The sequence below is a fragment of the Trachypithecus francoisi genome, unplaced genomic scaffold, assembly GCF_009764315.1.
Source record: "Trachypithecus francoisi isolate TF-2019V2 unplaced genomic scaffold, Tfra_2.0 Contig01579, whole genome shotgun sequence".
Classification (NCBI taxonomy): Eukaryota; Metazoa; Chordata; class Mammalia; order Primates; family Cercopithecidae; genus Trachypithecus; species Trachypithecus francoisi.
Genome location: NW_022681442.1, coordinates 22170111 through 22242199, shown reverse-complemented (window position 1 = coordinate 22242199; position 72089 = coordinate 22170111). Strand labels below are relative to the sequence as shown.

The following is a 72089-nucleotide window of genomic DNA, read 5'->3' as shown; positions in this document are numbered from 1 at the left end:
AGAATATTCTGACATCTCACTAACTGGAGGCTGGAGCATTAAGGTGTCTCAGTTCTCCTTGGTGGGCTCAGTGGAGCTTATGTAAAGGAGGCAAGCCTACATGCTCATCTCCTTGAGGATAGTCTTGTTGAGTTAACAGGTTGAGGTAAGGCTCGCTAAATTTATCACTAGAGGCTCACACACCCAAAAGTGATCAATAGACCACTCCAGCACTCTGGAACATTGCCAGTTCCATGGATTTGCGTGACAGTCAAGCTGTGATAGATGCATCAACATTGTCTATACCTCTGTTCATGTATTCTTAGAATGATAAATTATTTACTTAAGCTAATGTGCATAAGCTTGATCATTTGCATTCACTCTGACAACTCAGACAAGCACTTGTCCATAACCACTGCCAATCTGCAATATATGAATGTTTTGACTGTGTTACAAAATTCCCAAAAGAAACAATATAATTGGTCTAGCTGGGGCAAAAATATCTTCTTTATTCCAATCCACAATTACCACACATGACAACGTAGAACACAAATATAGTTGTCCTTCCTTGGTCTTTCCAAGGACCTGGGAACATCAGGACTTGGGCAGGTATTTTAAAAATCCTTGACCACAATTAATAATGTTTTCTCCCTGTGCCAGTTTCTTTATAGAAATGGAGACAATTACACCTATTTTCTACCATATTTACTTTATGATATTTTCATAGTGTTCCAGTCTGCTGTACATTTTATTTACTTATTAATATAAACATTCTATGTTTTTCTCCAATGGAATGTAAGCTTTGTGAGAGGACAGGTGTTTGATTTCCTCACTGCTAAATTTCTAGTGTCTTACAAAATGTTTGGCACAAAGTAGATTCTCAATGTGTTGAAAGGTTATGAAGTGATTTAGTGTTGTGAGGATGAAATGAGATAAGCTAAGCAAAGTATCTGCCATTACATAAGGTGACCAACAAATAGTGGCTATCAATGTTCTTGTATTTAACATTTTCAAAATATCATATTCCATTAGAAAATAGCAGAAACAGTTAACACTTATTAAAGATCTATTATGTACCATGCACTGTTTTAAACACGTTACATGAATTAACACATTTAGTGCTCACTACAGCCTTATGAGGTAAGTAGGTAGAATGTTATCTTCATTTTCCAAATGTGGAAACTTCAGTTATACAATTTGCCCAAGGTCACTCAACTACCAGGTGGCAGTGCTGGGATTCAAATTAGGCAGTGTATATTTAGATCCATGATGCTTTCCCACAGCCAAGACTGCAGAAAGTATATGGACAAGAGATAGACAAGACTGAGTGGGTAATTTTTTTTTTTGTTTTTGTTGAGATGGAGTCTCTCTGTCACCCAGGCTGGAGTGCAGAGACATGATCTTGCCTCACTGCAACCTCTACCTCCCGGGTTCAAGTGATTCTCCTGCCTCAGCCTCCGGAGCAGCTGGGGCTACGGGTGCGTGCCACCACACCCAACTAATTTTTATATTTTCAGTACAGATGGAGTTTCACCGTATTGGCCAGGTTGGTCTTGAACTCCTGACTTCGTGATCCGCCCACCTCGGCCTCCCAAAATGCTGGGATTACAGACGTGAGCCACTGCGCCTGGCCTTGGGTGAAATTTTTAGGGCTAGAACAGGTGGGATCCTATACCCAAAATAACAGCAATAAAAAGGCAACAACAAAACATAGCATTGGAAACATCAGAATATACTCTATGGAAGAAAAAGATTGAAAGAACATTATGTATTTCTACTGCTACTGTTGAATGAAAAAAAAAAAAGATTTAGAAGATTGTATGTATATAATGTGATCCCATTTAAAAAACAGGATTTTGAAAGATTCATTAACATTATTTTAATTTGAAAGACCCACAAGTCGATTAAAGTCCAGGTCAGTTTTATATGTTATTTTTGTTAGTATCAACTTCCTGTAGGAATTCCAATTCAACTATCTAAGCCAATGTATTGAAATCTTATGTCCTCACAGATAATGAATAAGAATGAAACAGGCTGATTATTACACAAGGGGACTGGTAGGAACTGTAGAAAACTGAAAAAAATGTAAACCATAAGGGCTTTTTAGCTATAGGTGATAATTCCAGGAATTCAAGGTCACTAGTGCCAATCTCCCACTTTTCAAAATATGATAATAATCTGCATTTTAAATGAAACCCTCATTTTAAATAAAAGTAACTAATTAATGTGATACAAATACTACGTGAGCTAAAAGAAAAACTATCAGGTGAATTTATTCAACTTTGGTTAGTTTTTTGCTCCAGTGAGTCATAGACTCCTTGAGAATAGAAAACTGTCTTCTGCTTCCTTTACCTTTCTCTGCAGTCTCTACCACCATGTGGGGCTCACTGCAGGCCCCCAGGAAAACTCACAGTCCTGACAAGGTCACAGATTGGCTGCCCCCAAGTTAAAACAAGGCAGAGCCATGATAGCTACCAAAAGTGAATAAATCATTGTGCTTCATCCTTGCATTCTGCCTTTAGCAGCAGGACCAGTTGGCATTCAGACTCCCCTCCTGGTACTCTGACCACTGAGCAGAAAATTATGCTGTCCCCATACCCCACTCTCTGCCTGACCCTTCATAGATATAAGACATGATTATCTACTTGACCACACTCAAACTGTTAAGAACATGAACAAACATGGCTTTCTCATAGGTGGTGTTTGTTTTTTAAAATGGTAGACGTTAAATTGGGGAGAAAGAAACTATTTAGAAAGTCTATCGGAAAAAAAAAAAACAGGAAACAGATTATCTCATAAATGCTGGTGGGAGCACAGATTAGGAATGGCTTAAGGGAGAACAGTCCAGCACTACATATTAAAATGTAAAACATACACCTTCTAATGCAGTGAAGTAAAAAAGTAAAATGAGAATAGAACAGCAGACTCTGTTCTGAAAAATCTGTTCTATCATTCTGAAAGAATGATACGAGTTGTTTACAAGAGTAAGTTTAGATAGGAAAATTAGAAAAGAGAAAATGAGCACTGAGAGCTGAGGTGACTTTAATGGGGTCACGAATAGTACAAGAAAGCAAATGCAAGCAATTGAGTACCAGATTCTGGGAACTGTAAATTCAGTCCTTGCAATTACACTGAGATGTTCATTGCACAGAAGAGAAAACAAGGCTTGGAAAGTTATGATTTTCCATTATCTGGCATAAATGTGACTAAATAACTGCAAAAGCACATGGCAGAAAGGTCAGTGAGTCTCCATGGGAGTAGGGCATCAGACACTGCCTGTAGAATGATCCCATCTGGATTCCAAAATTGTAGTTCAGTTTTGGAAAAGATCCTCAGGTATTCTGAGTAGCTTCCCCCTCTTTCTCCTAGGAGGACCCCTAAATTTTAACTAAATTAAAACCTGATCATTCTGAGTCCAATGCTAGTGTTTTGTATCATTAGCAGTAGACACAAGAGTTGGCAAATCATTTGACTGTACTTATGAAAATTCATCATTTCATTTCACAATTCAGATATGTACCCATTTTTTTTAGTACATCCACTAACCATGGGCAAGAAAGAATCAACACAAGGGTAACTGATCATCTTGTCAGGTTCAATAAGCACCATATTGATGTGCTAACAGTCTCTAATGAAGACAGAAAATATCATAAATTATTTGATTCATGAATACATGTATTCAGCAGTTATTTATTTGGAATGTATTTGCTAGTCAGGCTGCCTGATCTCAGTGCTGGAGATTTGAAGATGAATGAGACATGGCCTCTCTGGCCCTAGCTGAGCTCATCAAGCAGAGATGAGGCAATGGGAAAGGAGAAATAGAGTGTGTTGGGAAATTGCAGCTTTCTCTGCCAGAGGTGGGCCTGAGGGCCACACACCCTTTTCGTGGAGAACTTACCCTACTCTGGGATGCTGAAGCACACACTAGCTCTTTTAAACTCCATAATTATGCTGTGAGTTAAGTACTGTATTACCTTATTTTCCAGCTCAGAAAGATTAAATTAAACTCAGAGACCTCAAGTTTTCTAAGGCCACACAGCTAAAAGAAGTAAAAATATACTAACAATAAAACACTTATTAAAAGTCACTTTTGATCACATTATCACACAAATATTTTAAGACTACTTAGTCCTAAAGGAGTTTAGGAGATTATAGATTACTATAATATTAAAATGTTACCAGGTGCTATTACAAACTCCCAGATTTCAGTGGCTAATCACAATAGTTTATTTCTTACCCCGTGTAATCAATTAAATGAGTTTCTTTTCAGCAAGTAACTTCCATGAAGTTACTCAGTCTTCAATATGATGAGTCTACCCTCAGATTCTAAGTGTTCTCTGATAACCATTTACATCCTGAGAGGATCTGGATATTCATGTGAGACAAAATAATGGGCCAGTCCTGGGAATAATAACACATTTTACTTCTTCCCCCTTTCCATTGGCCAGAACTTAGCCACATGGTCACATCTAATAACAGTGAGTCTTCAGCATGCAGATGAACTATGTGCCTAAGTGGTAGAAGAAATATATTTAATTGATTTTGATGAACACATAAAAGCTTCTGCCATCATGTTTAAAGTTATATATTATATATACTCATATATATGTATTTGTATGAATATATTTATGTATACCTAAGTATTATATATACATATATTTATATACATGTATATGTGCATATATATAAGTATACATACATCAACCTAAATTAAAGTAGCTATATGACCTATATAATTCACAAGTCATTATTACTTTTTCCACAGCTTTGTTTCCTCACAAAGATATAGAAAACATGAAATTAACTCCCATACCTACCTAGCACATTCGTCTGGGGTTACATAGTCCAAACTATGGCCAGTGTCCACAGTGAGGAAATGGTTTTATCTGTGTCTTTCATTTCTATATTCAAATGCTGATATAGAGATTTCTTTATTTATATTGGTAGTGATCCTGTTTGACTCATAGTTCTGCCCAAAATTCTGTTAAGCCCAGCTCTTGAACATGCAATGCAAATCAATGTATGGACTAGAAATTAATTACTGTCATTCAGGGTCAGTCTTTAACTCAATATGAACATTAATAACAAAGGTGAGGAAGAAGATGGTGATGATTAATAATCATTAGAAAAATTATGTATCTCTTTTGTAATTTTATCAGAGCTTTCTTCCAGATTGTTCCAAACCTTTGTAGCTTTCTTTACACGTATCATCCTAACAAGATTGACAGTAATTAATTATGCCACTGCCTTTTGGTTTTATTTTCTAAAAGTCCTCTGATTTGAGGCAATGTCTTTTTCATTGTTTCTCAAAACAGAAAACAGAGGAAGCTCGAGGAGAACATATTCCAGTATTTTAATTCATGCAAATATGTTCTTGCTCTGAGCAGCACCATCCAGCTCCCCGACAACAAACTACTTAGTCCTTCAAAGGTGAAAATACTGAGAACTAAGTTCTTCCATAATTTGAAGTTGAGGTAAGGTATTAATATGAATTACCAATAAAAAAAATTGAACATTGTATTGGTCCATTTTCACACTGCTATAAGACATACTGAGCAATTTATAAAGAAAAGAGTTTTAATTGACTCACAGTTCTGCACAGCTGAGGAAGCCTTAGGAAACTCACAATCAGGGCAATAGGAGAAGAGTCACGTCTTACATGGCAGCAGGTAAGAGAGAAGAGTGAAGGGGAATGGGCCTCTTATACAACTATCAGATCTCATGAGAACTCACTATCATAAGAACAGCATGAGAGAAACTGCCCCCATGATCCCATCACCTCCCACCAGGTCTCTCCCTACACACGTGGGGATTATTGGGATTCCAATTCAAGACGAGATTTGTGTGGGGACACACAGCCAAACCACATCAAACATAGAAACAGAAAACTGGTAATGGCTGGAGCTAGCAACAGAAACAGATGCAAAGTTTTTTTCCAGTTCTTATTAACTTTCTCACTATCTTCCAAGAAGAGGGAAAAAAATCAAGTGACATTTAGTGAGTGCCTATGACATTCATGGTGCTGTTCCGGATATTTTACAGGAAAAAAATAGAAGGTATCATTAAAAGCACTGTCATTATAACTGTCATTATCACTATCCTCATTATCACGGCTAATATTTATTAACGTTTTAGTCATGATGCTAAGTGTTTTACATGTAGTAAGCACCTCATTTCCCCCTTGCTGTAGTCCTATGTGGTACTATATTAACTAGGACTTTTCCAGTTACAAACTAGAGAACCTCAACTAAAGCTGACTTGAACAGCAGAGCAACAAATAATATTACTCTACTACTGTTACTGATACTGGTGGGCTAAGAGAGGTCCCTAAACACTGGTGGGACCTTAACCCCAGCTGGTGTCCAGGCCCTTAACACTGTCCAGAGAAGGAATTAAAGGGCTAGTTAGAAAATCAAGTAGGCCAAGTGTGGTGGCTCACACCTGTCATTTCAGCACTTTGGGAGGCCAAGGTGGGCAGATCACGAGGTCAGCAGTTTGAGACCAGCCTGGCCAACACAGTGAAACCCCATCTCTATTAAAAATACAAAAATTAGCCAGGCATGGTGGTCCACGGCTGTAATCCCAGCTACTTGGAATGCTGAGGCAGGAGAATTGCTTAAACCCAGGAGGAAGAGGCTGCAGTGGGCTGAGACTGAGTCACTGCCTTCCAACCTGTGCAACAGAACGAGACTCCATCTCAAAAAAAAAAAGGGAAAAGAAAAAAGAAAAGGAAAGAAAACATAGGGAGATTTATTGCAAAGTGAAAGTGTACTTAAGAAGGAGTATAGACATACTCAAGAGAGAGCATCTCACCCGCAGAGTTTGGGGTTTCTATCTTTATTGGTTTCTTTAACCAAGGGGTGGAATATTCATGAAGATTTCTGGAAGAAGGTGAAGGTTTCTCAGAACTGTGGTGCCATCCATTTTTGCACCAAATGTGGATGTTCCCAGAACTGTCATGGCACTAGTGAGTGCGTGATTCGGTATGTTAACGGGCATATAACAAGGTCCTAGGTGAAACCTAGGTCAAATCCAATGCTATGTTGGGTCGAGTCAGTCTTAGCGAGCTTGGCCCACATCCTGTTTCTCAGGGTCTTATCCACCCCTAGCTTATGCAACCATTTCAACAGTTTCCCTTTGCTAGTGATGTGAAACTGCTGCCTGGGCATTTCTATTGTCCTGTGACCATCCTATATTATTCCTGTCTCATTACTACTGCTAACAATAACAATGCTAAAGTAAATTGGGGATTTAACAGTTCAAGAAAATGGAAAGGGTGGCTCTCGATGCAGTATTATATCGGGCTTGTTTGCTATGTCTCCCCCCTGCCACTCTACAACTTTTCTTAACTCATTGGCCTCAATCTCACCTTCCACGGTTATGTGTTCTACTTGTGGCAGGAAAAATGGATACCTGCAGTTGAAAGAGCAGTTGGCCCTGCTTTCTCCAGCAAAGACATCCTAAGGAACATCTCTGTTCTCTCTTGGGTTACAGGTTTATGCTTTAACCAATGGCTGCAACCACAAGAATAAAGCTCTTCACTGAACAATCTTGAGTCAATATGCTCAGTCCTCAGATCCAAGGAGTGGGGATTCTATATTAGTTGTTTTGAATTACGGAGGGTTTAAATAAAAGATATCGAAGTCCACTAGAGGTAGGTATCCCATTTTACCATTTAACAGATAGAGGGGGAAAAAAGCTTAGATTGGTTAAGTAATTTATTGAAGATCATCCAAGTACACGTGGCAAAGCAGTATTTTATTCCAGGTCTATCTCCAGCATTCATTTTAAAACCCATGTTCTTAAAAACAACTAAGCCATACCACTTAGTTTAGGCATTGGAGCTGTTTACAACCTATAGGGAGGACTATTACCATTACAGTATAAACTCAGCACTCATTCCCTGCAGCCTGGAAACAGAACTAGAATTATCAGCACATGGGAAGCTTTCTTGGATTGCTTTTGTTGTTATATAAAAGGATCTGCTCCTGGCTTTGAAGGGAACAGAACACATTTATTTACTGGCTCATTTTTTGCATGTTTCTTACTCACTGCAAAATCAAAGGTCCATAATGTAGCACTGGTCATTAGGACCATGGTGATGAAAGAATTGTGCTAAAATACACATAAAACAAAGAAAAATAAACAAGTACTTCAATCATAGCTAGTCACTTAGAATAAGATTATATTGTTAGCCATGGGATTTTATTTTAGACCTGCTTTGTGGACTTGGCAATATTCCAGGGCTATTTGCAGGGATGGCTACTTACCTGACAGTTTCCTAACTGCCCTGGATTTGATGGCTCCAGACCTCTGGCTGGATTTGGAGAGCTTTCATTGTTGCCCTTTTCGAATGTTTACTCAAAATTATTCCCTCCCTACTTGCAAAGAAGGATCTGAAGTGCTTTAAGGTACTGTCTCCTGAACCAAGGCTGTGTTTTTCCACTGATTCAGGCAGAAAAGAGAAAGAGCTGGTTTGTTCATCCCACCCACTGCAGCTATGGGGTTTGGGGGGGGGGGGGGCAGGGAGCAGAAAGAGAGAGTTATCAGTACTGTTACAACACTAAAAATTCATTACAGGCAATTGCTGAGTCTGTTTCTTATTATCAGTCCTTTCAAAACTACACTAATACTTAGCATATACTCAACCCAGCACTCTCAGGATCACCTGAGAATCTTTTTTGTAAAGCTACTTCCAAGACCCCACCTCCAAGAATAAGTCAATGGGCCTGGGGTGAACAATATTCACCAACTGATTAATATCCTGTATGTAGTGTATTGATCAATCAGTATCACTTGTTCCTTTTTTCCCACTGACATCTACTCCCACCTCACTCACCCACTCCCATTTTAATTCTTTCCTATTCATCCTATTGGTGAGGGAGAGATATCCAGAACTTCTGCTTTATAGAAACAAGGAGAGACTATAAGAGATCAGTCTCACGTAATTCAGCTGTGTGAGAGAAGCTGGCCTAAGAATGTGTACAAACTTGTGTGTGCGCACGCACGCACACACTTGCACAATAAACCTCCGGGAAAATAAATTATCTCTTCCAAGCAAAGTTCAAGATGAGATTATGCTAATCAAAAAGTTGGTAAACATGAAGCCTTGATAATTAACTCCCTCTTCCTTCCACCACACCATATATATATAAAAAATATATATACACACCCACCTCATTTTTACATTATTTTATATTTTATGTTATATATATTACATATAAGTGAGGTAGGAGACAGGGTCAACATGAGTTCAAGTCATATAAATTAATTCAATCAATTCCACCTTATTCTGATGTAGATCCTTCGTCTCTCTCCAACACATTCTTTCCCTGCCTTCTCCTTGGAAGCAATTTTCGAATTAACCCTATGAAGTCTGGCTGGGACTAGGGCACTTACATCTCCAGGTAGATAGAAATACCCGTGGCACTTTGTGCACCGTCTACAGCCATTAAAAATGAGTGGAGGCCGAGACGGGCGGATCACGAGATCAGGAGATCAAGACCATCCTGGCTAACACGGTGAAACCCCGTCTCTACTAAAAATACAAAAAAAAAAAACAACTAGCCGGGCGAGGTGGCAGGCGCCTGTAGTCCCAGCTACTCGGGAGGCTGAGGCGGGAGAATGGCGTAAACCCGGGAGGCGGAGCTTGCAGTGAGCTGAGATCCGGCCACTGCAGGCCAGCCTGGGCGACAGAGCGAGACTCCGTCTCAAAAAAAAAAAAAAAAAAAAATGAGTGGTGTAATCCCAGCACTTTGGGAGGCCGAGGCAGGTGGATCACAAAGTCAAGAGATCAAGACCATCCTGACCAACATGGTGAAACCCCGTCTCTACTAAAAAATATAAAAAATAGCTGGGTCTAGTAGCACCTGTAGTCCCAGCTACTCAGGAGGCTGAGGCAAGAGACGTGCTTGAACTCAGGAGGCGGAGGCTGCAGTGAGCCAAGTTTGGGCCACTATACTCCAGCCTGGGTGACAGAGACTCCATCTCAAACGTGTTAAGCTCTCAGGATTTAAAAAAAAGTATTTCATACATTTCCATTTTAATCTATATGTAAATTTAGCCAGTCTACTTTAAAAATGGATTATTTGTGAATGTTTATGTTTATGCCACTTCTCTGAGATTGATGCCTTTAGTTAATGGTTTCAAAGCAACATTTTTACATTTTATTAAACCAGGTGATTGTCTGAAAAAACAAAGAATACAGACCCATCTCCTCCTGAGGACAAACAAAACTATACTCCAGCCTGGGCAACAGAGCAAGACTCTGTCTCAAAAAAAAAAAAAAAAAGAATAGAGTAAGGTTGACCTGAAAGCTGCTGACTTTTCATTTATATTCAAAGGCCATTTGAGAATCTGAAGAAATATCTTCCAAATGCACAATTTTCTAATTACTAAGTTCTCAATCAATATGAAATATAAAAACTAGTAATTACTGAAAATGTTGCATTGTTTAGACATACGTTTATATTAACAAAAAATTAAAAAATACGTTTATTCTTATCCTCAGGTGTAGTGCATCGATGAAGGCATAATGCATTTCCTCACACGATTTCTTAAGTGTATTTCCTTGGAGAAGAATTTATGTAGAGGAGCAGTTAAGGCAACACTAGTTTTGTAACAAAAAAACCCCATGGTTCTGTGACTTAAGATATTAGTTTACCTCTTGTTCACATAACAAACCACACTTTTTCATGCTTTTCAATAATCCTAAATACCTTCCATCTTGTGGAAACACCAGCCTTGAAGCCTAATTGTTGTCCACACCCAGTGAGCCAAAGGGAGGAGAGCATGGAGAGCGTAGGACCACTTCCTAAAAGCTTTGGCCACACCCACATTCTAACAGCCAAAACCATACATTCCCCTGACTGGAAATGTGCTTATAGGATGGACAGCCAAGCCCCAGCATAAAGGCTCTACTTTTCAAGGAGAACACACATTGTACGGGATACCTCTGAAAAGATATCTGTATAGAAAGGATCATAATACATCATGTGATGTATACCAGATCCTGGGGATTTTACTTAATAGGGATTCTCTGCTGCTCCTCAGAAAATCAGATATAACTCCCTGGCAAATTCACTGCCATTCCCACTGGATGGGATCCTGCGCATTCTCTGTAACATCAAGTCACTGTTTCTGATTTAATCTGAGATAGGAGCTTCTGGTTGTTCATGGGCAGCACCGTGGACTCAGAGGATGTTGTGAAAGCAGAAATGTGACATTTTCAACCACTATAGTGGGAGAAAACCTTGTCTAGGAAGGAATTCTCCCAAGACAAGACAAAGGTTAGATGTCCCATGTATACAGAAACAACGAATATCCACCAGACACAACATTACATTATACTTAGGTTACAACCAGTAAAACTATTGTCGTTGGGGAAGATTGAAAGGAAATCAAAATAGTACTTGGGTTTGGGTCATTTTCTATTTACCAATGTTCTGTATTTTTCTATATATTATTTAAATATGCATAATTTGGGGCATTCTTTCTTCTGTTGAGTCAAAGATCCAGTTTCCGGTAACAGGAGTTGTGTATTTCTTTGAAATCCAAATAACCTTCTCTTACAGTACCTTGAAGACTCAGTACATATACAGCATCTAGTTGACTTAATGAGTGATGCAGAAAGAGATGACAGGAGAAATTGAGGGAAAAAATGTGCTTGCAATCGAAGAATATATAAGTGAATGATTTTAGGTGGAGTTAATAGTTATTAAATCTGCCACAAGCCCAGAGATAATTTCTTCCTCTGTTTCTTCCTCTTATATCCATTTCTCTGTTATCATAATTGTTATCATTATCATCATCACAATGATCATACTATCTAGCCCTTAAAGAATGTGATCAAATAAGGTCTGCCCATCCATCTCAATTATGGTTTTTTCCTAATATAGCAAAAAGAATCTCTAAATCAGAGCAAATGAAGCAAATGCTTAAACTCAAGGTTAAATAATAGTCAAAAACTTAGTGTATGGAGAAAATAATTTTGTGATCTCAATGATAAATAATTTTCATGTTTTAAAAAGTGGGTAGATAGGTAAGTATGGTAAGTAGATTAGACAAGAAAATAGGTAAGGCAGTGAAGTAATCAAAACAAGGAGGTAAACAGGAAACATAAAATTTCCCCAAGTCATCACTTTCAGTTCTCAGCTTCTCAAACTCACAAGTAATAGAAATAATGATCTCAGAGGACAAAGTGTGATACAAGTTTATCCTGTGACTAGGTGGGGTTTTGGAACCTGAACTCAAGCTAACTCTAATAGGAAGCAGAGGGAATTATATCAGTAACTGTCCACAAATTGAAAACATTTTAAGTAGAATGCCCTTGTCACACAGTGTATCTTGATTGCCCATCCCCTTAATTCATAATTACCCATCACTGTGTGATATCCTTGATTCCAAATAGTAATTCCCTTAGCTCCTAGAGAATCTGCTGTTCAACTCCTGGGAACCCTCTTGCCAAATGAGATGCTCGGCTGTTTGGGAACAGAGCTCAGCAGCAGCGAGAAAAAAGGGCAGACATCAGTCAGTTCAATTGATGTGCTTCTCACTGGCTCTGGGAAACCTCAATTTTGCTACAAAATATTATTTGAAATGATCCCAGAAAGATCAATGCTGAATGCAGTAATAATTACTCTTGGATACATGAATAATGGCCCTAAGTTTTTACCTGTGTGTGTACATTATATACCATCAGGGTTTTTTGCTTTTGTTGCTATTTTTTTAAAAAACATAGGCCCATTTCATATGCTATTACAACTTTTTAGAGAAATGTATGAAAAATGTATGGAGGAAATAATTTAGCTATCTTATAAACAATTTTTATATTTTGAAAAGTAGGTAGATAGGTAAGTATGGTGGGTAGATAGGTAAGCAGGTTAGACAAGAAAACAAGTAAAGCAGTTAAGAGAAAGAAAAAAAGTCCAATATAGAACAAAGTTTTTCTATGATCAGTGAAAGGATGTCTTCAGATGCTATTTATAACATTGGGAGGCTGAGGTGGGTAGATCACGAAGTCAAGAGTTCGAGACCATCCTGGCTAACACAGTGAAACCCCATCTCCACTAAAAATACAAAAATTAGCCAGGCATGATGGTAGGTGCCTGTAGTCCCAGCTACTCGGGAGACTGAGGCAGAGGTGCAGTGAACCAAGATCACACCACTGCACTCCAGCCTGGGACAGAGCGATACTCCGTCTCAAAACAAAAGAAAATAGAAAAACACAAACATTTAAAGAGAGGACCTTTCTCCACTGGAGGTATGCAAAATATGAGGTTATAGGTTTGGAGAAAGACAAGATGAAGTGGCAAATATCAAAAACAAAAGAATTTAAAATGTGTAGCAGTTAGAATGTGCAAGTCTGTGGTAGCCAAAATTAGGCTCCCCTAAAGATGTCCACATCCTGATTCCTTGAACATCAGAACAAATACGACATATTGTTTATGTAACACTAATATCCTGCTCACTGCCCTTTCAGAAAGTTTGGTAAATGCATTTCTCTTGATTCCCTCGGGAGGCAGACAAGCACCTCATCAGGTGTTTAATATGTATCTAAAGGGATAGCTGAAGGTACCACTGATAGCCTAGCTCACCACTAATTGTGTTACATATAAAAATCGTTTATGTGGCCGGGCGCGGTGGCTCAAGCCTGTAATCCCAGCACTTTGGGAGGCCGAGACGGGCGGATCACGAGGTCAGGAGATCGAGACCATCCTGGCTAACACTGTGAAACCCCGTCTCTACTAAAAAATAGAAAAAAATAGCCGGCGAGGTGGCGGGCGCCTGTAGTCCCAGCTACTCAGGAGGCTGAGGCAGGAGAATGGCGGTAAACCCGGGAGGCGGAGCTTGCAATGAGCTGAGATCCGGCCACTGCACTCCAGGCCGGGCGACAGAGCGAGACTCCGTCTCAAAAAAAAAAAAAAAAAAAATCGTTTATGTTTATTCTTCCCTCTCAATCAGACCAAATAAGGTACAAATTAGGCTGGAACGAGTAAACAGTCTTACATTTGGTCAGTTAAAGAGCCTCTGACAGAAACTGATGAGATTAACAAAGCAGAGGCAAAACTGAAAATTAAGCAGCTGGCATCTTGAATGGTAACAGGGAAAACTGTTTGGTAAAATTTAGAGAGATTATGGAAAGTGGATGCAGCCAGTTTGAGCTGTGTTTATTTCAATGGATGCTTTTTATTTAAGCGACTGAGTAACTTTACACAGATCTCTTGCCAGTTCTCAGCTTTGAAAATAGCATTTAAAGAAAGAAAAAGTCACTGCGTTAAAGGAGCTCTGAAATTATGTACTATAATTGGTCTCTTTCAAAACCCTTCCCAGCACTCCCTACTTTTCACAATTCACCTTTCTAGAATATTCAACCCCTAGCTATGCCAGCATCTAGAAACAAGGACACACTGTCACATTTCTCTGAGGCTCAGTACTGTACACCCCTATACCTCGTAGCTGATATGCTGATACACAGAAAACGTGATATTTGAATCTTCCAGCTGCATTTTTCAAAGATGTTCCTTACTGCTCTTATAAGAGATCAAAAGCAAGACAGAACCATCAGACACTGGACTTTCTTATGAGAATTCCAAGGCCCTGTGTGTTTTCCATAGAAAGAAAACCTACATCTTCACAGTGTTTCTGGGAAGGAAACATTTTTAATCCTCTGAACAAAGACAGTTCCGTCCACACGAAAGCAGCATAACTCTTCCCCAACGCTCATAAGGTTCCCCTACAACTAAACCCCTCTACCGTCAAGAAAGTCAGTGTCTCCAGGCCTCATAGCATGGTCTTTTGGATCCCAAGAGCTATCAGGCTAACAGACTGGAGTTTTAGAGCTCAGACTTCACACGTGAAAATTCACATGTGCATTGTGTTCCTCCAGAGACTGAGTTCAAAGGATTTGACAAAATTACTTTCCCTTTTTCCTTTACCTTGCATGGGGTACCTCCCACCTGGCTATGGGCTCTGTGGCTTATTGGAGACCACCAAACGGCTGCAGCCCCCAAGCACCTCAGGGAGGTTTGGCAGATACACATCAGAAGTGAAAAATACCAGGAATATAAGAATCTAGCTCTTATCACCAAAGTGACCAACTTTCCCACATCATATTTAGCCTCTGAGATCATCAACCAAACTCATCTATTTGTTGATCACTCAGCATAGATTAAGTGGTAGACAAAGTGGTAGACCCCACTCAGCATAGACAAAGTGGTAGAGGTGGGGTCTGTCTGCCAAAGCCCATTTATGCCCTTCACTGCCTCAAAAAAGAGTACACCTGTAGTTGACTCTAGTAAGATATGACTTGAGATTTCTCACCCAGGAAGCCTGTGCTCAGGGACTCACTGCTATTGGTCACCGATGAGAAAAATCACATCCATTAAAATATAATATTCCTTTTTCCGGAACTTAAAGCACAAAGAGCTACGTAAAGTGAGAGAAGGATCACTACAGATGAAAATAAACAATACAACAGGGACCCCAAGAGCTAACATTTCCAGCGAAAAGGCCAGTCAATGGCTTCATTGACCATTCCAAACTGTATTTCAGACATGTCCCAGAGAAGGAATTACAATCAAATTATCTTCAAAGCCCAATCAAAGCAATGAGATCAAAGTACTACTGTCATTGAACTATTAACATCACATCACTTCTTTACAGGGGTATTTTTGTTTGAAAACACATCAGGGGGGGGGCGGAGCAAGATGGCCGAATAGGAACAGCTCCAGTCTCCAACTCCCACCGCGAGCGACACAGAAGACCGGTGATTTCTGCATTTTCAACTGAGGTACTGGGGTCATCTCTCTAGGGAGTGCCGGACAATCGGTGCTGGTCAGCTGCTGCAGCCTGACCAGCGTGAGCTGAAGCAGGGCGAGGCATCGCCTCACCTGGAAGCGCAAGGGGGAAGAAATCCCTTTTCCTAGCCAGGGGAACTGAGACACACAACACCTGGAAAATCGGGTAACTCCCACCCCAATACTGCGCTTTAAGGAAACAGGCACACCAGGAGAATATATCCCACACCTGGCCGGGAGGGTCCCACGCCCACGGAGCCTCCCTCACTGCTAACACAGCCGTCTGCGGCGATCTATCCGCAAGGCAGCAGCGAGGCTGGGGGAGGGGCGCCCGCATTGCTGAGGCTTAAGTAGGTAAACAAAGCCGCTGGGAAGCTCGAACTGGGTGGAGCTCACAGCAGCTCAAGGAAGCCTGCCTGTCTCTGTAGACTCTACCGCTGCGGACAGCGCACAGCTGCAGTCCATTAGGGGAAAGAGCGGGGCGCTGCAGACCCGAACGACTCTGTCTGACAGCTTTGGGGAGAGCCGTGGATCTCCTAACGCGGAGGTTGAGATCTGAGAACGGACAGACTGCCTGCTCAGGTGGGTCCCTGACCCCTGAGTAGCCTAGCTGGGAGACATCCCCCACTAGGGGCAGTCTGACACCCCACACCTCACAGGGTGGCGTCACCCTGAGAGGAAACTTCCAAAGAAAGAATCAGACAGGTACACTCGCTGTTCAGCAATATTCTATCTTCGGCAACCTCTGCTGCTGATACCCAGGCAAACAGGGTCTGGAGTGGACCTCAAGCAATCTCCAACAGACCAACAGACAGTCCTTCTGACTGTCAGACGGAAAACTATCAAACAGGAAGGACACCTATACCAAAACCCCATCAGTACGTCACCATCATCAAAGTCCAGAGACAGATAAAACCACAAAGATGGGGAAGAAGCAGGGCAGAAAAGCTGGAAATTCAAAAAATAAGAGCGCATCTCCCCCTGCAAAGGAGCGCAGCCCATCGCCAGCAACGGATCAAAGCTGGTCAGAGAATGACTTTGACGAGATGAGAGAAGAAGGCTTCAGTCCATCAAACCTCTCAGAGCTAAAGGAGGAATTACGTACCCAGCGCAAAGAAACTAAAAATCTTGAAAAAAAAGTGGAAGAATTGACAGCTAGACTAATTAATGCAGAGAAGATCATAAACGAAATGACAGAGATGAAAACCATGACACGAGAAATACGTGACAAATGCACAAGCTTCGGTAACCGACTCGATCAACTGGAGGAAAGAGTATCAGCGATTGAGGATCAAATGAATGAAATGAAGCGAGAAGAGAAACCAAAAGAAAAAAGAAGAAAAAGAAATGAACAAAGCCTGCAAGAAGTATGGGATTATGTAAAAAGACCAAATCTACGTCTGATTGGGGTGCCTGAAAGTGAGGGGGAAAATGGAACCAAGTTGGAAAACACTCTTCAGGATATCATCCAGGAGAACTTCCCAACCTAGTAGGGCAGGCCAACATTCAAATTCAGGAAATACAGAGAACGCCACAAAGATACTCCTCCAGAAGAGCAACTCCAAGACACATAATTGCCAGATTCACCAAAGTTGAAATGAAGGAAAAAATCTTAAGGGCAGCCAGAGAGAAAGGTCGGGTTACCCACAAAGGGAAGCCCATCAGAATAACAGCAGACCTCTCGGCAGAAACTCTACAAGCCAGAAGAGAGTGGGGGCAATATTCAACGTTCTTAAAGAAAAGAATTTTAAACCCAGAATTTCATATCCAGCCAAACTAAGCTTCATCAGTGAAGGAGAAATAAAATCCTTTACAGATAAGCAAATGCTTAGAGATTTTGTCACCACCAGGCCTGCCTTACAAGAGACCTGAAGGAAGCCCTAAACATGGAAAGGAACAAGCGGTACCAGCCATTGCAAAAACATGCCAAAATGTAAAGACCATCGAGGCTAGGAAGAAACTGCATCAACTAACGAGCAAAATAACCAGTTAATATCATAATGACAGGATCAAGTTCACACATAACAATATTAACCTTAAATGTAAATGGACTAAATGCTCCAATTAAAAGACACAGACTGGCAAACTGGATAAAGAGTCAAGACCCATCAGTCTGCTGTATTCAGGAGACCCATCTCACATGCAGAGACATACATAGGCTCAAAATAAAGGGATGGAGGAAGATCTACCAAGCAAATGGAGAACAAAAAAAAGCAGGGGTTGCAATCCTAGTCTCTGATAAAACAGACTTTAAACCATCAAAGATCAAAAGAGACAAAGAAGGCCATTACATAATGGTAAAGGGATCAATTCAACAGGAAGAGCTAACTCTCCTAAATATATATGCACCAATACAGGAGCACCCAGATTCATAAAGCAAGTCCTTAGAGACCTACAAAGAGAGACTTAGACTCCCATACAATAATAATGGGAGACTTCAACACTCCACTGTCAACATTAGACAGATCAACGACAGAAAGTTAACAAGGATATCCAGGAATTGAACTCATCTCTGCACCAAGCGGACCTAATAGACATCTATAGAACTCTCCACCCCAAATCAACAGAATATACATTCTTCTCAGCACCACATCACACTTATTCCAAAATTGACCACATAATTGGAAGTAAAGCACTCCTCAGCAAATGTACAAGAACAGAAATTATAACAAACTGTCTCTCAGACCACAGTGCAATCAAACTAGAACTCAGGACTAAGAAACTCAATCAAAACCGCTCAACTACATGGAAACTGAAAACCTGCTCCTGAATGACTACTGGGTACATAACGAAATGAAAGCAGAAATAAAGATGTTCTTTGAAACCAATGAGAACAAAGATACAACATACCAGAATCTCTGGGACACATTTAAAGCAGTGTGTAGAGGGAAATTTATAGCACTAAATGCCCACAAGAGAAAGCAGGAGAGATCTAAAATTGACACTCTAACATCACAATTAAAAGAACTAGAGAGGCAAGAGCAAACACATTCAAAAGCTAGCAGAAGGCAAGAATAACTAAGATCAGAGCAGAACTGAAGGAGATAGAGACACAAAAAACCCTCCAAAAATCAATGAATCCAGGAGTTGGTTTTTGAAAAGATCAACAAAATTGACAGACCGCTAGCAAGGCTAATAAAGAAGAAAAGAGAGAAGAATCAAATAGACGCAATAAAAAAATGATAAAGGGGATATCACCACCGACCCCACAGAAATACAAACAACCATCAGAGAATACTATAAATGCCTCTACGCAAATCAACTAGAAAATCTAGAAGAAATGGATAATTTCCTGGACACTTACACTCTTCCAAGACTAAACCAGGAAGAAGTTGAATCCCTGAATAGACCAATAGCAGGCTCTGAAATTGAGGCAACAATTAATAGCCTACCCACAAAAAAAGTCCAGGACCAGATGGATTCACAGCTGAATTCTACCAGAGGTACAAGGAGGAGCTGGTACCATTCCTTCTGAAACTATTTCAATCAATAGAAAAAGAGGGAATCCTCCCTAACTCTTTTATGAGGCCAACATCATCTGATACCAAAGCCTGCAGAGACACAACAAAAAAAGAGAATTTTAGACCAATATCCCTGATGAACATCGATGCAAAAATCCTCAATAAAATACTGGCAAACCGGATTCAGCAGCACATCAAAAAGCTTATCCACCATGATCAAGTGGGCTTCATCCCTGGGATGCAAGGCTGGTTCAACATTCGCAAATCAATAAACGTAATCCAGCATATAAACAGAACCAAAGACAAGAACCACATGATTATCTCAATAGATGCAGAAAAGGCTTTTGACAAAATTCAACAGCCCTTTATGCTAAAAACCTCAATAAATTTGGTATTGATGGAACGTACCTCAAAATAATAAGAGCTATTTATGACAAACCCACAGCTAATATCATACTGAATGGGCAAAAACTGGAAAAATTCCCTTTGAAAACTGGCACAAGACAGGGATGCCCTCTCTCACCACTCCTATTCAACATAGTGTTGGAAGTTCTGGCTAGGGCAATCAGGCAAGAGAAAGAAATCAAGGGTATCCAGTTAGGAAAAGAAGAAGTCAAATTGTCCCTGTTTGCAGATGACATGATTGTATATTTAGAAAACCCATTGTCTCAGCCCAAAATCTCCTTAAGCTGATAAGCAACTTCAGCAAAGTCTCAGGATACAAAATTAATGTGCAAAAATCACAAGCATTCTTATACACCAGTAACAGACAAGCAGAGAGCCAAATCAGGAATCAACTTCCATTCACAATTGCTTCAAAGAGAATAAAATACCTAGGAATCCAGCTTACAAGGGATGTAAAGGACCTCTTCAAGGAGAACTACAAACCACTGCTCAGTGAAATCAAAGAGGACACAAACAAATGGAAGAACATACCATGCTCATGGATAGGAAGAATCAATATCGTGAAAATGGCCATACTGCCCAAGGTTATTTATAGATTTAATGCCATCCCCATCAAGCTACCATGACTTTCTTCACAGAATTGGAAAAAACTGCTTTAAAGTTCATATGGAACCAAAAAGAGCCCGCATTGCCAAGACAATCCTAAGTCAAAAGGACAAAGCTGGAGGCGTCACGCTACCTGACTTCAAACTATACTACAAGGCTACAGTAACCAAAACAGCATGGTACTGGTACCACAACAGAGATATAGACCAATGGAACAGAACAGAGTCCTCAGAAATAATACCACACATCTACAGCCATCTGATCTTTGACAAACCTGAGAGAAACAAGAAATGGGGAAAGGATTCCCTATTTAATAAATGGTGCTGGGAAAATTGGCTAGCCATAAGTAGAAAGCTGAAACTGGATCCTTTCCTTACCCCTTATACGAAAATTAATTCAAGATGGATTAGAGACTTAAATGTTAGACCTAATACCATAAAAACCCTAGAAGAAAATCTAGGTAGTACCATTCAGGACATAGGCATGGGCAAGGACTTCATGTCTAAAACACCAAAAGCAACGGCAGCAAAAGCAAAAATGACACATGGGATCTAATTAAACTAAAGAGCTTTTGCACAGCTAAAGAAACTACCATCAGAGTGAACAGGCAACCTACAGAATGGGAGAATTTTTGCAACCTACTCATCTGACAAAGGGCTAATATCCAGAATCTACAAAGAACTCAAACAAATATACAAGAAAAAAAAAACAACCCCATCAAAAAGTGGGGAAAGGATATGAACAGACATTTCTCAAAAGAAGACATCCATACAGCCAACAGACACATGAAAAAATGCTCGTCATCACTCGCCATCAGAGAAATGCAAATCAAAACTACTATGAGATACCATCTCACACCAGTTAGAATGGCAATCATTAAGAAGTCAGGAAACCACAGGTGTTGGAGAGGATGTGGAGAAATAGGAACACTTTTACACTGTTGGTGGGATTGTAAACTAGTTCAACCATTATGGAAAACAGTATGGCGATTCCTCAAGGATCTAGAACTAGATGTACCATATGACCCAGCCATCCCACTACTGGGTATATACCCAAAGGATTATAAATTACTCTACTACAAAGACACATGCACACGTATGTTTATTGCGGCACTATTCACAATAGCAAAGACTTGGAATCAACCCAAATGTCCATCTGTGACAGATGGATTAAGAAAATGTGGCACATATACACCATGGAATACTATGCAGCCATAAAAAAGGATGAGTTTGCATCCTTTGTAGGGACATGGATGCAGCTGGAAACCATCATTCTTAGCAAACTATCACAAGAAGAGAAAACCAAACACCGCATGTTCTCACTCATAGGTGGGAACTGAACAATGAGATCACTTGGACTCGGGAAGGGGAACATCACACACTGGGGCCTATCATGGGGAGGGGGGGGAGGAGGGAGGGATTGCATGGGGGAGTTATACATGATATAAACGTCATGCACATGTACCCTAGAACTTAAAGTATAATAAAAAAAGAAAAAAAAAAAGAAAAAAAAAAAAAAAAAAAAAAAAAAAAAAAAAAAAGAAAACACATCAGGGAAAAAAGATTATTTTGTTTTACGTCTTGGCAATCTGAAGATCCTTAACAGGAGCTCGTTATTTCCTAGAAGGCACCAAATAACACAAATGTCCTACAGATCTTTTCCTGTATGGAGTGCCAAAGGCACTCAGTGACTGACCTGGGGTAAGTCCACATAGTAAATCACACTGCAGAACCCATTTTCCTCTCTATGCACTTTCTCAAGATGCTAAATTCTGTGGCTATGCATTAAAAATAGCTAGGAGGAGAATCTAAGCATCTGCATTAAAATGTTAAGGATTAAGATCTACCATAGCTATATCATGGGACATTGAGCAGCTTGGTGTTCTTTGTAATGTATTTAATTACTCATCTCTCCAGTACTCGCTCATTTCACCTTCACAAACCTTTTAATGATACACCTGTGAGTTAAATGTTGCAATATACCCTGAGTTTATATTTAATTACTATCTTATGGATCAAACTTTTTTTTTTTTTTTGAGACAGCGTCTTGCTCTGTCACCCAGGCTGGAGTGCAGTGGCACGATCTCGGCTCACTGCAAGTTCCGCCTCCCAGGTTCATGCCATTCTCCTGCCTCAGCCTCCGAGTAGCTGGGGCTGGGACTACAGGTGCCCACCACCACGCCCAGCTAATTTTTTTTTTTTTTTTTTTTTTTAAGTAGAGACAGGGTTTCACTGTGTTAGCCAGGATGGTCTCTATCTCCTGACCCTGTGATCCACCCGCCTCGGCCTCCCAAAGTGCTGGGGTTTCAGGCGTGAGCCACCACGCCCAGCCGGATCAATCCTAACTTCTAATTGAAGATTTTTCATGGAGGCTCCATTTCACAATTATACTTAGGCACTGTTAAAGCACAATTTATATATTTTTTAATTTTATTTTATGAGACACAGTCTCCATGTGTCACCCAGGCTGCAGTACAGTGATGTGATTATAGCTCACTGCAATCTTGAACTCCTGGCTCAGCCTCTTGAATAGCTGGGACTACAGGCACATGCCACTTTGCTTTCCTGGAAATTTTATTTTTTAATTTTGAGTAGAGAGAAGGTCTCACCATGTCACCCAGGCTGGTCTGGAACTCCTGGTCTCAAGTGTTCCTCCTGGCTTGGCCTCCCAAAGTGCTGAGATTATATGCGTGAGCCATGGCACCTGGCCCTGAAGCACCATCTAAAGGTCCTCATCAGCACCAGAAAGACTCCTTCCCTCTTCCTGATTCCCATAGTCCTTTGTTTCCCTGTGTTCTATGTCATTTGTAGTCATTTTAGAGTTACTTCTTTGTATCTCAGTTCCAATACCAAACTGTATACCTCTTAAAAACATTTTTGCATTCCTCTTTGTGTTTTGGCTTTCCCAGTCTAGACCAGAGTCTTACATATTAAATTAGTTCAATCCAGTTTTGCCAAGAATATGATTTTTTAAATATCAATAATTTGGTAACAAACATAACACAGGTAAGAAAATAGCACCTAAAGCATCCCAAATGGGAAAAAAGGAATATGATACAGATATTATAAATGCAAATTTTCGAATCAGACAGCTTTGCAACTTACTAATTTACAGCAACTTGGTGAATAAATTTAAATAATGTAGGTCTTAGTTTCTTAAGACCTGTAAAATGGGGTTATTTCTGGGACATGCTTTAGGGTTTTTGTCAGAATTTAATGAGATTATGCCCTTTAAGCCGCTCAGTGTGGCAAATACCCGATAAATGTTACTATGATTTTTCAGTTAAATTATCTCAGTCTTTGTGTCTCACTCTGCCTGTTTCTCTCTCAACACAGGCATATGCGTGTGCACACACACACCCAGAGAGATCATATGTGGTCTTATCAGTAAAAGTAATGTAGTATCATAAAAGGATTCTCACTTTATCATCGACTCAAAATCTCTGTCCAAAAGTTACTGTCAAATGAAAAACAAATCCAGACATAATTAAGAAAAAGACACTTTCAAGATAACTACTGCAATAAGAACACATCAACCTCAGAGTCCGTATATGTCTCAACATTAAGCAAAAGTAAAAGGTTTTTCTTGTATAGGGAGGGGTCTGCAGGGCTAGCAGGAACTTTGTTGGGGAAGAAAGTGATTGTGGGGGCCAGCAGACAGCATGGTCAGGGTGGTTCAACAGGAGATGGTCTTCCCTGTGGTAAGCTGTTAAGGGAGAGGAAGAGTCAGAGGTATATTCCACATCTTAGTGCTAGCTTAACCTTAACTGTGGGGATGAGCCAAAGGTCCAGGGTAAGTGGGAGAAGAGAAGCCCAGCTGAAGTTTGTTCGGCCCAAGTGAATTGTCAAGGGATGGGCAACCATAAGCACTTAGTGATTACATATCATTTCACTCACATTTCTTCAGCTAAACATTTACAGTTAATTGAATAATCTGTTTTTCCAACTTTTATTGAAGAATTAGAAAAATAGATTGAATTATTTGTAATTATGTAGTTTTCTTTCCTAAATGTTTAACTTCAATGACGGCTATATTATTAGAAACTAAATAAGAATGTATACGGCTATATTATTAGAAACTAAATAAGAATGTATTTAGGATCAAGGCATTCTATAGAGACCATTAGGCTCTGCAGGCATTTTGCCACATGAATCGATGTGAGTAGCTTTACTGCATCTCCCAAGCCTTACAGAACGTCTATCTTCTTCTCTAGCTGGTATATCAAAAGCTCTGGATTGAAAACTAGATAAATCATTCATTCTGTTTAAAAGCTACATGGGCAAATAGAGACAAGAATATCTGACTGGCAGAAGCAATTATTGCGAGGATGAAATGATATGATGAAAATGTGCTTTAATATAGAGAAGTAAATGAAAGGTATATTAGTTCATTCTCATGCTGCTATGAAGAAATACCCAAGAGACTGGGTAATTTATAAAGAAGATAGGTTTGGCCGGGCGCGGTGGCTCAAGCCTGTAATCCCAGCACTTTGGGAGGCCGAGACGGGCGGATCACGAGGTCAAGAGATCGAGACCATCCTGGCTAACACAGTGAAACCCCGTCTCTACTAAAAATACAAAAACTAGCCGGGCGAGGTGGTGGGCGCCTGTAGTCCCAGCTACTCGGGAGGCTGAGGCAGGAGAATGGCGTAAACCCGGGAGGCGGGGCTTGCAGTGAGCTGAGATCCAGCCACTGCACTCCAGTCCGGGCGACAGAGCGAGACTCTGCCTCAAAAAAAAAAAAAAAGATAGGTTTTATTGACTCACAGTTTCACATGGCTGGGGAGGACTCAAGAAACTTACCATCATGGCCGAAAACACCTCTTCACAGAATGGAAGGAGAGGCAATGAGTGCCAGCAAGGGAAATGCCAGACGCTTATAAAACCATCAGATCTCGTGAGACCTCACTCATTATAATGAGAACAGCATGGAGGAAACCACGCCCAAGATTCAATTACCTCCCACCAGCTCCCTCCCACAACACGTGGGGATTATGGAGATTACAATTTGAGAGGAGATTTGGGTGGGAACACAGCCAAACCATATCAGAAGGTAATGTTACTTATATATCAGATTGTGTTCATTAATGAGAGTTTTATTACAGACCAGGGGAACTTTATATCCTTATTTCATTACGCAAAACTAATGAGGTGTTTTCTCCACGCTACAGAAGTGAAAACTGAGGTTCAAAAATGAGAGTCATTTATACTTTTCTAATCGATAAATAGTATGGCCAAGATTCACCTACCACTGTCCAGTCCCAAAGCCCACAACCGCTATTTAAGTTGTTTCCTGTCTTCTCATTCACAAATGCAAGTTTCTTTAAAAAAAAAAAAAACAAAAAAAGGCTTTTGAAAGAATTACTTAATTTTAAGAAAAACAGAAAATACCCTTGCCTGCCTCAATCCTCACCCCAAATTATGAAAAGGTGCTGCACTATGAACTATGTATTGGTACCCTGCAAACAATGTGCCCTCTGCCTTGCTGAGATGGGGGAGCCAGTAACTATGGAAGCAGCAGATATGTTGAGTGAAAAGTTGCCAAATTTACACATCTACTTTTTTTATTGTAGTCACATTCCCCTTAACACTCCCACGTCCCTCACTGTTACGGGTGTGGGGTTTAGGAATAAATTAGTTATAATAAGCTACCACTTCTGCCCACTGATAGAATTCTTCTCATAAACTACAGCCTGGGGATACATGTCCCCATTGAAAATTGAAATGAGAGGCCATTCCCTCCCAGGAAAGGATGAAAGGACAGGCCTTTCTCTATTGCAAGGTGAGGGAAGAGGGCATTCTTCTTAGAGGAAACAGCACGAGGCTTCGAGGAGTTGAGAGAAATCCTAGAAATGTAGATGGGAAGCCCCCAGTGTTAAACTTTCTCACTGGTGACATACCAAAAGCTAGATGAATAGTGATATGGATTGTGGAAGTAAGTGAAAAGGAAATGTCAATGCCAGGTGTTTCTATGCTGTTGTTGCTCTGTTTGGAAAAAAATCCCATTGACTGAAGGGCTGTGTGCTGGTTAAGTCAATTTGTAAACGTCAGTCTTAGAAATGTACATATTTTACAAAGCATTTGCAGAGTGGTCATTATGTGCAAGGGACTGAGCTAAAAGTTTTTATATGCATTGTCCTATTGAATTGAATCTATACAGCTACCACATGGCAAAAAACATTTATCTTCACCTTATAGATGTGAAGACTGCAAAATGGAGAAGTCATTTTCTCAAGTTATTATATAATTTAAATTCAGTAAATACTATACTATTTTATAAAGTCTGACTCCTCTCCATTTGAATTTTGGAAGGCGGAGTCTGTCAGCCTATCAGTGCGTTCCTTTTTTCCAAAGTAAGATTTAGTGTGCATATACTTGTGTGTGTGTTCATGTGCAGACATGCATGGGTATCTAAGAATAAAGAAGAGATGATTTCATTCCAAGGAACTAAACTTCTGGTCAGGAAATAAAATTCCTCACAATCATGTGAGTATTTCCTCACAGCAAAACTTTCATTCCCTAAGTGTATCCAGGAAGCCCTTTAGCTACCAGACATCCACTTCTCCATGTAATCAGATCATAGTGCAGTGGTTCTCAAAATCTGGTGTCTGACCAGCTGCATCAGCAACACCTGAGAATTTTCATGCCCCAGCCCAAATCTGTTGAGTCAGAAAGTCTGCGAGTGGGGCCCAGCTCCACAGGAAACTCTGATGCTTGCTAAACTTTAAGAACCACAACTGTAGAGAGAAGCAATCTGAGTAAACTGATTCACCTGGAAGTGTGGCTGACTGGGTTCACTCTTGTTGAGTATTGACTTATTAAAGGAGAAGCTACAAAACAAGTCTCGTAGCCTTCATTTCCAGCTAGACTGTTGCTGTTTCTACATAGAGAATCAGTGGCCATCCAATAGTATGAAATGAGATAATAATAACAATGCGACTTAGCTGCGTTGGCCTGGACATGGGTACTTTTCAGCTAGCCTCAGGGAAATGATAAAAGGACTAAGTTGCTAGGCTAATTGCTGCATGATTATATACAAAAATTCAGTCTGGTCACACGATGGAAAATGGTTTGAAGGTAATTATGAATTGGTAATCTTTCATGACTTTGGTCCTGGCTTCGTTTGCATAGGCTCTGATTACAGCAAGCAGATTGTTTTCCCTCACTTTTGAAATTGAAGATATGACAGGGAAGGAAAGAGGAGACAAATTGCCAAACAAAATCAGGTTATAGAGAACTTCCAGGGAATTTTAAAGGGCACTAAACTTAAATGCACCTTGCAATACCTGAAGCCTAGACATAACGTGTGCATCTTTGTTTCAATTGGTTTTGATATTTTTTATCTCACTTTTTGCAGTTTGCCAGTGTATCGACATGGTGCATCCAAAATGTGGCTTGAAGTCAAGAATAATAAAGATTACATGCTCTGAGTACACATTTGGAGGGCAACTGATCAGGCAGCATTCTGTTCGGGAAGCTCAAAGTGGCAAATTAGGAAGAGCCTGATCACTTACAACCAGAAAGGTTGTGTGGAAAGGACTGACGCTGCCCCAAGCTCTGATGTTGAAGAATTTCATGACCTTAGACAAAGCGTAGTCCCTCTATGAAGTTCAGTGAAGGTGCTATTCTGCACACTAATGTTGCCAGGTCTTGGCACATGCTGTTTTCCTTTAAGAAGAATGCCCTCTTCCCTCACCCTTAGGGTCCCTTGGTAAACTCTCTTCCATCAAGATTCAGCTCATGCACCACCTCACTAGATATTCACTGGCTCTTCAGGTAGAGCTGACAGTAAAGTCTTCTAAATAAGTATGAAGAACATTTATTAATATGATACACATAAAAGGCATAAGACAATGGGTTTCATTCATCACAAAATACAATAATTATTTGTCTACTAATCTGTTATCCTTATCAGATTGCTGAACAAAATGACTACAAAAGAAGGGTTTTTAGTTGTAGTTAGTGGGAGGAATAGGAAAAAATGTTTACTCCATCTCAGAAGCAGAAGTCTTTCTAAGAATATTTCATATGAAAGAATCTATAACTTTAGAGATAAATATTAAGTGTGATTCCTGTCCTCAAAGAGTGTATTTGCTTGATTGGTCAGTTTAGGTTCTACTCCTTAATATCTATAAGGTAGACTAGGAACACCAGTCCTGAGACTACAGGATTGTATTGTCCAATACAGTAGCCACTAGCCATATGTGACTATTTAAACTCGAATTTAAATTAGCTAAAATTAAATAAAATTAAAAACAGGCCAAGCACTGTGGCTCATGCCTGTAATCCCAGCACTTTGGGAGGCCATGGCAGGCAGATCAACTGAGGTCAGGGGTTCAAGACCAGCCTGACCAACGTGGAGAAACCCTGTCTCCACTAAAAATACAAAAGAAGCCAGGCATGGTGGTGCATGCCTAATCCCAGCTACTCGGGAGGCTAAGGCAGGAGAATTGCTTGAACCTGGGAGGCGGATGTTACAGTGTGCCGAGATGGCGCCATTGCACTCCAGGCTGGGCAACAAAGGTGAAACTCCGTCTCAAAAAAAATAAAAAATAAAAGTAAAAATTTATTTTCTCAGTTATACTAGCCACATTTGACTTGCTCAATAGCCATATGTGATCAGTAGCTACCATATTGGACAGTGCAGATATTCAATATTTTCAGCATCACAGAAAGGTCTCTTGGAAGAGCTTATTGAGAACCATTAATTATTGATACGAAGAAACTCAAACTAAAAGTAATGATGAGGAAAGACCCCTGAGAGATTGTCATGGTCAGTTCTAGTCCCCTGACCCCACGGTGACCACTGATCATTGTATATATTCAGAACTGGAGATGAGAGACCGTCTGGCAGGGAAGACTGTGTAAAGCACTCATCAAGAACCAGGTCAATGTGGTTGACTGTAGGAGGTCCAAGTCTCTATTATCTCAAGATATTCTATGATTTTATAGATATTTAAATTCTTTTTAAAATAATGGATAACTGAAAATATTCTTGAATATTTATCAAAAGTTTGTGAACCCAGGAGTTTGAAGTTTCAGTGAGCTATGATTACACCACTGTATCCAGCCTGGATGACAGACCCTGCAGAAGAAAAACAAAAACGTATCAAAAAATTTGAATTCTATTCTGTTCCTCACCCCCTAAAAAAGGGCCACTTATTGTTTGATGATGATGTGTGGGTGGGAAGCAAGTACACCATTAGTGCTTCTCTCTGTTTTTTGCTTCTCTGATTTCTGGGGCAAGGATGCCAAAGAACAATCTCGCATAAACTTGGAGAATAAGGACATTGCTTAGAAATCTGGCAATCATTCACCTTTTGAGTGTAGTTGTTTTCAAAACACAAATAAAAGGATGAAAAACTACTAAGTTTTGGTCCATAACTACATGAATTACACAACTTATGTAAGACTCACATCAGTCCTTTTGGGGGGGTATCACTTATCCCTTTTGTGGATGCTGAATCTTAGTTATAGAAAGATAATATTGTTGAAGAGTGTATTTAGTTGACAACAAGATTTATCCAAAACATGAAAATAAGGCAAAAGGACGGTTATGTTTTTTTCGATGCTGAAGTATTATCTAACAAGCCCACTCTACTATTATTTAATTCTCTACTAAGTATACCTTTGTTTGATTTGCTATTTACTACTGATTAAGGCTCAGATACTGAGTTACATACTAATTTGTGGGTGTTTTTTGAGTAGAAATTCAAGAGACTTTTGGCCAGTAGAAAAGATGCCGCAAATGTAATGGTTTTATTGCTTTGTAGGAAACTAGCCAGCTTTGTGTCTGACTTGCAAACTTACTTCAGCATGCCCTTCCTGACAGACTACGTGAATTTCTGTTCCTCAAGTACTCTTTGAAACAGCTTTACCAGTTTGCTGGTTTCCTTGTTAATGATTTAAGTCATTCCTGACAGATACTTTCTATGTACTTTTACAACATTCTTGTTTTTCACTTCTTGAAAATTATACTGTGTCACCGTTTACATTTAGCAACACCTAGATTCGATCCCCTATTGTTCTGACACAAATAATATCTTACTATTTTATGAAGCCTAAGATTTGTTGGCTTTATTTTCTTAAGTAAATTCATGATATGTTAAAGCAAGACTAATCAAATAGATTTCATATGGCAGTCATTGTGGTATTGAGCCAGGCTTAACTTATCCTTAAGAGAAGTCTGAGTTTATATGACATCAAAATAAATGACTGAAAACCATGTGATCACAGAAACATGCAATTCTGTAGCAGACAGGGATCTTACAGATCTTGTAATTCATTCCCTTAAGTTTAGGGTAAGAAAGTTGTTACCTATGGAGCGAATTGACTTGCAGGAGGCCACATGTCAAGCTGGAAGACCAGAGTTCAAAGTTATCAAATCCCAAGTTCTACTCTATTGCTGCTATTTCGTATTTCTTCTAACTGGGGAGAAATAGAATCTATAGACATTAAGAACAACTTTTTTAAACCATAAGGGGACATATCTCACTGAGTGGCATTTCTATCTTCCCCTATCTGCACCTGCAATGAATAGTAGGGATATAATAAATCAGCTACAAGACATATATCCAGAGCCTGGAACTCTGGGAGGAAGGGAGGAAAACAGAAGACAAGCATCACTGGCATTGGGCCCTGGGTAGACAGTTCATTGATATCTCTGTCACCATAGTCACGAAGCACATTGTGAGTAATAAAGCAGATCACAAGATTCTGACAAAGCCTCGGTTTTCTCATTTGAAACCTGGAGAATATTAGAATCTACCTGATGGGCTTTGGGTGCATTCAAGTGAGATAATGTGTTACTGTATTTATTACAGTGCTAATCAATAAAAGTGGCTATCACTATTATTTTTACAATTCTTTTCCCTTAATTACTAATATTACCACTCCTAAAACAGGTCCAGCCTTGCTGTGCCAACTGCATCCACTCCATCTCCTAACTCCTTCCAGAGAAACCAATGGGTATTACCTGCTGATTAACGGAGAAACCAATGGGTATTACCTGCTGATTAACGTTGCTCTCGTCTCTGAGTTCTCAGACATGTTGTCCTAGCTGTGGAGAAAGCTGATTTCTAGAAAGTTAGTCCTTTCCTCAGGGAAATGTGCCAGTAGGGAAATCGCAAGACAAACAATGAAAGAAACCTAATTACTTTTATTTACTTTTTCTGAACTGAAACATTTTTAGCAGAAACCTGCAACTCAGAAACAGAAGACTAACAAGACAGAAACCAGTACGTGGCTAAAGAAATAGCTTACATTAATTCAGGGACACAGATGCTACAGACAGATACCTTTGGCAGGTGACAAGATTCAGGTTTGTCAGGGAACATGAGGAGTGAACAGAGTAGTTCAGCTTTGAAAGGCCTTCAGTGAAAGTCATGTTAAGTTCTTTACTGGGAAAACTTTTTTCCTGTGTTGTATTCACAGCACTCAGATAATTTATTTTAGGTTCATTAATTTACTTATTTTACTTCTTATCATCCTTATGGTCAGAACGTTGAGTTTTGATGGTCCCTTGGAATTGATCAAGGGATCCAGTCAGTTGCAAAAGACAGCAGGCTCTTTACTATGACAAAATGAGGGCATGAATAAGTTGGTCCTCCTGTCAAACCTAGTCCAGAATAAGTTGTTGCCCCAAAAAGTTGCGTTCTCAAAGCCCGGGGAATCACTCAGGTGTCCTGGCCTTGTGGGGTGGATGAGCTTGTATCAGGAGTTTAGGGGAAGGCAGATCTGCAAAGAGAGGAGGAAGAATGGATCCGATTCCTGGCTGATCAGGAAAAGGGCTGATTTGTTCAACCGAGAGGTATAAAATCCAAAGGAATTTGCATTTGTTTCCCTGAGAATGAAAAATTACATTCAAAGAAGCAGCTTTTGAGACTGACTACAACATTGTATGTGGTCAATTTGGCCAGACATATATAGAGGGTAGGGAGGGTCATCATCTGTACATTGCTAGGCTGAGGCCTGGAAAATGGTTAGGAAGGGCAGGATGGTGAAATGAGAAGGCTATAGGGCTTTGGAGACAGACTGTGTTCCCACTCTACCACTTGCTAGCTCTGGGTCACTGAGCAAATAAGTTTTCCCCTTGTCAGCTCTAGGATTTTCATCTGTAAAACAATCTTAATAATACCCAAATGAAATATCAAATAAAAGGATACTTGTGGAAAACATTATAAAGTATGTACCCCATGTAGAAAGTTCTGTTGGTTTATAGAACCAAGTGGGTTTCTATCAAAGTTTGAGGAGAATCAAGGGATATGTTTGTCTGGTGACATCATCACTGTAAACAACAACAGCTTTCCATAAGTCCTACAGTGCTAGGCAGCAAGGACATTGATCTGTTCCAAAGTAGCAATATTTATATTCCACATACTTTCTGTTAAAAGATTTCTGTGTTCACTTAGACAACACATATACTAAAGTTGGAACAATACAGAGAAGATTAGCATTTGCCCCTGAGCAAAAATGACAGGAAAATTCATGAAGCATTCCACAAATTAAAAAAATTAAGAAAGATTCCTGCAATGCACTGGAAGTATAATATGGATCTCAGTACAAATGTCATAAATGTATATTAGGGAAACAAGGATTTTGCGCGGAGAAAGCTGTAGTGCTTTACTCATTTTGTAAAAAATCATACTCAGACACTTCCGGAAGTAATGTATAACCAGGACATTTTGTCATGAAGTAGCAGAATAACTTTCCTTTCTTATCCCATAATCAGGAGTAAGACTAGAATAAGAACTGAGCTCCTTCAATATCAAGTTCAATGTTTCACCTACAGTAACAGGCTTTTCCTTGAGAAGGGCATCCCTAATATCTCCAATCCTTATTTTGTTCTAATTGCTGATGAATTTTACCACAGTAGAGTAGTGGAACTTGCTGACTATAGATAAAGCTGATTTCAGCAGGAGTTACAGAATTCAGCCTAGAGAAAAACTGAGCTGAGAAGAGAACAACCCAGCTAGGACCATTTTCTTCATTCCTATATGGCTGAGGCTGGTCCCCTTCCTGGCAGCACATCCTTGATGACTGTCCAGTTGAGTTTTAAATAATTCAAGTGATTGGCCTCCTATGATATCTCCTGGGAGCTCATTCCATCATAGAAAGGAGCTGACTCTCAGGAAGTCTTTCTTGACATAACGTTATTGTGTATGATTGTCTCCCCCATACCCACCAACAACCAGTTCTTGTGTATAATTTCTTCATATTCTTCATACATTTTCTCCCATTGAATTTTACATCACAAAGAAATAAATATGAGTGGAAGGAAGGAAGCAAGAAAGGAGGGAGGCAGGGAGGAAGGAAGAAGGAGGAAGGAAGAAGGAAGGAAGGAAGGAAGAAAGGAAGGAAGGAAGGAAGAAAGGAAGGAAGGAAGAAGAGGAAGGAAGGAAGAGGAAGGAAGGAAGAAGGAAGGAAGGAAGAAGAAGGAAGGAAGGAAGGAAGAAAGGAAGGAAGGAAGGAAGAGGAAGGAAGAAGAAGGAAGGAAGGAAGAAGGAAGGAAGGAAGGAGAAGGAAGGAAGAAAGGAAGGAAGGAAGGAAGAAGAAGGAAGGAAGGAGAAGGAAGGAAGAAGGAAGGAAGGAAGGAGGAAGAAGGAAGGAAGGAAGAAGGAAGGAAGGAAGGAAGGAAGGAAGGAAAGGAAGGAAGAGGAAGGAAGAAGGAAGGAAGGAAGAAGAAGGAAGGAAGAAGGAAGGAAGGAAGAAGAGGAAGGAAGAAGGAGGAAGGAAGAAAGGAAGGAAGAAGAAGGAAGGAGGAAGAAGGAAGAAGGAAGAAGGAAGGAAGGAAGAAAGGAAGGAAGGAAGAAGGAAGGAAGAAGGAAGAAAGGAAGGAAGGAAGGAAGGAAGGAAGGAAGAAGGAAGAAGGAAGAAAGGAAGGAAGGAAGGAGAAGGAAGGAAGGAAGGAAGGAAGAAAGGAAGGAAGGAAGGAAGGAAGGAAGGAAGGAGGAAGGAAGAAAGGAAGGAAGGAAGGAAGGAAGGAAGAAAGGAAGGAAGGAAGAAGGAAGGAAGGAAGAAAGGAAGGAAGGAAGAAGGAAGGAAGGAAGAAAGGAAGGAAGGAAGAAGGAAGGAAGGAAGAAAGGAAGGAAGGAAGAAGGAAGGAAGGAGAAGGAAGGAAGGAAGAAGGAAGGAAGAAGGAAGAAGAAGGAAGGAAGGAAGGAAGAAGGAAGGAAGGAAGGAAGGAAGAAGGAAGGAAGGAAGGAAGAAGAAGGAAGGAAGGAAGAAAGGAAGGAAGGAAGGAAGGAAGGAAGGAAGGAAGGGAGGGGAAGGGGATGGGAGGGAAGGAGGAGGGGGAAGGGGAGGGGGAGGGGGAAGGGTTAGGGATGGAGGGAAAAAAATAAGTGATGGAGGTTAGATATGATGGGAAGGGGGATGAGGTAGGGTTGTTGGCTGAAGAAGGGAGAGGAGGCACAGAGTAAAGCATAGACTAAAAGAAAGAACTGGTCGTTGGGGGGATGGGGGAGACAAAACACTAAAAGGAAGAACTAGTTGGAGGGTGGTATGGACATCTCTCAGCATGAATTTAAGGAGGCAGCATCAGTCCAAAATCAACAGTAAATCCTTTTCCTAATTTCTGCCTCTCTCTGAGCCTAAAGACGTTGATCTTAAGAATCTCAATGGGTTTAGCCAACTCGACAGTTGTTAACCTTAAATTCATATTTAATCCATTTACAAACTACTCCGTAGTTATCCGTGTTAACATGCACAAAAGAGCTTGTGCACCAGGCCCGAGGAGGAATGTGGAGTGAGGCTGAGAGAGGCAGCTTAACTTTCACCCACTTGGGGACTTCGCTGTTGCTTTTCCACAGATCACCACCAACCTCCATAGACACCAAGTTCACACTCCTTTGTGTCTATCCACTTTTGAACTTTGTGTTTCAAAAGGAATGTATACCTGAGGGAATTAAGAAATGAGCAGAGAAGACTATAGATCACAAGGGGGGATCCATGGTTTCCAGGGCCAGATTCTTCCCCACTGTCTGTAAAGTCAAGGGCAGAGTTCCCAGATGAGTGCCATAAAGATAAACTCTAATGGTTCTGTTGAAAACAAAGAAAAAAAACACCCAAAAATGGGATCAATTTTTGTATCAGTGTTTCCTCACATTAGCCAAGAGTAGGTATGTTTTCACCAGAATCAAGCTCAGCTCCACTTAATATGCATTTAACTCCACAGTTTCTGGATCATCATGACATCTCAAATCTACCTCCTGTTTAACTGCACACTCCCTGCAAGGACTATCTGTGTTCTCAAAACAAAATTCCAAATCCTCAACACTGTGCACCAGGCCCTGCCTGATCTGGTCTTTGTCTTTCCAACCTTTGTTCTGGCCACCTTCCCCACTTCAGGCCCACACTGGCTGTCATCAGCTTTCTAAAGGGTAGCATGCACCTCCTCTGTGCCTTGGGGGCTTCTACATGCACAGCCCCCTTGCCTTTTACTGCATTCTCTGATATCCTCCCCTTCCCCTGATTAGTCCCCACTCACCTCTCATACCACCTTAATTATTCCATCCTCAGGGAAAGCTTCTCTGACCACCTCCACTCCCAGGCTAGGTCAGGTCCCTCTCACAGAACTTTGCATCCAAGGCAGGTATAATTATTTTTTTAACTTTTACGTTCAGGGATACAAGTTCAGGTTTGTTACATAGGTAAATTTGTGTCGTGGGGATTTGTTATACAGATTATCTCATCACCCAGGTATTAAGCCTAGTACCCATTAGTTATTTTTCTGATCCTCTCCCTCCTCCCACCCTCTACCCTCCAAAAGGTCCCAGTGTGTGATGTTCCCCTCTATGTGTCCATGTATTCTCATGATTTATCTCCCACTTATAAGTGAGAACAAGTGATATTTGGCTTTCTGTTCCTGCATTAGTTTGCTAAGAATAATGGCCTCCAGCCCCATTTATGTCCCTGCAAAGCAATGATCTCATTCTTTTTTATGGTTGCATAGTATTCCACGGTATATACGTACCACATTTTACTTCCAGTCCATCACTAATGGGCAATTAGGGTGATTCCATGTCTTTGCAGTTGTGAACAGCAGAGCAGGTATAACTAAACACATAATCATATAGTTCACAGTTAAGGGAATCCACTTCCATTACTGTAAACTCTGGGACAGACACCTGGTCTGCTTTGCTCACCTGTGTCTACAGGTCCTACTAATGCCTTGTGTACACTGGAAACTTACCCTTTCTTGCAAGAAAAATGGCAGTGTAAGTTATAGCCCACACTTAGAAGCAGGCCTGTCTATAAGGTGTGATCCCTAGGATGCAGAAGTATGTGGTAGTTATTCAAAGTGAATAAAACAATTAAAATCTATTGTTATCTATTCTTTAAGTGGAGTAAAAGAAGCCTTTCTCAGCTGGAAACTAGTTTGCTGCCAGTTCAAGTTATCAAAGCAATCCTCCAAGGGCCTCACAGGTGGGTTGCAGGGTTTAGTCAACACAGGGTCAGAGACACATATCTCCTCAAAATAATGACCCATCTCCTGGGCGTTTTATCCATTTTCCTATTATACTTCCCTCATCTTCTTAGAATGCATTACTTTTCTGATTTAAACTGTTAATCCACTGAGACGAGAACACAACTTTGTTTCCTACAACAGCCAGTGCACAGTTAAATAATGATTACAATAATATTTAAGGATAACAACCATAGAACATGCCTGGGGAAAATTAAGAAGATTTTCTTTTTTTTTTTTTTTTTTTTTTTGAGACAGAGTTTCCCTCTTGTTGCCCTGGCTGGAGTGCAATGGTACAATCTCAGCTCACCACAACCTCCACCCCCACCAGGTTCTAGCAATTCTCCTGCCTCAGCCTCCTGATTAGGTGGGATTACAGGCATGTACCACCACAGCCAGGTAATTTTGTATTTTTAGTAAAGGTGGGGTTTCTCCATGTTGGTCAGGCTGGTCTCAAACTCCCGACCTCAGTTGAACCGCCCACCTTGGCCTACCAAAGTGTTGGGATTACAAGCCTGAGCCACCACGCCTGGCAAGAAGATCTTAAAGTATTGTTTTTCCTTACATAGCAGAGAGTTAATTGTGATATTCAAATCTAAGTTACACATGGACAAGAAGAGTGAAGAGATTCAACAGTGTTACTAGACAAACACAAATCATCAATTATCCAGAAGCTGTATCAGCTGAAGACATAAGTGAAGGCAACTAATAAATAGCCCAGTGGCTACAGGAACCACTGAAACACGTGAAAAATCGAGCACATTCAGAAGAAAGAGATAGTTCTAGAGGCCTCCTCAGGGAATAGAATTTTGAAAATTTGGAGAAATGGGAATGAACAGTGTTAAGGGCCCTGAGAGGAAGACATGGGCACCTGAAAAGTGTCTAAGCAGGACCACAACACCATCATCATTACATCCTGTTAAAGTTGAGCTGGTAAAGGAGCTTCCCACACAGCATCAGCTGGTGCTGGGGACACAAGGAGACAGCAGAGAAGCAGTGGCTCATGTTCCCGACTTTTCTGTAAGCCCTGTAATGAACACAAAGAGGTCAATAGCAGATGATATATTACAAAGGTCCAAATTAACCTGCTCTGTTTCAGATCCACAGGCCCAAGAGGAAGTGGGCAGGCAAAGGGAGATAGTCAGAACCTCACCTTATTTGTAAAACCCTCTTTCACTGCTGCCTCAGGAATCTCTTCTAACCCTGACCGCTCCTGCTCTCATGCCTGTGTCACCCACCTGGCTCTGAGGTTTTGATATTTCTGGTGGTCAGTCCTTACAGTGGAGCTACCTTGTCTCTCTAGGTAGAACCAAGGAACTGTGGTCTGTCTCCTGCCACTGTCTTGCTTGGTCGCCTCCACACATGGAACAGATGTGGCTGCTGAACAAATCTTACACTTGAAAACAGTCTTGCCCTTCATCCAAATCACACACATAGAAATCATCAGGCTCGGGGGGCGGAGCAAGATGGCCGAATAGGAACAGCTCCAGTCTCCAACTCCCAGCGCGAGCGACACAGAAGACCGGTGATTTCTGCATTTTCAACTGAGGTACTGGGGTCATCTCGCTAGGGAGTGCCGGACAATCGGTGCTGGTCAGCTGCTGCAGCTGACCAGCGTGAGCTGAAGCAGGGCGAGGCATCGCCTCACCTGGAAGCACAAGGGGGAAGGAAATCCCTTTTCCTAGCCAGGGGAACTGAGACACACAACACCTGGAAAACGGGTAACTCCCACCCCAATACTGCGCTTTAAGGAAACAGGCACACACCAGGAGAATATATCCACACTGGCGGGAGGGTCCCACGCCACGGAGCCTCCCTCACTGCTAACACAGCCGTCTGCGGCGATCTATCCGCAAGGCAGCAGCGAGGCTGGGGGAGGGGCGCCCGCCATTGCTGAGGCTTAAGTAGGTAAACAAAGCCGCTGGGAAGCTCCAACTAGGTGGAGCTCACAGCAGCTCAAGGAAGCCTGCCTGTCTCTGTAGACTCCACCTCTGGGGAGAGCACACAGCTGAAGTCCAATAGGGGAAGCAGCGGGGGCCGGTGCAGACGCGAACGACTCTGTCAGACAGCTTTGGGGAGAGCTGTGGATCTCGCAACGCGGAGGTTGAGATCTGAGAACGGACAGACTGCCGGCTCAGGTGGGTCCCTGACCCCTGAGTAGCCTAGCTGGGAGACATCCCCCACTAGGGGCAGTCTGACACCGCACACCTCACAGGGTGGAGTCACCCCTGAGAGGAAACTTCCAAAGGAAGAATCAGACAGGTACACTCGCTGTTCAGCAATATTCTATCTTCGGCAACCTCTGCTGCTGATACCCAGGCAAACAGGGTCTGGAGTGGACCTCAAGCAATCTCCAACAGACCAACAAACAGTCCTTCTGACTGTCAGACGGAAAACTATCAAACAGGAAGGACACCTATACCAAAACCCCATCAGTATGTCACCATCATCAAAGACCAGAGACAGATAAAACCACAAAGATGGGGAAGAAGCAGGGCAGAAAAGCTGGAAATTCAAAAAATAAGAGCGCATCTCCCCCTGCAAAGGAGCGCAGCCCGTCGCCAGCAACGGATCAAAGCTGGTCAGAGAATGACTTTGACGAGATGAGAGAAGAAGGCTTCAGTCCATCAACTTCTCAGAGCTAAAGGAGGAATTACGTACCCAGCGCAAAGAAACTAAAAATCTTGAAAAAAGAGTGGAAGAATTGACAGCTAGACTAATTAATGCAGAGAAGATCATAAACGAAATGACAGAGATGAAAACCATGACATGAGAAATACGTGACAAATGCACAAGCTTCAGTAACCGACTCGATCAACTGGAAGAAAGAGTATCAGCGATTGAGGATCAAATGAATGAAATGAAGCGAGAAGAGAAACCAAAAGAAAAAAAGAAGAAAAAGAAATGAACAAAGCCTGCAAGAAGTATGGGATTATGTAAAAAGACCAAATCTACGTCTGATTGGGGTGCCTGAAAGTGAGGGGGAAAATGGAACCAAGTTGGAAAACACTCTTCAGGATATCATTCAGGAGAACTTCCCCAACCTAGTAGGGCAGGCCAACATTCAAATTCAGGAAATACAGAGAACGCCACAAAGATACTCCTCCAGAAGAGCAACTCCAAGACACATAATTGCCAGATTCACCAAAGTTGAAATGAAGGAAAAAATCTTAAGGGCAGCCAGAGAGAAAGGTCGGGTTACCCACAAAGGGAAGCCCATCAGAATAACAGCAGATCTCTCGGCAGAAACTCTACAAGCCAGAAGAGAGTGGGGGCCAATATTCAACGTTCTTAAAGAAAAGAATTTTCAACCCAGAATTTCATATCCAGCCAAACTAAGTTTCATCAGTGAAGGAGAAATAAAATCCTTTACAGATAAGCAAATGCTTAGAGATTTTGTCACCACCAGGCCTGCCTTACAAGAGACCCTGAAGGAAGCCCTAAACATGGAAAGGAACAACGCTACCAGCCATTGCAAAAAAACATGCCAAAATGTAAAGACCATCGAGGCTAGGAAGAACTGCATCAACTAACGAGCAAATAACCAGTTAATATCATAATGACAGGATCAAGTTCACACATAACAATATTAACCTTAAATGTCAATGGACTAAATGCTCAATTAAAAAGACACAGACTGGCAAACTGGATCAAGAGTCAAGACCCATCAGTCTGCTGTATTCAGGAGACCCATCTCACATGCAGAGACATACATAGGCTCAAATAAAGGGATGGAGGAAGATCTACCAAGCAAATGGAGAACAAAAAAAAGCAGGGGTTGCAATCCTAGTCTCTGATAAAACAGACTTTAAACCATCAAAGATCAAAAGAGACAAAGAAGGCCATTACATAATGGTAAAGGGATCAATTCAACAGGAAGAGCTAACTCTTCTAAATATATATGCACCCAATACAGGAGCACCCAGATTCATAAAGCAAGTCCTTAGAGACCTACAAAGAGACTTAGACTCCCTACAATAATAATGGGAGACTTCAACACTCCACTGTCAACATTAGACAGATCAACGAGACAGAAAGTTAACAAGGATATCCAGGAATTGAACTCATCTCTGCACCAAGCGGGCCTAATAGACATCTATAGAACTCTCCACCCAAATCAACAGAATATACATTCTTCTCAGCACCACATCGCACTTCTTCCAACATTGACCACATAATGGAAGTAAAGCACTCCTCAGCAAATGTACAAGAACAGAAATTATAACAAAACTCTCTCTCAGACCACAGTGCAATCAAACTAGAACTCAGGACTAAGAAACTCAATCAAATCGCTCAACTACATGGAAACTGAACAATGCTCCTGAATGTACTGGGTACATAACGAAATGAAAGCAGAAATAAAGATGTTCTTTGAAACCAATGAGAACAAAGAACAACATACCAGAATCTCTGGGACACATTAAAGCAGTGTGTAGAGGGAAATTTATAGCACTAAATGCCCACAAGAGAAAGCAGGAAAGATCTAAAAATGACACTCTAACATCACAATTAAAAGAACTAGAGAGGCAAGAGCAAACACATTCAAAAGCTAGCAGAAGGCAAGAAATAACTAAGATCAGAGCAGAACTGAAGGAGATAGAGACAAAAAACCCTCCAAAAAATCAATGAATCCAGGAGTTGGTTTTTTGAAAAGATCAACAAAATTGACAGTGCTAGCAAGACTAATAAAGAAGAAAAGAGAGAGGAATCAAATAGACGCAATAAAAAAAGATAAAGGGGATATCACCACTGACCCCACAGAAATACAAACAACCATCAGAGAATACTATAAATGCCTCTACGCAAATCAACTAGAAAATCTAGAAGAAATGGATTTCTGGACACTTACACTCTCCCAAGACTAAACCAGGAAGAAGTTGAATTCCTGAATAGACCAATAGCAGGCTCTGAAATTGAGGCAACAATTAATAGTCTACCCACCAAAAAAAGTCCAGGACCAGATGGATTCACAGCTGAATTCTACAGAGGTACAAGGAGGAGCTGGTACCATTCCTCCTGAAACTATTCCAATCAATAGAAAAAGAGGGAATCCTCCCTAACTCATTTTATGAGGCCAACATCATCCTGATACCAAAGCCTGGCAGAGACACAACAAAAAAAGAGAATTTTAGACCAATATCCCTGATGAACATCGATGCAAAACTTCTCAATAAAATACTGGCAAACCGGATTCAGCAGCACATCAAAAAGCTTATCCACCATGATCAAGTGGGCTTCATCCCTGGGATGCAAGGCTGGTTCAACATTCGCAAATCAATAAACGTAATCCAGCATAAACAGAACCAAAGACAAGAACCACATGATTATCTCAATAGATGCAGAAAAGGCTTTTGACAAATCAACAGCACTTTATGCTAAAATGCTCAATAAATTCGGTATTGATGGAACGTACCTCAAAATAATAAGAGCTATTTATGACAAACCCACAGCTAATATCATACTGAATGGGCAAAAACTGGACAAATTCCCTTTGAATACTGGCACAAGACAGGGATGCCCTCTCTCACCACTCCTATTCAACATAGTGTTGGAAGTTCTGGCTAGGGCAATCAGGCAAGAGAAAGAAATCAACGGTATCTAGTTAGGAAAAGAAGAAGTCAAATTGTCCCTGTTTGCAGATGACATGATTGTATATTTAGAAAACCCCATCATCTTAGCCCAAAATCTCCTTAAGCTGATAAGCAACTTTAGCAAAAGTCTCAGGATACAAAATTAATGTGCAAAAATCACCAAGCATCCTTATACACCAGTAACAGACAAGCAGAGAGCCAAACAGGAATGAATTTCCATTCACAATTGCTTCAAAGAGAATAAAATACCTAGGAATCCAGCTTACAAGGGATGTAAAGGACCTCTTCAAGGAGAACTACAAAACCACTGCTCAGTGAAATCAAAGAGGACACAAACAATGGAAGAACATACCATGCTCATGGATAGGAAGAATCAATATCGTGAAAATGGCCATACTGCCCAAGGTTATTTATAGATTCAATGCCATCCCCATCAAGCTACCAATGACTTTCTTCACAGAATTGGAAAAAAACTGCTTTAAAGTTCATATGGAACAAAAAAAGAGCCCGCATTGCCAAGACAATCCTAAGTCAAAAGGACAAAGCTGGAGGTGTCACGCTACCTGACTTCAAAATATACTACAAGGCTACAGTAACCAAAACAGCATGGTACTGGTACAAACAGAGATATAGACCAATGGAACAGAACAGAGTCCTCAGAAATAATACCACACATCTACAGCCATCTGATCTTTGACAAACCTGAGAGAACAAGAAATGGGGAAAGGATTCCTATTTAATAAATGGTGCTGGGAAAATTGGCTAGCCATAAGTAGAAAGCTGAAACTGGATCCTTTCCTTAACCCTTATATGAAGACTAATTCAAGATGGATTAGAGACTTAAATGTTAGACTAATACATAAAAACCCTAGAAGAAAATCTAGGTAGTACCATTCAGGACATAGGCATGGGCAAGGACTTCATTTCTAAAACACCAAAAGCAACGGCAGCAAAAGCCAAATTGACAAATGGGATCTAATTAAACTAAGAGCTTCTGCACAGCAAAAGAAACTACCATCAGAGTGAACAGGCAACCTACAGAATGGGGAAAATTTTTGCAACTACTCATCTGACAAAGGGCTAATATCCAGAATCTACAAAGAACTCAAACAATATACAAGAAAAAACAAACAACCCCATCAAAAAGTGGGCAAAGGATATGAACAGACATTTCTCAAAAGAAGACATCCATACAGCCAACAGACACATGAAAAAATGCTCATCATCACTCGCCATCAGAGAAATGCAAATCAAAACCACAATGAGATACCATCTCACACCAGTTAGAATGGCAATCATTAAGAAGTCAGGAAACAACAGGTGTTGGAGAGGATGTGGAGAAATAGGAACACTTTTACCTGTTGGTGGGATTGTAAACTAGTTCAACCATTATGGAAAACAGTATGGCGATTCCTCAAGGATCTAGAACTAGATGTACCATATGACCCAGCCATCCCACTACTGGGTATATACCAAAGGATTATAAATTACTCTACTACAAAGACACATGCACAGTATGTTTATTGCGGCACTATCACAATAGCAAAGACTTGGAATCAACCCAAATGTCCATCTGTGACAGACTGGATTAAGAAATGTGGCACATATACACCATGGAATACTATGCAGCCATCAAAAAGGATGAGTTTGCGTCCTTTGTAGGGACATGGATGCAGCTGGAAACCATCATTCTTAGCAAACTATCACAAGAAGGAAACCAAACACCGCATGTTCTCACTCATAGGTGGGAACTGAACAATGAGATCACTTGGACTCGGGAAGGGGAACATCACACACTGGGCCTATCATGGGGAGGGGAGGGGGGAGGAGGAGGGATTGCATTGGGAGTTATACATGATATAATGATGCAATGATGGGTGCTGACGAGTTGATGGGTGCAGCACCACACATGGCATAAGTATACAATGTAACAAACCTACACGTTATGCACATGTACCCTAGAACTTAAAGTATAATATAAATAAATAAATAAAAGAAATCATCAGGCTCATCCCACCAGTCTCTCCTGATATTGTTTGGTCCTAATGCTCACTTTCTAACTGAATAGCTGAACATTTTCAGGCCTGGCAGTTTATTGCAGACACCCTCTGGTGAAACATCAAAGAGGCCACAGCATGCTTCTTGTGGAACCAACTACAATGGTGGAATTTTCCATCCTTTCTCTGGTTTGAACACTGTATATTTGCGATGCAGGTGGCCCAGCTTCATTCCCTGCTGTATTCTTTAATTAGTCTGGTTTCTGGGTCGTGTTGTTGGTGTCCTGGTGCTTCTTCTTAGATGCTACGCTATGTGAATGACCTGTGAGGCCTCTTGTGTTTCCTTATTGGAATCTGGGTAGATTCTTCAAAGATCGTTGTTTCTTAAGGATGCTTGGGCTGCGTGAAATTGTTTAGTTCTTACTTTCTCCAAACTTCATCCATAATTTGCCCTGCTCTACAGTGATTGAAAACTTGGGTACATAATCTTGAACCAAGATAAAATGGGAAAGAAAAATTGGACCTTTCTTCATTTTCTTTAATTAAAAAGTTAGCAAGAAGACAACCCAGGGAAAATCATTACATCTTTAATGTCAGCTATTAGGTAGGATAACAGAATGGAAATGGACTAGAATGAATTCAAATTTTGCTTTGGTACTATCTGGCCAAATGACCTCAAACAATCATCTCAACTGTTAAAGTAACAATTTCTTCTTCTGCAAAATGAAGGAATTACACTAAATAAACCACCTGAAAAGACTTTCTTGGCTCTAACATTCTATGGAGATATACCACACCAATCTCAAAAGCTTAGAAATGCAACTGCTTTAGTTCAGTGGGGGATTTGAACATGGCTAATATAAAAATCTTTAGAAATTTAAAGTCATTAGGTGAAATCTTTCATTTCCTTATATAAAAAATTCTCATTTCCTTCTATAAAATAGATTTTCATGCCTGTGGCCCCCATGATTGATGCTATTGTATAAGGCAAGTAAAAGAGAAAATAGCAGGAAAGAAAAAAATACTTACTCCAGATAGTGACTATAGAATCGTTCTAAGCAGTTTGTACATGTCATCTTATAATCCTCATAACAGCTCAACCATAGGCATTATTGTCTCAATTTTATAGGTGAAATGGAGACCTAGAGAAGTAAAGCAAGTTGCTTAAAATTATACGATGAGTAATGGTGTTTCTCCAGATTACGTCCAAATTGCTGATTTCATGGCTCTCTTTTTATGCTACCAAAACAATACTACACAGATAAACAACAACAATAACAAGAACAACTTGAATTTACTATAAACAATGCAAACAATTCTTCAAAAGATTTTTTATTGACAGACAAGAGAAGGGAAATGTTGTCTCATATTTGTGGTATGGAAGATTCCTGGAGAAGATGGTCTTTTAAGAGCCTTTTCCAAATCCCCATGGTGTATCTGCCTCATTTTTACTGAAGTATGTATCTTCTGGTGGGATAAATTCATCATCAATAGCAGCAACAGTGTCATCATCATCACATATAAAACAGGGCATATGAGTACAACTGACCTCCTTGTGAAAAACTGCCTTCCTTTGATGTTTGGGAAAATGCAGATGGTACTGATCTTTTGATGTTCAGCTCTGGGACAAGGAGGTTGCAATGAATTATAAAGAGACCGTGGCAGGAGGAAGAATTTGGAAAAAGTCAAGTTCTAAACTACAACTCCTGTTACTCTGAGAAAACACAGATTCTCCCATTAATGCCCAGCAGTTTCATCAGGAAATTCCTGCTAGCTAACACTGACTTCATGGACTCTACCCTGGGTGTGGAATGGTTAAGGAGAACACAGAGTGTCTGTATAAGCAAAGCTCCAAAAATCTCCACCATCTCCAGGGAAGAGGAGATTTTAAGGGCACTGCATATTTCCCAGAAAGTGGTTATATATAGAGTATAGTGGATGTTTATTAGGGAAATCCCTTGCCTATATGGAGGTTTCTGGCAGGGAGTACATGAAGTAAATTGAGAGTCGCCTTTTCCCACCTACCACGAAGGCCCACATGAGTAGTAAAAAATGCATGCTCATGGCCAGACAGGTTTATGTTGGTGTGATTGCTTCTTCTAGTCACTTCCTGAGGCACAACACCCAAACCATGTTGGTGAGCCCATCATTACATCTCTCACTCTCCATCCCTAACTCGCATCTTCCCACCTCCTACCTTGTCATCCACAACAGTGCTTAGAATTTAATGAGATGTTCACGTGGTAGATTGAATAGTCCTGAAAACAGTGATTCAATCCCTAATGCTAAAAACTGGAAACTTTTCACATTGCTCTTTTGAGGAAATTGACATCCAAGGGTTCAGTCAACCTGTCTTCAGGCTGCTCTGGTAGAATTAATTCAGTATTTGCACACCCACAGTCACTGTTATCTACAAAGGCCATTTAAACCTACAAAGAAAACACATTTTTGTCTCTTGCTTAATCAATGGCTAAGTCTTTATCACATACAATTTTTAAAAGTCCTAAAGTCAATGTGCTGGCTCTGGACCCTGAAAGAAGGACACAAAGAATGTTAGCTATTTCTTCCTGCTTTACAGGAGGGACAGATATTTTGAATTGTTTTCCAAATAGTAAAGGATCAGTATGCAGAGTTATTTACCCACTCTTTTTTGACCACCACTCTCATCAGCTATATTTGATAACATGTTAAAAAACACAGATTCCCTATGACCTAGGCATTACATACATAGGGCTTTGTAACTAGGAAACACATGAAGGACTAAATGGCCTGAGTTTCAAACTGTCTGAAGCTGGATGGAGCTCCGGATTGAATAGAGATCTAATTTATGATTTTGACATGAATAATAGCATGTGCTACTGTATTATTTGAGAGCATTGGAATTCAAGTAACAGATCATCACTGAGCTAGCTTAAGAATCAGCATGGAGGCCGGGCACGGTGGCTCACGCCTGTAATCCCAGCACTTTGGGAGGCCGAGACGGGCGGATCACAAGGTCAGGAGATCGAGACCATCCTGTAACATGGTGAAACCCCGTCTCTACTAAAAATACAAAAAATTAGCCGGGCGCCTGTAGTCCCAGCTACTCAGGAGGCTGAGGCAGGAGAATGGCGTGAACCCGGGAGGCGGAGCTTGCAGTGAGCCGAGATTGCGCCACTGCACTCCAGCCTGGGCGACAGAGCGAGACTCCGTCTCAAAAAAAAAAAAAAAGAATCAGCATGGAAATGTATCATGAAGTCATTGGGGAAAGGGGGTCACAGAAGAAAAGACAACAGCTGAATCTTAAGAAGGAGCTGGCATCAGGAAAGGATATAGTGTCAGGGCACCTCTGCCTGTGCATTTCACATCTTTAGCTGTTATCATCCATGCATTTGCTTTACCTGTCTCTGTCTGCAGACTAGCTCTCTTAAATACAGTCACATGGAACAAAGGGCTACGTCACAGCTTCTCATCTGACTCTGTCAATAGGAGGATGGATAAATTTGTGATATATCTATATAATAAAATAATATTCAGCAATAAAAAGGAATGAACGATGAAGCCATACAAATCATGGATGAATCTTAAATACATATTGCTAAATGAAAGAAGGCAGCCCAGGAAAGCATACTGTATGATTCCATTTATATTAAATTCTGGAAAGGGCAAATCTATGTACATTCCAAATAGATCAGTGGTTACCAGAGCTTCAGGAGTAGGGAGAGGAGGGCTGAAGTACAGGGGATTTTTTAGGGCAGTGAAACTATTCAATATGATAGTGTAATGGTGAATATATGATACTACACATTTTTTCCAAATTTCACAGAATTCTACAACTCAAGGAGTAAATAATGTATGCAAATTTTTAAAGCCCTTTTAAGAAGTCAGTGGAACCCAAGATAGAATACTATGAGAAAAAAAAAAATTATTACAAATACAAATACTGTATTGCAAAAAAAACTTCACTGAAAGGACTGGAAGAAAAAGGTGCTAATCTGAGTAGCTTAGGAAATGAATGGAGTTTATACAACTAAATAAAGACAAAATTAATGTGTATAATATGTGCATGTAAGATACACTCTATTTGGTTTTTCCTGAGTGGTTGTAGATTAACAATTCTGAAACTACTACATTTGTATACTGGAATTCAACTTAGAACCATTAACTTAGAGAAGAAAAAATAAGCAATGAAAAATACTGATACAATAAGAAATAAAACTAAGAGAAGCAGAATAATATTTTGACAAATAATGAATGCATGCTCACAAGACAGATACAACATCTTCCCAAGTGTTGAGAGACAACAGGAGAGAGGGGTTAACAGCATGAAGACGGAGACAGCTTCCTTTAGGGTAACTTTAACAAAGTCATGGATGCAGTTCTAGTTTTTTCCCCCTGGAGCACTAAGCAGACCCAAAGGGCATGCCACCTCTGCCAGAGGTTCTGTTTCCAGGAACTGACTGGAACATAATGACCACCTAAGAGAATTCACTGTGACAGCTAGGATCTTGTGTGGATAATGAGCCAAGATTCAGAGCATAGAGTATAGAGAAGTTAAGAAGGGTCAAAATTCAAGAAGGGCAATAGCAGGAAGGTATGAATCTGGGAAAGTTTTTACTAATAGTTCTGAAACCATCACAGTACCCGTTTAGTGGCCTGGGTGTATGCAGGCCATAGGGCATCAAGGTAATTTATATTTTATTTTTTATTTTTTAACTTTTAAGTTCGGGAGTACATGTGCAGGCTTGTTACACAGGTAAACGTGTGTCATGGGGGTTTGTTGTACAGATCATTTCATCACCTAGGTATTAAGCTATTAAGCCTAGTACCCATTAGTTATTTTTCCTGATCCTCTCCCTCCTTCCACCCTCTGCACTCCAGTAGGCCCCACTGTGTGTTGTTTTTCTCTGTGTGTCCATGTATTCTCATCATTTACCTCCCACTTATAAATGAGAACATGCTGTATTTGGCTTTCTGTCCCTGTGTTAGACTGCCAAGCATAATGGCCTCCAGCTCCATTTATGTCCCTGCAAAGGACATAATCTCTTTCTTTCTTATGGCTATATAGTATTTCATGGTGTTATGTACCACATTTTCTTTTTTCAGTGCATCAATGATGGCCGTGTAGGTTGATTCCATGTCTTTGTTATTGTGAATAGTACTGCAATAAACATACATGTGCATGTGTCTTTATAATAGAATCATTTATTTTATTTTATTTTATTTTTTTTTTTTTTGTGGCTGGGAGGGAGGCACAGTATATACCCAGTAATGGGATTGCTGGGGTTGAATGGTATTTCTGTTTTTAGGTCTGTGAGGAATCACCACACTGTCTTCCACAATGGTTAAACTAATTTACACTCCCACCAACAGTGTAAAAGTGTTCCTTTTTCTCCACAACCTTGTCAGCATCTGTTATTTTTTGACTTTTTAGTAACAGCCATTCTGACTTGTGTGAGATGGTATCTCATTGTGGTTTTGATTTGCATTTCTCTAATGATCAGTGATGCTGAGCTTTTTTCATATGATTATTGGCTTCATGTATGTCTTACTTTGAGAAGTGTCTCTTCATGTCCTTTGTCCACTTTTCAATCATTTTTTTCTTGTAAATTTTTTTAGGTTCCTTATAGATAATGGATATTAGACCTTTGTCACATGAATAGTTTGCAAAAATTTTCTCCCATTCTGTAGGTTGTCTGTTTACTTTGTTGATAGTTTATTTTGCTGTGCAGAAGCTCTTTAGTTCATTTAGGTCCCATTTGTCAATTTTTGCTTTTGTTGCAATTGTTTTTGGCATCTTCATCATAAAATCTTTGCTTGTGCCTATGTCCTGAATGGTATTGCCTAAGCTTTTTTTCTAGTGTCTTTTTCCACCCTCTGCATGTAAACTTTTTATAGTTTTGGGTTTTACATTTAAGTCTTTAATCCATCCTGAGTTGACTTTTGTATATGGTGTATGGAAGAGGTCCAGTTTCCATTTTGTGCATATGGCTAGCCAGTTATCCCAGCAACATTTATTAAATAGGGAACATTTCATCTATAAATTGTTTTTGTCAGGTTTGTTGAAGATCAGATAGTTGTAGGTGTGCAGTCTTATTTCTGGGTTCTCTATTCTGTTCCATTGTCTATGTGTCTGTTCTTGTACCGGTACTATGCTGTTTTGGTTACTGTGGCCCTGTATCCATAGACGAATTAATACCTAAAGAGAGAGAATCTGGATCTTGGAAACAAACTGACCAGAAAAGGCTTGGGATTTGGAAAGTGTAAATCAGCCTAACTAGATGGCTCTGCAGTGTCTCATATTTCCTATCCTTCCGTCTCACTTTCTCTAGAGCTCCAACTTTAGCAATTGCATCACCTCATCATGACTTTCAGTTCTGAGACCTTGTTACTTTTTCCTGTTTTCACTGGTCACAGGTATTTATTTCCCTTCTTACCCAGGTAGATCCCCTGTTCCTTTTTGTTCACTCATTTGCTAATGCATTGATGTTACTCCTCCCTCCATTGTACTCAAGAACCAGCCCCAACTAGAAAACCTATTCATATTTCAACAGTGGTCCAATATCTACTTGGCCATGAGCTTGACTATGATACCATGTGGAAACTGAGAACTGTGGTGAGGGAAATAGGGAGATGCTAAGGTCAATAATAGCTGTCCTCTGAAGGCCAGAAGTATTGTTAGGAGATGTTCTTACAGAGCTAGTTGACCTTACAGCAACAAAAATAAAATAGTCCTGAACTGTAGAGTCTACAAGATGGTATTTTTCTATCAAAACAAAGTGAGAACAATTATAATGAGCTGAGCAGAAAGGTCAGAATATCAGCCAAGGAGGATTGACCAAATCATCCCTAGGTAGATCTATCTGCCCCCAAAGAAATAAAAAATAGATCACCTGGAGGCTGAGAGAAATTATCCCAATGAAAAGTCAAAATCCCTTGCTAAGTTTTTGGATCTGAGTGAGTTCTCAGACCTAGAACCAATGAACTGAAAGGAAGGCCTAGTCCTCAATGAAAGGGCCCTATAATATTACAGTAAATGTATATGATAATAATACTTCTAATTCTTCCCCAAAGGCAAATACAACCATTGAACTGGGTACTATATCCTAGGAAATGGTGAATATCCAAACATTTTTAAAACTAACTGGATGTATGATCCTAACTGACATTAATATCTGGGGACCCAAAGAGTCATCATGCCTCACCCATTAGAGTAAGCATCCTGTTAATAAATGGAGTTGTGGCTCAGGTCCCACTCACAGAGAATCCACTCAGCGCAAGGATATACCAGGGGTCATATGCCTGGACCCAATTTATAATTGGAATTTACATACTTGCTAGTTGGCAGAACCCCTACACTAATGCCTTGGCCTGTGGGGTAAGAGCTATCATCATGGAGAAAGCCGAGTGAAAGCCTCAGAAATTGCCCTATTAGGGAAAATCCCAGAGATCAGTGCCACCCTTACAGATCTAAATTATGAAGAGGTGGTGGTTTCTATCACATCACCATTGAATTTACCATTCTGGTCACTGGAAAAATCAGCCAGAACCTAGTGGAGGACAGTGGATTTATACAAATGCAATCCAGTAGCAGCCCAATTGCAACTGCCATGTAAAATGTGATTTCCTTGCTAAAGCAAATTAACAATATTTTTAGGTGCATAGTATGTGCCCACTTATCTGGCAAATGCACTCTTTCTCAGTCCCATCAGGAAGAGAAGATAAGAAACACTTTATATTCACAATGCACAAGAGTACACACCCACAGTCTCACTCTTCTTTGTGTAGCAACTACTTAATTAGGAAACCTGCAAGACTCCCTGTATTAGTCAGTTCTCACATTGCTATAAAGAAATACCTGAGACTGGGTGATATATGAGAAAAGAGGTTTAATTGGCTCACAGTTTCCCAGGCTGTGCAGGAAGCATGGCAGCATCTGCTTCTCGGGAGGTCTCAGGGAGATTTTACTCACGCCAGAAGGCAAAGCCAAAGCAGGCATCTTCACATGGCTAGAGCAGGAGCAAGAAAGAGAGGTGGGAGGTGCTACACACTTTTAAACAACCAGGTCTCGTGATAACTCACTCACTCACTATCACAAGAACAGCACTGAGAGGGTGGTGCTAAACCATTCATGAAGGGTTCACCCCCATGATCCAATGACCTCCCACCAGGCCCCACCTGGAAGACTGGAGATTACAATTTGACAAGAGATTTGGGCAGGTATACCCCCTATATTTCTAAGGTTCTTTTATTTTAAATATTAATGTAGGATACTGGGGGAATATTTTATATGAAACTGGATTCCATCTTTTTTTTTTTTTTTAGATGGAGTCTCCCTCTGTCACCCAGGCTGGAGTGCTGTGGCATGATCTCAGCTCACTGCAACCTCCACCTCTGGGTTCAAGCAATTCTCATGCCTCAGTCTCCTGAGTAGCTAGGATTACAGGCATATGCCACCACACAGCTAATTTTTGTACTTTTAATAGAGATGGGGTTTTTCCATGTTGGCTAGGATGGTCTTGAACTCCTGACCTCAGGTGATCCACCCACCTTGGCCTCCCAAAGTGCTGGGATTACAGGCATGAACCACTATGCCCAGCCAAAGCTGGATTCTAGTTTAAACTCAAAGCAGGAGGTAAATTTTTGCTTATCTTCCGGATTGGCAAACTCCTACTGATAGTACTCTTGTGTTTTGAATACATAAAAATAAAAGTGACCTACTACACTAGGAAAACAGAAAAGAACTTTTAAAACATTTAAAGATAGCTGTGGACTAAGAGTCAAAACATCTTTTGTTTAATATGATGGTCGTTTATTTTTCTTTTGTGTTTGTCTGTATACCTGGTATCCCTTTTGGACAGTTTTCTAATCTGCCTGCTGTCTGCTTTAGATACAGGAAGCAAAAAGATCTTATCACCTGAAAATGCACTTTCTGTATTTCTTCTGAGAAAATGTATTAGAGTTTTCAGAAATAAACTGCAGAAATGTTGGGTATAATGATGTGGGAAATACCCATCTATCAAACCTCAACTGCTGATTTCTCAAATAATTTGGAACAATATACTAGGAATTTTCTCTTTCTGCCAAAGTCTATACCAGTAAACATCTCAGAAGAGACTTTATGGGTAGTTTCTGTGTAGATTTATCGTTTGCATGCAAGAACATCAATCTCTTTAAATGTTGGTCAGAGAGAACACAGGTTGTGAATTAGGTGTGCCAGCTTGTCCAGAAACATGGGAAAGATAATCAAATGCCAAATGTCCTCTTCTTTGAAAATCCACTTTGTAATATTATGTTTTATATCAGCATGTGAGCATTGAATTTTCATGTGCAAATAGTTGTTTTAGAGTTTCAGTTCTCTCTTCCCACTTCTAAATTACCTACAGAAAAGTATCATGTTTCAGCAAAATTGAAAGTAAAAAACTAGAAAAAAAAAAAACTTTAAAGACATGAGAAAAATGTTATATGAGCCTCAAAATATAAATAGTTTCTACATATCAATAAGAAAAATGGAGCACTATAACAGATGTATCAAAGGTACATACAAATCACAATTGAACAAATGCCAAGCCCATAAAGAAAGTTATACACGTTTAAAAACTAAAAATTATTTGTATATTTTATCAAAATTTATTTTTTGAAATTGTTTTAATGATAATATAGCATGTGAGTTCTCTAATACATTTCTGATAGTGCTATAAGTGGGTACAGTCTTTCTTGAAAATAATTTGTTGATATGTGTCACTTGTCTTTGAAACATATGTATTACTTGACCTAGAAATCCCTCTTCTAGGAATTTGAGGACATTGTCAGAGAGATATTTGAAGTTTATTCCTTTAAGGTGGATATTAAAACAATATTCATATGTTTAAGTAAAAGTTCTAAATGTTGAAAAATTGATTATGTAAACAAGGGTACATTCAACGGACTTCTAAGCAACTATTAAAATTATTTATAAGAATATTTAAAGCACAGAAGAAATTGTCCAATATATCAGGTAGTGAAAATATCTACATAGAATTATGAAATCAGGATAAATTCCTTTTTTGGTTAAAAATCCAGTCAACTAACTAGAAAATTTATATATTATTTAATGTTTTTACCTTTTATTATGTATTTTTATATATGCATATGGAGGCGTCTGAACCAGACCTGTGATGACTGTCTGCTGGGAGAATGGCTTGTTCTTAGAATCAGACAGGCAGTCAGATACCTATAAGAAAAACTGTCCAGACTGGGAAAGGCAGTAAAGCTAGGCCCTCAGGAGGTCCTCACGGGATGAACTTAGGTCAGGTGTGCAGATGGCAAACATTTTTGTGGCTGGGTGGGGTTTCTTGGAATCCAGGAGCAATCCAGGCATCACTCCCAGTGCTTAGCCCTAAAGGGAAGCAATGAAAGAATATAGGGCCCGCTTTCAATGAGAGTGAAAATGTGCTGTGGAAGCATTTGTGACGGCACTAAGCATGCCTACAGGCAAATGGTCTAGACCTGGGGAAGGGCAATCTCCCACTTTCAGTCAAAAAGTTGATAGGTGCCGAGTTGATGGGTGCTGACGAGTTGATGGGTGCAGCACACCAACATGGCACAAGTATACATATGTAACAAACCTGCACATTATGCACATGTACCCTAGAACTTAAAGTATAATAAAAAATAAATAAATAAATAAATAATAACAAGTTGCATTATAAAGAACTGTTGCCCTTCTGTTCTGAGGTAGACAACCTTCATGTTTCTTTCTCTTATTGCTCTTTTTTTGCTTTGCAGCACAAATGGCATTTGTGTATGAGAAAGAAGGGCTATCCTTCCCCTTGAGAGTGAGTGAATATGAAATATCTCAATCAAGAGGATTATACCTAATGAATCCTGCACAAAACAAATAATTAGTTCCCATTGCTACTCGCAGGAGTAAGGAACAGTCCTCATTTTCTAGCTTAAGTGTACAGGAAACCTAGTCATTCAAGAATGACAAGTCATTTTATTTCAGAATCATACTTTAATCTGCCAAAGCAAATGAAAGTTGAAATGAGGATAAAATGTAGCATGACATGGCCATCTCTGATCATTTGTGACTGTAACAAGCACTTATACGGGATTGGGAGCACCATTCTTTGAGAATATGGAGACCCAGATTCTTTTATCAGCTCTTTCATGAACAAATTGTGTGAACTGATTGCTTAATCTATCTGGGCTTCAGTTTCCTCATCTTAAAAATTGAAAGGGTCAAATGTAACACCTTCAGTAAGCTGTTAGACTATAAACTATAAATTATCACATATGTGTATATTACTAAACACTTACATGTGTGTGGAGAATGATGTTGGTAACATTAAGTAGCCTTTTCTTGTTGTTTTCCTGCATGTCATAGTAAATGTTCAATGCAGGAGGAATACTGTTGCTATAAATTATTTCTGGTTCTATGTAATGCATTTAATGAAAGGGGCATCTTTGGTAGAATGACTCACATAATAAATATGGTACATATCTTCCTGTTTAGTAACCAGGCAAGTACATTTCTGTCATTACCATGATAGAATGTAAGCATCAGCTGCATGCTATCCACACCTTTTTGGGAAAGTGTTATTCACTGAGCCCTCCCCTTCCTCCTCCCCTGCTCAATTTCAGTGCTGACCCATTATATCACTTTGGTAAATCTCTCTAACATCTCCATGCCTTTGTTTTTGCTGAAGTGAAATAACAACTTTGGGTTAGACTTGTATCAAATAAGAAAAGGAAGAAGAACAAAAGCATTTTAAATGATTCTGTGAACAACAATGTTCAGAAAATGCTGCACACCTGATCCCTTCTCAGAGCCTTAGCATCACATTAACATTCTGGAGACTCTGAGAAATCCTGCACAACAAAATCCTGTCTAACTTTAATTCACCCAGCTTCTCCTGGAAACAATTGTCCATGAATCCTTTGTTTCTGGGTAGAAGCAATTAATAATGGCACCTCAGAAGAAAGAATCACCAGACTTTGGGAAACCTCAAACATGATGGTCTCCAAGATGTCATTTTAGCTTAAATATTTTATGAAACCATGGTAGACAGATTTTTACATGAATTAAAAATGTGGTAAATAACTACAATGTAAGACTTCCTAATTTGTGACGCAGAAGTTATACATTCTGATTCTGGCATTCTCCCCCAATCACTCTGACATCATCTCATCACAGGATAAAATTGAGGTGACATAGCAAATTATCTAATTCTCCCCATAAACACACACACACACACCACACACACACACACAAGAATCAGTAGAACCTGCCCTGTTTACTTTATGATGAAGTTATAAAATTGTTTAATGAAACAGTATGTGGAAAATACAGAAAAAAATTAATAGCTTCCAAATATTAATGTGTTATCTCAAAAAAAATGAAGGTACAATGAGAAACTAACTTTAAAGGCTATAAAAGTATGGAAAGTCTGGATGAGGTGAATTTAGTTTGACTCACTAATTTATGAAATACCAGAAATTTGAAGTCAACTTCAAATCTCAAGAGATAGTTATAGAACCAATGAATATAAGCCATCAGTGAATACCTTTAAGACCATCCAATGCAATAACTAAGGAAATACAAGTTAAAAGGGGGTTGAAAAGTATCCATGAACTAGAGGTTCTCTTACTTTGGAAGCTGAAGCAAGAAATATCAGAGCTGGTGTATTAGTCTGTTCTCATGCTGCTAAAGGAGACATACCTGAGACTTGGCAGTTTATATATAAAGGAAAGAGGTTTAATGGACTCACAGTTCCACACGGCTGGGGAAGCCTCGCAATCATGGTGGAAGGCAAAGGAAAATCAAAAGCATGTCTTACACAGCAGCAGTCAAAAGAGTGTGTGCAGGGGAACTACCCTTTATAAAACTATCAGATCTCATGAGAATTATTCAGTATCATGAGAAGAGAATGAGAAAAACTCACCCCTATGATTCAATTACCTCCCACCAGGTCCCTCCCATGAAATGTGGAGGTTATGGAAGCTACAATTCAAGGTGAGATTTGGGTAGGGAAACAGCAAAACCCTATCATTCTGCCTTGGCGCCTCCCAAATATCATGTCCTCACATTTCAAAACACAATTATGCCTTCCCAGCAGTCCCCCAAAGCCTTAACTCATTCCAGCATTAACCCAAATGTCCACAGTCCAAAGTCTCATCTGAGACAAAGCAAATCCCGTTCACCTATGAGCCTGTAAAATCAAAAGCAAGTTAGTTACTTCCTACATATAATGGAGGTATAGGCATTGGGTAGACATTGCAAATGGGAGAAATTGGCCAAAACAAAAGAGCTACAGGCACCATTCAAGTCCGAAATCCAATAGGACAATCATTAAAACTTAAAGTTACAAATTTATCTCCTTTGACTCCATGTCTCAAATCCAGGTCACACTGATGCAGGAGGTTGGCTCCCATGGCCTTGGGCAACTCTGCCCCTGTGGCTTTGCAGGGTACAGCACCCCTCCAGCTGGATTCACAGGCTGGCTTTGAGTGCCTGCAGATTTTCCAGGTGTTATGGTGCAAGTTGTCAGTGGATCTACCATTCTGGGATTTGTAGAATGGTGGCCCTCTTCTCACAGCTCCACTAGGCAGTGCCACAGTGGGTACTCTGTGTGAGGAATCTGACCCCACATTTCCTTCTGCACTGCCCTAACAGAGGTTCTCCATGTGGTCCCTGGCCCTGCACCAAACATCTTCCTGGGCATCCAGACATTTCCAAACATCCTCTGAAATCTAGGCAAAGGTTTCCAAACGTCAATTCTTGACTTCTGCACACCTGCAGGCCCAACACCACATGGAAGCTGCCAAGGCTTGGGGCTTGTGCCCTCTGAAGCAATGGCCTGTGCTCTATGTTGGCCACTTTTAGCCATGGCTGGGACACAAGGGACCAAGTCACAAGACTGCACAGAGCAACAAGGCCCTGGACCCAGCCCATGAAACCATTTTTTCCTCCTAGCCCTCCAGGCCTGTGATGGGAGAGGCTGAGGTGAAAACCTCTGACATTCCCTGGAGACATTTTACCCATTGTCTTGGTGATTAACATTTGGCTCCTTGTCACTTATGCAAATTTCTGAAGCTGGTTTGATTTCTCCTGACAAAATGAGTTTTTCTTTTCTATGGCATCATCAGGCTACAAATTTTCTAAATTTTTATGCTCTGCTTCTCTTTTAAACATGAGTTCAAATTCCAAACCATATCTTTGGGCATACGTAAAACTGAACGCTTTTAACAGCACCCAAGTCACCTCTTGAACACTTTGCTGCTTAGAAATTCCTTTCACCAGATACCCTAAATTGTCTCTCTCAAGTTCAAAGTTCCACAGATCTCAAGAGCAGGGGCAAAATGCCTCCAGTCTCTTTGCTAAAACACAGCAAGAGTTGCCCTTATTCCAGTTCCCAACAAGATCGTCATCTCTGAGACTACCTCAACCTGCACTTCATTGTCCATATCACTAACAGCATTTTGGTCAAAGTCATTCAACAAGTCTCTAGGAAGTTCCAAACTTTCCTATATCTTCCTGTCCTCTTTTGAGCCCTCCAAACTCTTCCAACTTCTGTCTGTTTTCCAGTTCCAAAGTCATTTCCACATTTTTGGTATCTTTACAGCAGCACCCCATTCTACCGGTACCAATTTGCTGTATTAGTCTGTTCCTATGTTGCTAATAAAGACATACCTGAGACTGAGTGATTTATAAGGAAAGAGGTTTAATGGATTCATAGTTCCACATGGCTGGGGAGGCCTCACAATCATGGCAGAAGGCAAAGAAGAAGCAAAGGCATGTCTTACCTGGTGGAAGGCAAGAGAGCACATGTAGGAGAAGTGCCCTTTATAAAACCATCAGATCCATGAGACTTATTCACTATCATGAGAACAGCATGAGAAAAGCCCAACCTCATAATTCAATTACCTCACACCAGGATCTTTCCATGACACACGGGGATTATAGGAACTACAGTTCAAGATGAGATTTGTGTGGTAACACAGCCAAACCATGTCAGCTGGTAAGGACCTTCCAAGTGATCTAGCCTTTCACATAATACCCATTACCCAGTTCCACACAAATTGTTGTCAGCAAGACAACTGAGCCCTCCTCCACTGCATCCCTTGATTCTCTTGTGAGGGGACTGAAGCTGTTCTGGTCAAACTCAATATGTTCTTATGTATTTTAGGTATAAAACAGAGTTAGAAAGAGCTCTATGGACATTATAATGACAAATGGATATTGCCCTGACATTGTGACACCCCCATGCAGAGAGCTGTGACACTTACATTGACAAAGCATACACAACATAGAAGAAAAATCACCCTTTGTGTAGAACTTTAGCAATTGTAAGAAGTGTTTGAAAGGACCCAGGCCTGAGTGGCAGCGCTTGTCAAGTTAGTAGATTTTATGGTATCCTAGAAAGAAGATCCAGGACTCCAGTGAGTAAGTGGATTTATGTTCCATTATTGGTTTTTTTTGTTTTTATTTTTGTTTTTTGTCCATCATGTTCTTTATCTCTTACCACATTCCTTGGAAGCAGGATTCTTCTGAACCATTGTTTCAAGCTGTCTTCTTTTCAGATTTCTCTTTTATCATAATATTGACTAAATTTCCCTATGTCTTGTCTGCCCAAATCAACCATTAGTCCTTGGAGGACATGGATTATGCCTTTTACTTCTCTTGTTTCTCTCACAGCTCCTGGAAGATCATGCACATGAAGCAGGAGCTCAGTAAACATTTATTATATGAAAAATAGATTGATATATAGATTAACAGATCTATGTAAAATTAACAATTTTATTTTCAGATTAACTTTTTAAAGTTGTTTTATGAATTATTTCAGCCATCCAAACAGGATGATTAACACAAGGAATAATTGAAACTGCTGCAAAAACTCACAAATTGAATAACTGTGAGCTCCTCCCAGTTCACATCCCCATCACTCCTTCTCAGAGATGACCAGTATATCGAACATGGTGTTTATCATTCACACGAATCTCTTCATACCTTTACTAGTTATATATGGTCCCTAAGTATTTTTAAATGTTATTTTCACATGCTGGTAAATGACAGAGCAGGAGCATCGCCATCTTGGACAAGCATCATCATTTTAAAGTTCACTTTGATCAAAAATCCACAAGGCATCAGCCTAATGGCTAAGGTCAGCATGACCATAAACCACAAATAACATCTCTGACCAGAAACATTCCAAATCACTCCACAACCAGAGACATGCCAGCCCCAAGATAACCTCCCTTCTGGCCAGAGAGATGTCAGCCCCAAGATAACCTCCCCTCTGACCAGAAACATTCCAACCCTGCCATAAACTTCCCTACACAGAAACATTCCAAGCTTGTGATAAGCTCTCTCACCCTCAAAAAACCAATGATACTCTTAGTCTGTAAGAGACAGCACTGCTGACCAAAATCGGCCAGAAGCCCCTCTCAAGCTTATTCTCCAAAATAAACCTGTCTTTGACTGTTGGCCTGCTTTTTGTATTTCTTTCCTCTTTAACTCTTACAGTAAATCTTATAAAATATTATATTACTCTGAAAATTTCATTTATAATCAAGGATATTATGAAGTTAGTTTAGGTTGATATACATACTTGTAGTTCAACTGTTTTCACTGCTAAATTGTATTTTGCTGTGTGAAAATAGCATAATTATTCTTTACACATGAATGGAAGTGGGTATTCTTCCAAATTTTTACTATTACACACATAGTTGTTATAGACATTCTTTCCATGTCTCTGTGTACATAGCAAGTGGATTTTTATAGGGTAAATCCCTTGGGGCGAAGTTGTATGGTCACAGAGAATAAGCATTCTCAGTTATACTAGGGATCACTGTATAACTCTCCAAAAGGGCTACACCAATCTATTCTCCCATAAATCCTCATTTTGTAAGATTCCAGTTTTGTAACACCAGTTTCTAGCCATCTGGGTACTGACTTCAAGCGAGGATACTCTTTGCCGCCAAGCTTGCCAAAGGACTCTCTCAAAGCTTCTAGGATGTGCTGGTGTCAGTTCAGAGGCAGGAACTCCAGCCACCATGGTACTCTAGTCCCCCACTGCAGCTTCCTGAGCACAAGCCACAGTGTCAGCTCAGTGTTCCAGGTATAAGCTTTACCTTCCAACCCTCAACTATTATATCTCTTTTATTTTAAGTATAGATTCCCATCAAAATTGAAAGTTGCCTCTAATGTCAAAGACAGAGACGCATTTATCTAAAAGTGATCTGTGTGTTAGCAGGACTAACTGTGATCCTATTTGTATGCTCCTAGTCTTTCTGGGTCCTCAGTGCATTAACATTCTGTAACATTGTGTTGTGGGACTATAGCATCCCAGCACAACAACATGAGTGCTGAGTTTCAACATCATTTTTAACTTACTGCCTCCTCCATGAAATTGATTAAATATGTAATGCCTCAGAATACAGCTATTACAGTAAATCAGACTGTGTAGTTGCAAGGTCACATTCAGTGGAAACCTGTGATAGATGATCAATTCTATCATAAAGACGTGCTGTCCAGAGCAGCCCATCCTGAACTGTTGTGCTATTACTATTTGTATTTCCTTTTCTTCTCACATGACTATTCACCTCTGATCTCCTTTGAAAACTGCAACCCACAAATGAGATGACGTCTGTTAGGGAGGTTTTAAATCATTTTTCATCTTGTTTTTCACTGTGTTTCTCCTTAGCCTTTTTTCTAAATAATGATTTGAAGCAACTAGAATTTCAATTGGTTTGATTTCCATGTTTTTATTGTAAAATATTCTGGAAGAATAAAATACATATAGAAAAGTGAACTAATAAAAATGTATAGATGATTAGACAACCCCTGCAACTGGCACACAGACCAAGAAACAGAACAATTCCAGAACCACAGAGGCTGTTCTGTGTCCCCTTCCGGTCACCTCAGTCCCCCACCCCAGGGTGTCCATTGTTTGTGTGTTTGTTTTAAATTATATGATGTAATACACTATCTACACTAAATTTCTCCTTCTTAAATATGAGTTCAGTACCGCCCAGCAATCAAATGAATCACTCAAGGTCACACAAGGTGCTACTGCAAGGACAAACTCAGGCTTCTTGATGCCTTGTCCACACCCTATTCACCTATACCATGCTGCACTGATCTCAATTTCTCTCCCACTGAAAAGTGGCAAGAGATTCAGTGACTCGTTGAATGAGGACACATTCCTCTTCATTCAAAAAGTAAAGACTATCCAGTTTGAGTGTTGTCACCCAGGGCGGATTCCCTCATCCTTTGGCACCTCTGTTCTCCTAGTTGGAACTTAGTGTCTTACATACATGGAAAGGAAATCTTTCTCTCTTGATCTCCATCTCTCTCTCTCTCTCTCTCTCTCTCTCTCACACACACACACACACACACACACACACACACACACACACATACAGGTTTTATGATCCCCCAAATAAAGCACAAAAGTTTTAAAACAAAGCATGGGGTCTTGTTTATAACTAGAGCTCATGGGCTCGGGTGGAAGCACCCAACTAGACAGTAGTTTTGTTGTGTGAGTCTTCAATCTGAAGAAAAATATAGTGATTTAAAAGCCAGGCTCATAAAAATTATGTAATCTCAAGTTTAGAAACTCTAAGAATATGTGCTAAAATTGTTGGTTTATTTCCAATATTCCCACATTGCCTGCCTCCCTTTCTGTGACATCATTCCCTGAATATTCAAGTTAATTGAGGTTTCAGTATGGTGTGGCACAATAGAAAGAACTTAAAATTTTAGCATCAGATAAATAGGGTTCTAATCCCAGTTTTCCCTAATTGGAGTGTGTGATCTCATGTACAGCTTATGTGACTTAGCTCGTGAAGTCTTGTGTTCTTCATCTGCTAAACGAAGAAAGTAAAACATACCTCCCTACTCCCTGCCTTTCAGTTAGCACTCCGTAGCTCTGAGACTGGTTAGGGGTCTAGCAGGGAATCCAGAAAACCCCAAAGTGGACACAGACTCAGCCAAGAAAGTTATTAGTGACTGACAAGATAGTATTTACTCACATTCCACATTGGCTGCCCCTACTGGGATGTCTCTGGGACACAATTTGCCACCCAAAAGTGGGAGATGCTCTGAGAATTCTGAAGGCCCTACAGACTGCTCCCTACCTCAGGCTCCTTACCTGCCTGGGGGCTTCAGAAGAGCATGAGGGCACAGGTGTTTCTCAGCATCCGCTTTGTAGAATCCTTGACTGAGTTGTCCTCTGCTCTATTGCCTCCCACCTTCCAGAAAAAGCAGTGACCTCTTGGAACCCAGTGACCCTCCTCCTTAGAGCTGAGCCTCCCCACATCCTATTATCAAAATAACCTCTCTTCAATAGGTAGAGTCATGAAATGAGGAGTGTATTACGTGTGCAGTGAGAAGTGGAGGATGAATTCCAGCCCTACAACTTGCTCACTATATGAATTGGAGAACTTGTTCAGCATCTCTAAGCCTCAGTTCTCTCATCTGTAAATCTCAGATAAGAGTTTAGTAGGTACAAATGATTTATATAGACATGTCTAGCATGTAAGAGGTGCTCAGGAATCTACAGTGTTTTCTTTTTACTTACAGATACAGGTGCAAGTTCCTATTCCCAGTTATCACAAGCACCACACGTGTGCCTCTGTCCTGGCTGATGGCCATTTGCTGTCCTCTGTACATGCCTGCTCACCTTTGCCCCACTGCCTAGACAGGTCAAGTTATCTCACTTCCTCCCTATCAATGCAAAGTCCTACCCCTTCTTCAACACCTTCCTCATACATAAAACCCACCGAGAGGCCCCTGCCCACACCAGCCTCTTTTCTCTGAAGGCAATTTTCAGTTCCACCTAGGTTAGCACTTAGCCATCAGCTAATCATTTCAGGCACAATAATTTTATCTTCTTCATTGTCCACTTTATAATGAAAGTGACATCACGAGCTTCTAGCAAACTCCCCAGGGTGTTTTACATTGTGCCAAGCACAAGGCAGTTACTTGGAGTTAAACTTAATAGCTGATGTAAGTCTAAAAATTTTGACTGTAAGTTTAAAAATGGCACAGACTCCAATTATGTCCACAGGTGGATAGTTCTCTTAATTCCATCATAACTCTGTATTCATTACTTCATAGAAATTCTTCCCAGAACTATAAATCACGCACTTCACTGGGAATAGAGTTGAAGGAGATAGACTCATACCTTACTCCAGTGTGGTCCATATTCTAGTGAGAAATGAGCAGGTGTAAATAGGTGTCTCAATGGCGGTTGGTGCCAAAGATCCAGAGGAAGAACAGTGCTCTGCCCCATTGGGGAAGATAATTGAGAGATCCTTGGCAGGCTGATAAGAAGGTGATGAGAAGAAACAAGAGGGAGAGGAGCATCAGGGAAGGCAGAGGGTGTTGTGACAGGTCCCCTTCCATGACTCACTCTCCTTCACAATCTCTAGTGGCGTAGTGTACTCCTGAGTGCTTGTAAAGAGTGATGATTGTTTCCATTGCTGTCTCATTGAAACAAAGTCCTTTGGTGAGTTTCCAGTTGAGATCCATGTAGGGCAGGATGGTTTGTCCCCATTTTCTTTTCCTGCTCTAAATTCAGGACTTTCAGAAAAATAACATCTTCCCATGCCCTCTCTCCTCACCTCAAATACCCTGTGGGTAAGAGCTGATATTAGCTGATTCCCTGTGGAGGGATTGGATGCCCTCAGGCCATTGAATTAAAAGGTTTGATTCAATTTTACCAATATCTCAAAAAGGAAGAAGGCATCTAGGTGACTCTGTGTCACTCAAGTAGGTGACAATGATAGTGCAGAATAAGACCCATCCATGATGCAGGGAGGACAGTGTGCCATGAGAGCTCAGAGGATGATGCCCAGTGTAACCTGAGGAGTGAGAGGATGGTGGGGGCTTTCCATCAGAAATGACTTTAACATTGAGCCTGAGAACTAAGTAGGAGAAAAGCAAGGCAGGAGGAAAACAGATGAGATTTTAGCATGTTTATCTTATAAAGTAGTTGTGAAAGGAGGGATAAATAATTAATTTAGGGGACAAATCTCAATGTCAATGACATTGAGAGCAATAACCAAGAGCAAAGTGTTCAATCTAGTCCCTACAGTGTAACCTAAGTTGACTGAGGGCAGTAGTGGGGTTTCTACTTGAGAGTTCAGTGTCCCTATGAGGATTATTAGGACGAGAGGGTTGTTGAAAAATCTTCTAAAGAACACCAAATATGTTCCTAATAGAGAAAATTGTCTCAGGTTTGACTACATTTCTAAGCTATTGGACAACAAATTTCTGGGGTAGTTGAAGAAGCCAAGATAAGCCTAAGAGAAGACTTTTCATATAAGCAAAAATCTTTAGAATGACCTCTTTACATCTGTCAAGTAAGAAAAGTTTTGTCTTTGATTACCATTTCCCCAAACACCAGACTTTCCATTTGTCTATCAAGGTGTCCAGAAGTGTCTTAGGACCCTAATTGGCAGTTTTAATATACTTTCCGTCAAAAGTCCCATTGCCCCTATAACTTATTCTCAGCTGTTGGAGAATATAAAAGATCTGATATTATACTCCTATTGAGTTTTAATAGCTGGTAAAACATATTACCTTGCCTCTTTATATTTGCCTTTAACATACAGGAATTACAGCCACTGCTATGAAGATGTAGAGAGGAATATTTCAGAGACTGGGGTGGGGTGCCATTTATGTCACAGAGAAAAACTTTTTATCACTTCAACTTCTCACCACTTTGACTCAAAATGAGGCCATTTCATGACCAAGACACCTTTTCTCACTGCCTTAAGCACACACACACACATGCACACTCAGGCACACATGTGAACATGTACACACATACAGATGCACATTTACAGCAAAGACCTAGCTAGAGACTCTAATCAATCCTTTCACAACATTTGATCCATTCTGCCTGATTTTTGTCAGGAATATCAGTTCTAACATTATACACCACAGTTTTTCTGCCCAAATCATTTTTTTCCCAAGCCCCTAAAAATTATTTCAGGAGAAATTACATTATACATTAAATAAAATAATTTGCTTCCCAGACAGATTTCAGACTTCAGGTATTCTTAAGCTGATACTATATAATGAAGTAATTGTGTAATTAGGAATACATTTGTCAAGTGCATAATTATTATGCTTAGAACATGAAAAAAATGGCTTTTTAAAGAGAGAAATAAAAAATGATATTAAGAATTTTAATGGATCAAATGAAAGCTTCAAGTTTTATTAGATAGAAACAAATGGCCCTAACCAGAATTGGTTTTATGGGTCTGTAAGTCCATTTTAAATAGGGTCAGATAATGAGTTTGAGGGTAAGTCTGATCTGGATGAATTCCCATTAATACACTTTTGCAGCATTAAGTTGGCCATGACCCAAATCAAAGCCTGTCTGTTAGTGTCCGCCCTTTTCCTCCCCCTCTTCCTCTGACATCAAGCCCAGCTTGTCATAGATCGTTTACTTCTTTTTATCTCCATCTCCACCCTAGTCAAAAACACTCTCCTCTCTTGCCTGAGCTAATCCAACAACCTCCCAGTCAGTTCCCACATCCATTCTTTGTTTCTTTTGCTGCTGTGCATTTTATTGCGGTAAAATTCATATAAAATTTGCCATTTTAGACTGTAAAATCCAGTGGCTTTTAGTACATTCATGGTACTGTGCAACCACTACCTATATCAAGTTCCAAAACATTTTTATCACCCCCAAAGAGTACCCCATCCTTATTAAGAAGTCAGTCCGTATTCTCTCCTCCTCCAGCTCTGGCAACCGCCAATCTTCTTTCTTACACTATGGATTGACATATTCTGTATATTGCATATAAATGGAATCATAAAATATGTGACTGTTTGTGTCCGGCTTCTTTCATTTAGCATGATGTTTTCAAGGTTCATCTACATTATACGTGTATAAACACTTCATTCCTGTTTTATGGTGATGAATATTCTATGGTGTGCATATACTGCAATTTGTTTATTCATTTATCTCTTGACACACATTTGGGTTCCAAGAAATCTACTTTTTGGCTATTGTGAATACTGCTTCTATGAACATTCTTGTACATGAATTTGAGTATCTGTTTTCAATTCTTTTGGCTGTATACCTATGAGTGAAATTGCTGAATCATGTGGTAATTCTATGTTTAACTTTTCAAGAAATCACCAAACTGTTTCTGACAGCCACAGCACCACTTTACATCCCCACAAGGAGTGGTTAAGAATTCTGATTTCTCCATATCTTGTTAACACTTATTTTCTGGATTTTGACTTGTTTTATATATTATAATAGCCATCCTAGTGTGTGGGAAGTAGTATCTCATTGTGGTTTTAATTTCCATTTTAATAATGACTAATGATTTTGAACATCTTTTCATATGTATATTGGACATTTATATATCTTCTTTGGAGAAATGTTTATTCAAGGTCTTTATGCATTTTTTAATTGGATTTGTTTTTTTCATTAACTTGTAAGAGTTATTTATATATTCTGTATACTAGACCCCTATCCACATACGATTTGCAAATATTTTCTCTCATTCTGTAGGTTATCTATTCACATTCTTTATAATTTTTTTTTTTCCTTGAGACAGAGTCTTGCATTATCACCAGGGCTGGTGTGCAGTGGTGCCATCTCAGCTTGCTGCAACCTCCGACTCTGAGGTTCAAGCAATTCTCCTGCCTCAGCCTCCCGAGTAGCTAGAATTACAGGCACCTGCCACTATACCCAGCTAGTTTTTTTTTGTATTTTTAGTAGAGATGGGGTTTTACTATGTTGGCCAGGCTGGTCTCAAATTCCCAACCTCATGATCTGCCCATCTCAGCCTCCCAAAGTGTTGGGATTACAGGCGTGAGCCACCACACTTGGCCTCTTTATAATATTCTTAAATGCACCTAGGGTTTTTTGTTTTGTTTATTTGTTTCTTGAGATGGGGTCTCACTCTGTCAATCAGGCTGGACTATAGTGGTGCAATCACAGCTCACCGAAGTCTTCAACTTCTGAGCTCAAGTAATCCTCTCTCCTAGCCGAGTAGCTAGGACTGCAGGTGCACACCACCACACTCAGCTAATATTTTTTTTTAAGTTTTATTTTTGTAGAGATGGAGTGTCACTTCCTTGCCTAGGCTGGTCTCAAACTCCTGACCTTAATCAATTCTCCTGCCTTGGCCTCCCAAAGCACTGGGATTACAAGCATAAGCCAGTGTGCTTTGCTGTTTTTTTTTTATTCATTTTGATGATATCTAATTTATTTATATATTTTTCTTCTGTTGCTTACACTTCATATGTCAAATTTAAGAATCCATTGTCCAATCAAAGATCATACAGATTTGCCTCTACGTTTTTCTCCAGGAGTTTTACAGTTTTCACTCTTACATACAGATCAATAATTCATTTTAAGTTAATTTTTGTATGTAGTGTTAGGTAGGGGGCCAAATTCATTCTTTTGTATTATGTGAACATCAAGTTTTCACAGCACCACATATTGAAGAAATTATTCTTTTCTCAATGAATGGTCTTGGCACCCTTGTGAAAATCAATTAGGCATAGATATATGATTTTTGGATTCTGAATACTTATCTAATGGTCTATTTGTATATCTTTATGCCAGTACCGCACTCCTTCAATCACTGTAGCTTTGTAGTAGGTTTTGAAATTGGGAAGTAAGAACCCTCCAACTTTCTTCTTTTGAATATTGTTCTGCCTATTTGGAATCTCTTGTAATTTTGTATAAGTTTGTGGATCAACTTTTCTAAAATGGGATTCCACCAGAATCATGAAGGGTGCCCCAGATCCCAGGGAGGAGAATGTGGACTCAACCCCAAATCATTCCATGTGGTTGGAGAAAGTATTTTGATGTTTTCAATCTTTTCCATGTATTAACATTTATTTGTGACCTAACATATCCCAGAGAACGTTCTATATACACTTGAGAATAATGTGAATTATATTATTTTGGTGTGAAGTGTCCTGCATATGTCTGCTAGGTGTATTGGTTTATAGTGTTGTTCAACTCCACTACTCCTTTTTTTTGTATTTTGTCTACTTGTTCTATTATTTAATGTGGAGTAATGAAGTCTCCAACTATTATTGTAGAAATGTCTATTTCTGGAGGGGGCGGAGCAAGATGGCCGAATAGGAACAGCTCCAGTCTCCAACTCCCAGCGCGAGCGACACAGAAGACCGGTGATTTCTGCATTTTCAACTGAGGTACTGGGGTCATCTCTCTAGGGAGTGCCGGACAATCGGTGCTGGTCAGCTGCTGCAGCCTGACCAGCGTGAGCTGAAGCAGGGCGAGGCATCACCTCACCTGGAAGCACAAGGGGGAAGGGAATCCCTTTTCCTAGCCAGGGGAACTGAGACACACAACACCTGGAAAATCGGGTAACTCCCACCCCAATACTGCGCTTTAAGGAAACAGGCACACCAGGAGAATATATCCCACACCTGGCCGGGAGGGTCCCACGCCCACGGAGCCTCCCTCACTGCTAACACAGCCGTCTGCGGCGATCTATCCGCAAGGCAGCAGCGAGGCTGGGGGAGGGGCGCCCGCCATTGCTGAGGCTTAAGTAGGTAAACAAAGCCGCTGGGAAGCTCCAACTGGGTGGAGCTCACAGCAGCTCAAGGAAGCCTGCCTGTCTCTGTAGACTCTACCTCTGCGGACAGCGCACAGCTGCAGTCCATTAGGGGAAAGAGCGGGGGCGGTGCAGACGCGAACGACTCTGTCTGACAGCTTTGGGGAGAGCCGTGGATCTCCTAACACGGAGGTTGAGATCTGAGAACGGACAGACTGCCGGCTCAGGTGGGTCCCTGACCCCTGAGTAGCCTAGCTGGGAGACATCCCCCACTAGGGGCAGTCTGACACCCCACACCTCACAGGGTGGCGTCACCCCTGAGAGGAAACTTCCAAAGAAAGAATCAGACAGGTACACTCGCTGTTCAGCAATATTCTATCTTCGGCAACCTCTGCTGCTGATACCCAGGCAAACAGGGTCTGGAGTGGACCTCAAGCAATCTCCAACAGACCAACAGACAGTCCTTCTGACTGTCAGATGGAAAACTATCAAACAGGAAGGACACCTATACCAAAACCCCATCAGTACGTCACCATCATCAAAGTCCAGAGACAGATAAAACCACAAAGATGGGGAAGAAGCAGGGCAGAAAAGCTGGAAATTCAAAAAATAAGAGCACATCTCCCCCTGCAAAGGAGCGCAGCCCATCGCCAACAACGGATCAAAGCTGGTCAGAGAATGACTTTGACGAGATGAGAGAAGAAGGCTTCAGTCCATCAAACCTCTCAGAGCTAAAGGAGGAATTACGTACCCAGCGCAAAGAAACTAAAAAAAAAGTGGAAGAATTGACAGCTAGACTAATTAATGCAGAGAAGATCATAAACGAAATGACAGAGATGAAAACCATGACACGAGAAATACGTGACAAATGCACAAGCTTCAGTAACCGACTCGATCAACTGGAAGAAAGAGTATCAGCGATTGAGGATCAAATGAATGAAATGAAGCGAGAAGAAAAACCAAAAGAAAAAAGAAGAAAAAGAAATGAACAAAGCCTGCAAGAAGTATGGGATTATGTAAAAAGACCAAATCTACATCTGATTGGGGTGCCTGAAAGTGAGGGGGAAATGGAACCAAGTTGGAAAACACTCTTCAGGATATCATCCAGGAGAACTTCCCCAACCTAGTAGGGCAGGCCAACATTCAAATTCAGGAAATACAGAGAACGCCACAAAGATACTCCTCCAGAAGAGCAACTCCAAGACACATAATTGCCAGATTCACCAAAGTTGAAATGAAGGAAAAATCTTAAGGGCAGCCAGAGAGAAAGGTCGGGTTACCCACAAAGGGAAGCCCATCAGAATAACAGCAGACCTCTCGGCAGAAACTCTACAAGCCAGAAGAGAGTGGGGGCCAATATTCAACGTTCTTAAAGAAAAGAATTTTCAACCCAGAATTTCATATCCAGCCAAACTAAGCTTCATCAGTGAAGGAGAAATAAAATCCTTTACAGATAAGCAAATGCTTAGAGATTTTGTCACCACCAGGCCTGCCTTACAAGAGACCCTGAAGGAAGCCCTAAACATGGAAAGGAACAACCGCTACCAGCCATTGCAAAAACATGCCAAAATGTAAAGACCATCGAGGCTAGGAAGAAACTGCATCAACTAACGAGCAAAATAACCAGTTAATATCATAATGACAGGATCAAGTTCACACATAACAATATTAACCTTAAATATAAATGGACTAAATGCTCCCATTAAAAGACACAGACTGGCAAACTGGATCAAGAGTCAAGACCCATCAGTCTGCTGTATTCAGGAGACCCATCTCACATGCAGAGACATACATAGGCTCAAAATAAAGGGATGGAGGAAGATCTACCAAGCAAATGGAGAACAAAAAAAGCAGGGGTTGCAATCCTAGTCTCTGATAAAACAGACTTTAAACCATCAAAGATCAAAAGAGACAAAGAAGGCCATTACATAATGGTAAAGGGATCAATTCAACAGGAAGAGCTAACTCTCCTAAATATATATGCACCCAATACAGGAGCACCCAGATTCATAAAGCAAGTCCTTAGAGACCTACAAAGAGACTTAGACTCCCATACAATAATAATGGGAGACTTCAACACTCCACTGTCAACATTAGACAGATCAACGAGACAGAAAGTTAACAAGGATATCCAGGAATTGAACTCATCTCTGCACCAAGCGGACCTAATAGACATCTATAGAACTCTCCACCCCAAATCAACAGAATATACATTCTTCTCAGCACCACATTGCACTTATTCCAAAATTGACCACATAA

General features: G+C 40.3%; 1 non-coding gene across 1 annotated transcript; it reads left to right on the top strand.

The window, feature by feature from the left end:
- Positions 1-32645: 32645 nt before the first annotated feature.
- LOC117069907 lies at positions 32646-32753 on the top strand. The gene has a single exon (XR_004431715.1). It is a non-coding gene; the product is annotated as a U6 spliceosomal RNA (small nuclear RNA).
- The last annotated feature ends 39336 nt before the right edge of the window (positions 32754-72089 follow it).